The 70152-nt window shown below is 36.8% G+C and overlaps 3 protein-coding genes, 1 long non-coding RNA gene and 1 other non-coding gene across 5 annotated transcripts; 3 read left to right on the forward strand and 2 right to left on the reverse strand.

Annotated features, from left to right (window-relative positions):
- Positions 1 to 10001: 10001 nt before the first annotated feature.
- Positions 10002 to 10565, reverse strand: LOC125582293. The gene has a single exon (XM_048748912.1). It carries the CDS (start codon positions 10563 to 10565, stop codon positions 10002 to 10004), a length of 564 nt encoding a protein of 187 aa, XP_048604869.1.
- An 11268-nt stretch (positions 10566 to 21833) lies between these two features.
- On the reverse strand, positions 21834 to 21940 carry LOC125582587. Its single transcript, XR_007320044.1, has one exon. It is a non-coding gene; the product is annotated as a small nucleolar RNA R71 (small nucleolar RNA).
- Positions 21941 to 38296: 16356 nt separating this feature from the next.
- LOC106364829 lies at positions 38297 to 39785 on the forward strand. The gene is made up of 4 exons (XR_001273335.3): positions 38297 to 38785; positions 38900 to 39093; positions 39211 to 39427; positions 39527 to 39785. It is a non-coding gene; the product is annotated as an uncharacterized LOC106364829 (long non-coding RNA).
- A 4073-nt stretch (positions 39786 to 43858) lies between these two features.
- On the forward strand, positions 43859 to 46469 carry LOC106367690 (trihelix transcription factor DF1-like). Its single transcript, XM_013807519.3, has 2 exons — positions 43859 to 44311; positions 44868 to 46469. Exons 1-2 carry the CDS (start codon positions 44043 to 44045, stop codon positions 46300 to 46302), a joined length of 1704 nt encoding a protein of 567 aa, XP_013662973.1. The 5' UTR covers positions 43859 to 44042; the 3' UTR covers positions 46303 to 46469.
- Positions 46470 to 55641: 9172 nt separating this feature from the next.
- LOC106363426 lies at positions 55642 to 58286 on the forward strand. Its single transcript, XM_013803167.2, has 5 exons — positions 55642 to 55947; positions 56033 to 56116; positions 56233 to 56349; positions 56414 to 56484; positions 56531 to 58286. The coding sequence occupies exons 1-5, from the start codon at positions 55642 to 55644 to the stop codon at positions 58284 to 58286; spliced, it is 2334 nt and encodes a 777-aa protein (XP_013658621.2).
- Positions 58287 to 70152: the final 11866 nt, after the last annotated feature.

A 70152-nucleotide genomic window follows, 5' to 3' on the forward strand; every position in this document is an offset into this window, starting at 1 on the left:
GGTGGTATGTGGCTTTTATGGAGATCGGAAGTAGGAGAGCTGGAGATTGTTAAGTCTTCTGATCAGTTTATCTATGCTCGAGTAGGAAGTGGGACCGAGGTGATCAATTTGATTGTCGTGTATGCTGCTCCTACGCCGAGTCGTCGAAGTGGTCTATGGACTGCTTTGGGAGAGGTGATTCAAAATGTTGATGGGCCGGTGTTCGTTGGGGGTGATTTCAATACTATTGTGAGATTGGATGAGAGAAGCGGTGGGAATGGGAGACTATCTGAAGATTCACTAATTTTTGGAGATTGGATAAATGAGATGTCGCTCATTGATATGGGTTTTAGTGGAAACCAGTATACATGGAAGAGGGGGTAGACAGAAAGTACCTTCGTCGCCAAGAGATTGGATAGAGTTTTATGTTGTGCTCAGTCGAGGCTGAAGTGGCAAGAGGCAAAAGTATCACATCTACCGTTCTTGGCCTCGGATCATGCCCCGTTGTATCTACAACTCACGCCAGAGACCAAAGGGAATGCATGTCGACGCCCTTTCCGGTTTGAGGCAGCATGGCTACAGCATAGTGAGTTCAAAGAGTTGTTGCTAGCCTCGTGGAATCGGGATATCGACACCAGAGAGGCGCTAGAGCGGCTGGGAGTAAAACTGAAAAAATGGAATAAGGAGGTTTTTGGGAATGTTCAAAAGAAGAAGGAGTCCTTGGTTTTGCAGATTACGAGAGTTCAACAACAAATTGATCTGCAACAAACAGAAGAGCTATTGGTAAAAGAAGGTGCGCTTCTGAAGGAGTTTGAAATAGTTTTGGAACAGGAAGAACTTATCTGGTTTCAGAAATCACGGGAGAAATGGGTTGCTCACGGGGATAGAAATACCAAATTTTTCCATATGTCAACGATCATTAGGAGAAGGAGGAATAAAGTGGAGATGCTAAAGAATGATGAGAACAAGTGGATTTCGGAGGCTCGAGAGCTTGAGGAGCTTGCGGTTAGCTATTTTAAAAAGCTATACTCGTTGGAAGACGTGGAGACTGAGCCCCATGACCTACCTATGAGGGGATTTGTGCGTATCACTAGCCAAGAACATACAGTTTTGAATAAGAGATTCTCTGCAGAGGAAGTGGAGAAGCCGATTAGAGATATGGGAAGTTTCAAGGCGCCAGGGCCAGATGGTTTCCAACCAGTCTTCTATCAAAGATGTTGGGAAACAGTAGGTGACTCTGTGGTTAGGTTTGTTCTTAATTTCTTTGAGACTGGGACATTACCGGAAGGAACAAATGATGCTCTAGTTGTCTTGATTCCGAAAATACTCAAACCAGAGAGCATTACTCAGTTTCGCCCGATCAGTCTCTGTAATGTGCTGTTTAAAGTGATAACAAAAGCTATGGTCGGGAGGTTGAAGGGTATCATGAATAAATTGATTGGTCCTGCTCAGTCTAGTTTCATCCCGGGCAGGCTTAGTGCTGATAACATTGTCATAATCCAAGAAGCTGTTCACTCTATGAGAAGAAAGAAGGGGCGAAAGGGTTGGATGATCCTGAAACTGGATCTGGAGAAAGCGTATGATAGACTGCGCTGGGATTTCCTAGAGAACACACTAAGGGCAGCTGGTTTATCAGCAGACTGGGTTGGGAGAATAATGGAATGCGTTGCTGGTCCAGAAATGAGTATTCTGTGGAATGGTGAGAAATCAGAATCATTTAAGCCATCGAGAGGGCTTCGACAAGGAGATCCCCTGTCACCGTATCTCTTCGTACTATGTATGGAGAGGCTCTGCCATCTGATAGATGAAGCAGTAGTGGAGAAGAAGTGGAAGCCTATTAGCCTGTCGAGAGGAGGGCCGAAACTCTCACATATTTGTTTTGCAGATGATTTAATTCTGTTTGCAGAAGCATCTGTGGTGCAAGTACGAGTGATAAGAAGAGTGCTGGAAACGTTTTGTAGAGCTTCTGGGCAGAAAGTGAGTCTCCCAAAGTCCAAAATATTTTTCTCTAGCAATGTCTCGAGAGAAAGAGGAGAACACATTAGTCGGGAGAGTGGCATTGCGTCGACAAGGGAGCTGGGGAAGTATTTGGGAATGCCGATCTTACAAAAGAGAATAAATAAGGATACTTTTGAGGAGGTCCTGGAGAAAGTGGCTTCAAGACTATCAAGCTGATGGGGGGCTTGGGATCAGAGTGTCGAGAGACATGAACAAGGCATTGATTGCCAAAGTAGGATGGCGTCTGTTACATGATGACAAGAGTCTATGGGCCAGAGTTTTGCGCGGCAAGTACGTAGTACGTGACATTCAGGATCCAGCGTGGAGAGTGGTGGGGAAGACTGCCTCGTCTACTTGGAGAAGCGTGGTACTGGGGATCAGGGAAGTAGTGGCGAAGGGGCATGTTTGGGTTATTGGTAATGGAAGGAGAATCAAATTTTGGACTGACAGGTGGTTGTCGGGTCAAGTACTTTCAGAGGCCGCGATCATCGATCTTCCAGAGGGTTTTGAGAATATAACTGTGAGAGAGTTATGGGTGGATGGTGGGGGATGGGACCTTACCAGAATTGCCCCCTTTATCAGCGAGGAGACAAGGCAGGAGCTCGCGGCAGTGGTGGTCGACACTATTACAGGAGCGCAGGACCGGTTGGGTTGGAGAGAGACACCGAAGGGAGAATTCTCAGTGAGAACTGCGTACAATTTGATCACACGAGATGATGCTCCACGGCCACAAATGGGAAGCTTCTTTAAAAGAATGTGGCGTGTGGTGGCGCCTGAGAGAGTAAAAATGTTCCTCTGGCTTGTTGGAAATCAGGCAATAATGACGAACGCAGAGCGATTTCGACGTCATCTAAGTGGAACGGATGTTTGCCAAATTTGCAAAGGAGGAATCGAAAACATCTTGCACGTGCTTAGAGACTGTCCTGCGATGTCAGGAATTTGGGACCGTCTCGTCCCAACTAGGAAGAGACAAGCCTTCTTTTCAATGTCATTGTTTGAGTGGTTTTATCTGAATCTAAGTGATACGCAAGAGGGTAGTGGAGTTCCCTGGGCTACGACGTTCTCCTTAACTGTTTGGTGGGGTGGAAATGGAGATGTGGAAATGTGTTTGGTGATAACCGACTTTGGAAAGACAGAGTTAAGTTCTTACGGAACTTGGCGACAGAAGTGATGGCAGCAAAGGATGCGGAGAGCAGGAAGTGGGACAGAGGTGATCGAACTGAAATCTTGATAGGTTGGACGCCACCCCGTGTGGGATGGATGAAGCTGAATACGGATGGAGCCTCTCATGGTAACCCGGGACTGGCAACTGCAGGGGGTGTTTTGAGAAATGGTGATGGTGAGTGGTGTGGTGGACTCGTATTTAACATAGGGAGGTGCTCTGCTCCTTTGGCAGAGCTGTGGGGCGTTTACTATGGACTTGTCATTGCATGGGAGAAAGGTATTAGTAGGCTGGAGGTGGAGGTGGATTCTAAGATGGTGGTGGAGTTCCTTACAATGGGAATTGGTGAGACTCACCCGCTGTCTTTCCTGGTACGGCTGTGCCATGACTTTTTAACAAGGGACTGGTTAGTCCGAATTCTTCACGTGTACAGGGAAGCAAATCACTTGGCTGATGGTTTGACTCACCTTGCTTTTTCTTTTCCGTTTGGGTTTCATAGATTAGATACTGCACCTTTGGATGTTTTTAGTCTTTTAAGAGACGATGTGGATGGACCTCTACGGCCTCGAGAAGTTCGTTTGTAGTCTGAAGTTTTTTTTTTTTTAAAATAAATACTGGGAGTCCTTTTCTCCCAGGTTCCTACCAAAAAAAAGCATACTAAGACGGATGGTGAGATGACTCTTCCATCAGATGCCAGAGCCTGGAAACATTTCAACAAAGTACATCTGGATTTCGCTAGCAATAGCCGAAATGTGTATCTCGGACTATGCACAGATGGATTTAGTCCGTTCGGAATGTCAGGGAGACAATATTGATTGTGGCCAGTCTTTCTTACACCATACAACCTGCCACCGGAGATGTGCATGCAATGGGAGTTGCTATTCTTGACCATATTAATACCTGGTCCGAACCATTCAAAAAGGTCCCTGGATGTTTTCCTACAACCACTGATAAAAGAGTTGAAGGATTTGTGGTCAACAGGGGTGAGGACGTATGACTATTCAACGAAGACGAATTTTACGATGCGAGCGATGCTTTTGTGGACCATAAGTGATTTTCCTGCCTATGGGATGTTGTCTAGATGGACTACACATGAGAGATTAGCTTTTCCATATTGTAATGGAACGACAGATGCGTTTCAACTGAAGAATGGTAGGAAGACAAGTTGGTTTGATTGTCACCGTCGATTTCTTCCCATTGGCCATCCTTACCGAAGAAACAAGAATTTGTTTAGGCACAAAAGGGTTGTGAGAGACACTCCTCCTCCATATCTAACTGGAGAACAAAATGAAGCGCAAATCGACTACTACGGAGCTAACGAAACAGTTCGTTGGGGTGGTAATTGGTATGTCCCTCGTAATATACCTGATTGTTACGGTGTTCATCACAACTGGCACAAGAAGAGTATATTTTGGGAGTTGCCATATTGGAAGGATCTTCTTCTGCGCCACAACCTCGATGTGATGCATATAGAGAAGAATTTCTTTGAGAACATCATGAATACAATATTGAATGTCCCAGGGAAGACAAAAGACAACATAAAATCGAGGTTGGACTTGCCGGATACTTGCTCAAGAAGCGAGTTACATATTAAAAGCAATGGACAAGTTCCCGGTCCGATATTCAGATTGTCTTCAGAAAAAAAGTCGGTGTTGTTCAACTGGGTGGCATCAGAAGTGAAGTTCCCCGATGGGTATGTTTCGAATCTCTCTAGATGTGTTGAAAAGGGTCAAAAGTTCTCCGGGATGAAGAGTCATGATTGTCATGTCTTAATGCAACGACTATTGCCCTTTGAATTTGCGGAGCTACTTCCAACAAACGTACATGAAGAACTTGCAGGTACGTAGTGTATTATATCATAATAATTTTATAACGGTCTAATTTGCAAAATAATATATGACTAACAATGTGTTTAATTGTTTTTGGATTATAAAAGGCATTGGAGCATTTTTCAGGGATCTGAGCACACGCACTCTTAAAGAAGAAGTTGTGGAACAGCTTCAAGAGAACATTCTCATCTTGTTGTGCAACTTGGAGAAGATATTTCCTCCCGGATGTTTTGACGTCATGGAGCATCTAGCTGTCCACTTCCCATATGAGGCATTGCTTCGTGGACATGTACATTACGGATGGATGTATCAGTATGAGCGAGCCATGAAATATTTGAAGGGAAAAGTAAAGAACCTCGCCAAAGTTGAAGGTTCTATAATTGCTGGAAGTTTGACGGAAGAAGTTTCTCACTTCACATCGTACTACGTTGCGTCAAAAGTACGTACCCGGAGAAGAGCTCCAAGAAGATATGATGATGGTGGTGTTGCGCCAACATATGCAGTTGCTGGTGTTCCAGACATCTTTAGCCAGATTGGGCGACTCGGTGGGAAGTCTAAAGAGGTTTGGTGGTCGAGTGAACAAGACGCTCATAGTGCACACACCTATATTCTACTCAATTGTGAGGATCCATTGATGCGTTATTTTGAATGGTAACATATATGGACACTCCGAAACACATATAAGTATAATTAATTATATAATTGCGAGAGATTTATTCCTATAAAATGTGATTTTACAGCCTATTTGTTTCTCAAGTTGAAGAAACTTTTCCTGGTATATCCACAAGTGACGTAGACAAAAGGAAAGATCAATACTTCATTAAGTGGTTGCTGAATCAGGTATTAACTCAAACTATTTTTTCATACATGATCTGTATTTCAACATTCTCTTTATTTTTGCAGGTTGATTATGACGACGTGCAGATTATCCTAAGTGGTTACACGAAGTAATTCAATCTCCACTTGTAAAGGACACCACATCACAGATGTATTTCAAACGAGGCTATACTTTTCACACATATGAGTATGGTAGACAGCGGGCGACCAGTAACTATGGAATATGTGTGAAAGGGGAAACATATTTCTACTGTATCTTGACGGAGATTATTGAAGTCGAATTTCAAGGGATACTGAAGCTGAAATGCGTCCTCTTCAAATGTGAATGGTTCGACCCCATCGTCAACAGAGTTGTTCGGTCAAACAAATTCGGTGTAGTTGATGTCAACGGTGGATGAAGGTACAACAAATTCGAGCCTTTGATCTTATCTTCCCAAGCAGAATAAGTTAGCTTTCTTCCATACCCTCGGATGAGAGATTCAGGTATAAATTGGTTAGCAGTGATCAAAGTTACACCTCGAGGACGAATCATCAGTGGAGAAGAACCACCATTGCAAGAAGAACAGATAAATGAAGTCGAGGAACCTGAACAAGAAATTGATGACATCCTTCTCATTGATCCGCATAATCACGAGTACGAAGATCTTACCGATGATGCCACAGACGAAGCTGTTGAAGACGAGTTTAATGAAAATGATGATGTTTCTAGTGATGACGAGAATGTCGATGTATCCGATTGATGTATTTGATTTTGTGTAGGGTGTTTTATGAATAAGATGTGGGAGTTTGTTTTATGAATAAGGTAATGTGGGAGTTTGTTTTATGAATAAGAAAATGTGGGAATTGTGGTTTGGAATGGAAATAAAGATGAGGTTTGGAATATATGAAGTAGAAAATAAGGAATATGGGGTTTGGGGTTTCGGATTTTAGGGATTTAAAATAAAACTCGTTAATTCCTCGTAAATCGACGTCGAACTTACGACGCAGGCCTTGTTAACTCCACGTAAGAGAGAATCGTCGTAAAGGACTCGTAAGAAGACGAGGAAATAACGATGAAATAAAAAATAAAGAAAGCGACCCCCGTTTAATCCACGTAGGACGAAATCGTCGTAAACACCTCATAAAATAAATAAAGAACACGGGCCTCGTTAATTCCACGTAGGAGGAAATCGTCATAAATACCTCGTAATGTAAAAACTAGAAAAAAAGAAGAAGAAAAATACCAGATTCACATGTGGCAAGACTTCCAGCAATTATAATACGTAAGTCTCGCCCACATGAATTCTAATATCTTCTTCTCTTCCTTTTTTTCAGATATTAATAATTTGAATAGGATTTTGCTGAGGAGTGTGATTTGAGAGTTTGTGTGTGGTTTGAGAAGGAGAGTTGTGGGTTTATTTATAGGAAAGCGCGGCTCGTTAATACCTCGTATATAAAAACGCGGGCCTTTGTAATTCCTCGTTATTTCCTCGTAAAATTGCTCGCTATTTCGTCGTAACGTTATGAGGAATTTGCAACGATAATAAAATCGTCGTTAATACCTCGTATATAAAAACGCGGGCCTTTGTAATTCCTCGCTATTTCCTCGTAGTATAAAACGCGGGCCTTTGTAAGTGCTCGCTATTTCGTCGTAACCTTACGAGGAAATTGCGACGATATGTAATCTTATATATACCCCCGAGCGCTCACTCTTTCTTTCCTCTCTACTTCCTCTCCACTTCCTCTCCATTTCGTGGCAATGGTAAGTCTCTCTAATTCCTCTCTAATTTGGTTAGTTTAGGATAGATTAGGTGGTTAATATAGGGAATTTAGATAGGTTTATGGATTTTATGTTATTTAGTGTTGATTAGGTGGATAATATTGAGAAATATACTGTTGATGTTAATTTTAAAAATTAATTTTTTTTCCAGGTTCGAAAAGGCAGACTTACTGCTCATTACAAAGAGATGTTCGGTGAGCCGGGTAGTCGTTTAGACCCGTCTTCTTCAGCTCCCGGTTCTTCAGGTCAGGAGACTGTCCCCGAGACTCAGTACCCTCAGAGAGTCTCTAGGTCTACTTCTTCTAGTGCACCATTGGCTCCTCATGTGCCTTCCCCGATGGCTCATCCGACGATGCCTCCTCCTGTGCCTCCTCCGATGGCACCTCCAATGCCCGCCGATATTCATCCCGATTTGATGGTGCCTCCGAGTGCTCCTTACTCGTAGTACACTGTAGAGGACATTCTCCGTCTGCCAGGCAGAGAAGGTTTACCAGTCATCGACCCCGACCGACCGGACGGAACTTTGTGGTATGTTGCATTAAAAAAATTTTTATTCGTTTAAAATTCTTTTATAACATTAAAAAATAATTTATATTTTAAATTTGTATTTTCCAGGTGGGAGGTTGACGGATGTCTTGCATCGGACGTAACCGACACGATCAAAGGTTATGGCACATCCGAACTGGAGTAAGACGCCTCACTACGTCAGAAAGACGTGGTTCAAAATTTACGCTGTAAGTTTCTATTAATTAATTATATATACTTTAATTTTTTCATGATTTATATATATACTTTCTAAAAAACTAATTGTTAATTTAGTTTTTCCAACAGCAAAAATATAATTGGGCCTTGGGGATCACTGAGAGGGTGAGGAAGAAGTTTAACGCGAAGGCAAAAGTTCGCTTGTTGGAACGGTCTCCAACTGGAAGGGTGACTGGATCGTGAAGGGGTATGGTGTGGCAAACCCGCTGAGCTCACCACAAATGTGTGGGATGGCCTCATCCGTTATTGGCGTCTTCCTAATTCCATTAGAATCGCCCAGTCTTGCTCTAACTCCCGTAACATGGTCGATGAGCACGGAAACGGGCCGATGCTTCACACTACGGGCCAAAAACCCCACGCCGGTGTCAGTTTGGAAATGGTAATTAAATATTTTATTAAATAAATTTTTTAATACATATATTTTTATTCTAACTTTCTTAAATGTTTTTTAGGCCAAAGAGACGGGACATCCCGTCTCTTATGGAACTTTACGAGAGGACCCACAAGAACAAGGCGGGCGTATTTGTAGAAGGCAAGTCCGAGCAAATCTACAATGACGTGGTTGCTCGGGTTGAAGACCGTCAGACCCAGCTGACCCAGCAGTCTACCGACGGATTACCCGTCACCTTATCCACACTTGAAGTGGATAAGATTTACGAGGAGGTAGATTTTCTAAAATTTTAATTTTTTATTATTCATTTAATTTAACTTTAAATTTTTACTAACAATATTTATTTTTTGTTTTTAAGGTTGTCCCTAAAAAAAAGGGACGGACGTTGAGGATTGGTTCCGTTAACGATGTCCCGAGAGCGAAATCGTCTTATGGTCAGCGACGGGATGATGAAGTCACTGAGCTGTGTAACGAGTTGGCCGCGACAAAATCTGCGTTCACAGTTCGTGTGGGTGGACTCGAGGGCTTCTTGGACTTTATAGTGGTCACAAATCCGGAATGGGAGACCATGTTGAGGAACATGCGACGACAAAATCCCATTCCAGGCGAGGGACCATCCGACGACACACATGCAAAGGAGGATGTAGACAGGAGGAGTGATGAATTCCTCCGGGCGATGCACGACTCTTAGTTCTTTTTTTTCCGTGGTTGTATTATAAATTCAAAAATTATTTATATATAAAATATTTGCGTATTTATTTATTTTTAAAATTTTAATTTTATTAATAAATTAAATAATTTTACATATTTTTTAATTATATTTTTTAATTTGTTAAATAATAAAACGAAGTAGATTCGTAGCTAATCTACGACTTATTTACGTTGAACATTTACGAGAAAATCACGAGAAATGTTAAACGAGTATTTTACGAGGAAATACTTTAAAGGTATTTACGTGAAAATTACGAGGAAAACATTTCAAGGTAATTACGTGAATTTTACGATGAAATACTTTCGAGATATGTACGTGTCTTTTACGAGGAAATGCTTTCGTGGTATTTACGAGGAACGGTAGCGACATTCTTACGTGGACTGTCTACGTGGTCTTTACGACGATTTGTTTTCTTTGTTTTTACGACGAAATGGTTTCCTCGCTATTTTACGATAAATTAGCGAGGAAATATGCGTTACGACAAAAGTATAACGACGAAAACCGTTTCCTCGCTAATTCCTCGTAAACCCTCTTTTACGACGAACTCACGAGGAAAACCGCTGTCGTTAAACTTATGTTTTCTTGTAGTGTATCTCCCTTTTTCTCTTTGGACTCTTTGTTGTGTTTTTCTTCTCCAAAGGGCATTTCTCATCTTTATGGCAAAGACTGGAACATAATTTGCAGTAGCCAAAGAGCTTCTCGTACCGCAAAGACACCAGAGCTTCCTCCCCCTCATAAAACACCCCTCCCTTAAAATCTATTGTGGTTTCGAAGCAAAGCTCTTTGAATGCGTCTACCACCACTTGGACTCGGCCCTGTTCCACATCAACTGCCACCGTTCTTCCAATAGCATCCCCAATACTTTCGTAAGTAGGAGCCGTTCTAAACTCCGAAGGAATGCCCAAAACCCGAATCCAAAACGGTATCTCCGACGGGAAGTTTTGAGACCTCTTTGGTTGCCATCTTGCCAGAGAGAGCATCCAATAATCAAAATAAAACGGTTGGAGCTTCAAGACCCCATCAATGTCTTCCTCCTTTTCAAAGACGAACTGAAACATTCTATGTCCCAGTTCTGTGCCGACAACACGATCTTCCAACTTCCAGATCTTTGGGATATTCGTGATCAACGCCTTCATTTCCTACTCCTCCGGGTTCATGCATCTTCCAATCAACGTTTTGGAGAAAGATTTGACCAACTCAGAGTTATCAAAGTGAGGCACCGAAATCTTCAGCCTTTTTATTAGTAGCTACGTGACAATATATTAACATACTTACATTACATATTGTCCCATATAAAAATTACCAATTGTTTTTCGGGTAAAGCAACTTTGTAATAATAGAGGAATGTATAAATCATCCATATCGTTCAAGTTTCTGTAAATATAGTTTCACAAATTAATTAATTTTTCAGTTTATATAACCAATATGAAATATGAGATGTTGTGTCTGAAACTAATGTATGCCAGCATGAAGCATTTACCAGATAACCATGTTTTATACATTATATATATGGAACTTGCAATTATATGTTGGGGTCAGTCCAGTGGCAATAATGGTAAATAGCTAAACTGGGCATTGGTTTTTTCAAAAGCAATCTGAGAAGGCATGTCTGTGGGACACGTCACTATAATGGCACCAATGTAAATATAGTACATTTTTAAGGTTTCTCTTTTTATTTACTTCCCTTTTAATAATAAGAGGATTTATAAGTGAATTTATTAGAAAACCAAAACAAAATCAATACCTTAAATCCTACGTCATAGTGCTTTGGTTGATAGACACAAAACTTGTCCCATCATAGGTAGTTTGCTAATTTCATCAATCTTTCAGGGTTTTAAGCCAATTCACTCTATTAATTTATTTACTTATTGAGTTTTCTCACCAAGTTCTTAATCTGTCATTTTAACCAAGATTCCTATCAGAAACTCGCTAGTTTTAAAATTAGTAATAATCAAGTGGATTCTATAATAGGGCGAATTGCGATTTCTGATACCCGATTAATATTTTTTCAACTTCGAATGCACCTACGAGAATCAAGTGGCATCATATTCAATGTTTTAGGAGCTACCAAAAGGGATGGTCCTTGATATCACCTCTCAATGCATTTTTTCTTGTAATGATGCTGTAAATTTCCAATCCAATGCCATGTACCGTACGCTACGCTAAATAGGCTGATAATTAGCCATATATATATATATATATATATATTGTAGAAAATTAAACAAAATCCAAGTGTTTGGGGAAAATGTATTTGATCTTCCTATTAAATATATATATATATATATATATATATATATATATATATATATATATATATATATATATATTTGATCCATTTGAAGACATAACTGTAGTGACTTCCTATTAAAACTCGACTAGGAATATATATATTTTCTAGTAGATCTGCAGCACTGTGTGTCTATTGTTATATGTCCCAACTCTCGTAAGCTGGGCTTTTAAATATATCATGCTTGACTCACAAATAATTCGCTGTCAACAAGAAGAATACAGTAGAACTTCTATAAATTAATACTCGATAAATTAATAATTTCTGTAAATTAATAAATTTCGTTGGTTCCAACTTGGGCTGATGTAAAATATGATATAAATCGATAAAATAATAAAATAATAATATTTTTAAAACTCCCATGTAAATATATAGTCTCATTAAAACCATAAATTAATAATCTATCTATATATAATTATATATAAGTACAAGATAAACATTATATTGTTGGTTTTATATTCACAATGAAAATACCTTTATTTTTTTAACATTTCAATATATTTTGATAATATTTAGTTAAATTATATCGAAAACCACGTAATAATTCTATGAAACATAAAAATATACACCAAATAAGATAATAAAACAAAATAAAAATAAAATTTCTAAAATTTAAATAACGTACATACGGTAAAATAAAATCTTATTTATAAATAAAAAATATTTAAAATAGAAAAAAAATTAAATAAGAAAACTTTTGTAAATTAATATCTCTATAAATTAATAAAATTTCAAAGTCCCAATATTATTAATTTATACAGGTTTTACTGTACAAATTTCGGAAATATATATAACTTGTTCTCAACAACAATATAGAGAATATAATAAGATATTGAACTTTGATAAAAAAAAAATATTGAACATGGTATGAAAATATTTTACGAACTTACATACCGTAGGATTAGTAGGATTAGTTGGATTTATCCAGATTATCTATGATAATAATAATAAAAAGAAATATAAAATTTGTCGGTTTAAAGGCTGGAGAAATTAATTACTTAACGACTGAACTTGATTGTTTTGGTAGTAATGTTCAAGTGTTTTAAATCATTGATTTAGTTAATTACGTTAAATAACAGCCGTCAAATCGGCTCGATATGAAGAAAAAAAATCAATGGCAAATAATAACAATTTTTTTTTTTTTTGATAACCGAGTGTTCTGGTCCAACCGTGATGGTCCAGACTAGAGACCGAAGCGACCAAGGACGCTGCCAGGACGTCACCATGTGGCTCACCGTAAACGGTTTTCGGTCTCGGGCGCCAGAACAAGTCTACATGTAAATTTTCTGGTGGCCAGTGCGAATCGAATCCAGAAATCGTACTTGCAGCCGCAAACCGTATACCACCAGACCAACTCGTCCTGGTTCAAATAATAACAAGTTCTTCAAATAAATAGTACGGAGTAATAACGGAGGCTATGTATGGCCTCAACGGGAAATGGTGACTACTTCAATCCCGAAAATGACTCACATCTAATCACTCCCTTCTAACATCCCATCATTATTTACCCAGTACTAGTTTATTTATTTATTGCTTACATTTGGGTAATAATAATAATTTATAAAACCATTTCAGGCCCCGAGTTTATAGAGTGTGGGCGATCAGTAGTTGTTTTTATTATAACAATCTCTGTGTATATGAGGAGGGGAGGGGACAATCCAGATCACCAATCAGGATGTATTAGTATACTAATGGTAAATTTAAGTGTTGAACTAAGAAAATAGTTGTTTTCAAAAAAAAAAACTAAGAAAATAGTAGCTAAATATCCCTCAATGGCCAATGGGATCCACGTTAGGGTCAGCATCGTAATTCCAAATAATACGTAAGTCACCCCTCACTAATCTGGTGATCTATAATTAATCCCGCAGCGTTAGAACATTTTTTTCGTAATCACATGTCATCAGTAGGATGATTCTTAAAATTTTTAGAAAAATAATTTGTTTCATATAAATATATATTATAGTTTTTATTAAACTAACCATCAAATTGATTATTAGTGTACAAAAAATATTTTTTCTTTCCTTAAATAAAAGTTACGAAATTACCTAATATGATTAGAATATATATGACAATTAATGATTATGAATAATATATATTTAATAACAATTTTTGTATCCTTTCTCTTTTTGTTTAATTTTATATTATTAAAAGAAAATATATAATCACATTAAGCATATAATAAAAAAAAATAGATTTTTTTTCTTACATGTTATATTTTGAATTTTTTAAAACGATTATAAATTACTAAAAAAGGTAAAAGTCTCATATTGAAAATTTTGTGATCAATGGCTTAACTTTTTTTTTGTTCAAGCAAGATACAAATGATCATAAATCGTATGAATACGAAGTCACATTAATAGAAATTCATATTATATAGTATATAATTTAAATAATAAATAATAATTAAATTATATATTATATACTATATAAAAATTATATAAATATGTTAGTTTCAAATTTTGCAGTGAAAAATTATTGAGATCTTAATATTTTAATTTGAAATTTGTATTGAAAAATCTCATATTAAAAGTTTTGTGATTGACAGTTTAATTTTTTCTTACATCAAATATACAAATATTTATACAATCATATGAGTATGACGTGTCAATAATAAATATTTATATTAATATATTAATATATATATATATATATATATGTCAATATCAATAAAGCTTAATTAAATACCATATAAAGTAGATAAAATCAATGTTTTGATTTATTTACCAAAACATGATTGTAAATTAACAAAAGATATTGATTTTGATTTATGTGCTTACTCTAATGTATATAATTTTATGTATACAAATTATTTTTTAAATAAGTGGTTTCTAATATGTTATTTGATCCTCACAATCCCAGAAATACACTTCTTCAAATCAAAGTAATTTATAATATTGGAAGCACTATATATATATATATATATATATATATATATTATTTCATTCAGAATAAATAATTTAGTCTTGATTTTATTCCTAAAAAGCTTTTAATGAAATATCATGACAAGATTCTAATCATCTCCTTTTGAGTTTGTTCGAAAAATTAAGGATTTGATTATTCGTCTAAAATTCGTTTCTCCCTAATACCCTATCTAGTTATTATAATTGTAAGAATAAGAGATGTGAGCTATTTATTATAAGTTTTCTGGTTTATCATTTAATAAATAAAACAGTTTTTTAGTTTATACATAGTTTACATGTACTTGAATGGTAAAGTATTATATATATAATATATATATATATATATATATTTTATCGGTATACTCTTAAGTAACTAAATTTCAAAAGCGTAGGTTAATAAAATAAGTAATTTGTTTGGTTGTTCTAGAATTATATGATTTTTAGACCGAACTGTTGAATATATACTAGACTCACATTTATATTTCGAGTCTGCACTTATATTCTATAACAGCTTGATATATTAGATTTGAACACTAATCTGTGAATAGAGTTTGTCGGTGAGTTTTTTTCAAAAATTTGATTCTTAAATATGTATCTGGAGCGAAACTAATTTTTACAGATGTCCATCTTTTTAAATTGACACTTATGTAACTCACCGAATTAATGTAAACAAAAATGAGAACGAAAGCACAATTTTAGAGGTAGAAAATAAAATACTTATTGGAAGTCAATAGTAAAAAAATCGAGAGCAAAAAACATAATCCTCTTTCGTCATTTTACTATCGATGTCGCATATCTGGTTTTAGTGATTTGTGTCAGCCGAAAAACTTAATTTCCTTTTGTGCATATGAATTCTTAAAAGTAATTAAAATGAGATGTAATTCGTTAACTCTTCAACAACGATTATACATTTAAGAAACCAAAATTTGTATTCGTCATTTTACAATCGATAAAGAATGCAGTGTTGCAAAATGTTAAAACCATTTAGTGAACAAACATTATTATAAAAAACATACTCCGCGCATGTGCGCGGATTATCATCTATTAACGTATTAAATAAAAATCACCGCCACTGAAATCCCAAAAAATGCGTTCCAGGAAAAGCAAATAGTTATTTATATATGGGCTTATCTAGAAAACTATTTGTTTTGATGCTTTTAATCTAAATTTTTTTTGATGAAACTTTTAATCTAAATTGCTAAGAATCGAAAACGAATACAGAAAAAAAAAATTGGAATGAAAACATTTTCGTAACATCTGTAATATATATAATGTGCGTGATTGATTAATAAGAGTACAGTTAACTTCTTATGTTTAATGTATCTAAGAATACAAACCAACAGATAACCTACAAAATAAAATAAGTAATAGTTAAATATCAAAATCATAAAAAAAAGATTCAAAATAATACAAATTCAATATATAAATATTATGTAGCTCCAGCAATAATTAATAACATTATTTTCAACCTTATTTTCATTAGCTCCAGCAAACATAACCGCTTTCAGCTCAAATTCATCGAGAGAAAGAATTTTAGTCTCAAGTATCCAAAAATTAATCTCATCTAGTGAATCAAAATGATCTCTTCCAACATATCATACATGATTGGGATCATCTATGAAAAACTTAGTCTTGATAGAAAATGAAGAATAGTGTGCACAAATATAAAATATTCCGTTCTTTGCAAAATATATCCTTATATTTATTAATATTTACAAAATATATCTTTAATTTTTTTATAAATAATTTTTTTTCGTGTTTCCCAAACATTATCGTGAATTTCTAAAATCGTAACGCAAGTTTTCATGGAGTTATAATATAAAAAAAATTTTGAAAATAAAATTTTAATGTATTTCCACGAGTTTCCAAAAAATATATGATTCTGAAACGCTTCTGAAACATGAACCGGACATTTATCCGAATTTCTATGCAACCTAGCTTTTAACATACTTTATTTACCTTAATCAACATGCGAAAACTCGACAACACAGCTTACATTTAATATATTTTTGTAAACATTTTAATCTTAACTGCATCAAAATTTCTGTTTTTAATAGCCAAGAAGTGATTTAAACTAGGCATGAGCATAAAAATTGAGAACTGAAAACCGAACCGAAACCGGAACCGAACCAAAAAAACTGAACCCGAAACCCAACCAAAAACCGAAAGATTCGAACTGGACCCGATCCGAATTTTATAGATAACCGAACGGTTCCTATATCACTAAAACCAAAAAATCGAAAACCAAAAAAACTGAATCGGAACCGGAACCGAACCAAAAATCGAACATCCGTGCCTAATTCAAACTTTTAATATGTAAATAATCTTTTAAATTATTTGTATCTGTAAAGTAGTTTGCTCACTAAGCTCTCTAATGAAACTTCAATTTTTAATCATGACAATATTTGAACTAAATGAGAATTGTTAAATTATTCTAATACCCAGACAATTTTGCTAGACGGACAAAAAACCCAACTAATTAATAGCCACCATCGACTTTACGCACGGTTGTTAAATAGATGTCTGTAATTAAAAAACCTTCTTCTAATAAAAAAATAATGATTGTCAACTAGATTCAATTACATAACTACACATCTACAAAATAATATATATATATATATATATATTAAACGTACATCTAATATAAAGTATACATTTATTTTCTTTTCCTTTTGCTACCAAAAAAACTAGGTCAAGGAGAATTCGCCACGTCAGCACAGTTTCTCCTGCGTTTAATAATCATTTACGGTTTGTATTTTTGGGCTTTGTCGTTTGTTTTGTATATGTGACTTTGTGGCCTCTATCGATGGAAGCATAACTTAACATTTGTTGGGCTTACTATAATGTTTTAGTTGGGGTTTCTTTATGGTAGGCCCAGAGCCAGGCGTGACCATGCTTCTTCGTCTTCAACGCCGCGACCTGATAATCCTAATCACTGCTTCTTCTTCGTACACGAGATCTGAGAAACGTCTTCATCACTCTTTATGTTTAAGTCATTAAGCCTTTCATTTATGCTCAGTTAATTTGCTCTCCATTACTTCTCATTCCTTCACAGAGTTCGATCTGTTCGGATTCTAAGCATTTTTTAAACCTATAAATAAGCGGGTCAGGGTTGATGGTTACTTCCCAGTTCTCCGTTTCCTACACATAACTCGAACCGTTCTCGCATGCCTTCTCCGATTTTGGGAAGGGAGGAATGTTAAGATGAGTGGTGAACTAATGGGTGTTGATATGCTTCTCTTGGATGGTCATGAATTTTTACCAGTTTCTCTTTTACGTCTTCGTTCGTTGTTATGTCATCGGATTCTAGCTTCTGATTAAATATATCCTTATTTCGCAGTCTTCTCTCATCCAAGCATCTGTATATGTCCATCGTCTGAACACATTCCGAGAACTTCTTAGAGAGGGAGCTATGTATGAGCTCAGTGGATTCGATGTGACTAGAAGCAACAACCGTTTCAAGCTTGGATTTTCTGCTGTGGCTATCCGGCTAAACAAGTTTACAAATATGGTTGAAGTGCATGCAGTTGCTAATCTGATCCCTACTGAGATGTTCAGGTTCCAATCTGTTGATCAACTCATGCCGTTAGCTAATACTAATGTTGAGCTTCCAAGTATGTCTTCATCTGTACTCCGTCTGTTATAAGTTAATGTTAGTATTCATAGATCTTATACCAGATAACCTTTTTTAACAGGCATCATTGGTGAGGTTTCCGATATCAGGACAACATACAATGATCACACTCAGACAACTCAAGATGGTTAATATCAGAGTAGATAAGTAATTTCTACAGCTGCTAAGGTGGTTTTGGCGATCAATATTAGCCCTATGTTGGTTGGAGGTGAGCTGCTCGGCCATGTTAAGATTTTTAATATATAGTCCCAATCTAACCTTCTATAGCTTCTTATACTATGTTTTACAAATTCTCTGAGCATCAAACGACTGTCGGTAGAGAATGTTGATGATTCCTGGTTACTTATTATGTATTGATTGATGGTTTCGGCATTCGACGAGTTACTGATTAATAAGTTAGGTTAGAATATTTTTTTCTTTTTTCGGACCAAGTTAAGTTAGACTATAGTTTAAACAATCTCATACCATCAACTACCACGACCATTAGAGAATGTTGATGATTCCGGGTTCTGTATTATATATAGTTGGGTTCTGTTGATTAATTAGTTATGATCTCTGTTGTATGGTCGGTGTAAAATACAAGGTTCTCTCTTTCTCTCTCTCTCTCTCTCTCAACGCTACCTCAGGCACTCATTTCTACTTTGACAAGGAGTGGCGCAAGCAGTGCTTAACTGCAGAAGTAAGCACTAATTTTTTTATTAAGAATAAAACAACATGCTGCTCTAAACTGTCACCTCTTTTTTATCTTTTATCAAAAAAAAAAAACTGTCACCTCTTTTTATATTTTGCAATGTTAGGGTTTGTGAGAGTAATGAAGGACCATAAGAGGTTGCACTGCTGCTGCCATGGTTGATGGAGAAAGAGCTACTGTTTATGATTCAGTTGAGACCCCTGTTGATGCCAGTAACACTGGAGAGGAAGAAATAGATTAAGAGGAGAGGAGATCTGCCAAGAAGACACGCAAAGACTAGACAGTCCAGTGAACACTCTCACTGTTATGTTGCATTACAGGCTTTTTCAATTTTCACATTACCAATAACTTCAACAACTTCTCAGTGAAACCATGTTCTGGTTTATATTTTTATGTGTATTTCAAATTTCAACTAGACTCTGCATTCTCAAGTTAATAAATTTATTTTCATGCCTACTCCTTACTGTTGATACATGATTTAGCACTAAATCCCTCCCGCCAAAAGAATAAGAAAACCGGTTAACGACTACCTCGGGTTAAGCTTAAACAGGCTGAGGAGAACTCGTAACGCGACGTCGGTCCATAAAGCCCGAGGTTCTTTGGAGAATTATTGAGTCAAAGATCAAGAGGATTATTCTCCACATATCTTGGAATCGATAGTTATAAAGAATGAGTCAAAGCTAAAGAAGAGGAGCACGTGCAACAAACAACAAGTTTCTTGCAACAGCTTTACTCTCATATAAAAGAAGCCTTGGAGCTAACTGATATCTTGCATATTTCCATTATCTTATCCATTCGTCCATGTGCATTTTGATCATATAGACTAGGATTTAGCCATGTTTAGGTTACATTTTGCATCATGAGTCTTTATCAGGTGTTGGAGTGCCACATGGAGTTCATGGGGACATTTGGATGCATTTGGAGCTCAAAGGAGGTGAAATATGTGATCATTGAATGAGCAGAGGATGGGAGCGAGGTTCCGCAGCGACGTCATGAGGTCGCTCCAAAGCACCTCTCAGAGCGACCTAGCTGGAGCGACCCCGTGAAGTCGCTCGTCATATTCATCCCGTTGGAAGCCCAGAGCGACTTGCCCAGAGCGACGCACCGAGGTCGCTCGCATCTCACACCCCTCTCGGAGCGACCTCCCAAAGCGACACCCCGAGGTCGCTCGCGTCTCTATGGCGAGACGACACGAAGCGAAGCCCGGAGCGACCTCTCAGAGCGACCCACTGAGGTCGCTCCCGAAGGCCGGAGCGACTTGTCGGAGCGACATGCCGAGGTCGCTCTGCGTCTATTGTTGGGTCGATTTCTATTTTACTTAAGGCCCTTTTGGTCATTTCATTATGCACGTTTTACATTTCTAAAACCTATGTTTTAAACATCTTTGGTAGCCACCGAGGCAGATAATCTTTTGATCTATTGAGAAATACACAAAAAACTCTCTTGAGAAGTTCATCTCTTGGATTTTGATTGTTATGTTCTTGTGTTATTGTTGATTTCTTATCTATTTCTCTACATGATTAATCTGAAATCCAATATGGGTTTAAGAGGAATCATGGAGATTAGTGAGTAATCACCTTTTGAATTCATGGGTTAGGGAGATCAAGGGTGATTAGGTTAGTTCTAGGATGTTTAGTGTAGATCATTCTTGTTCCTTGCTAGTAGAGTATTCATAATGCATCTTCTGAGTTGGCCACTCAAAAGTTGATCAATAGACATTTCCCACCCAAAAGGTGTTTGATGAAATGCCTGAGACAACTCTCCTAGGCTTTTAGTATACTTTGCCAAAGACATTTGTTGTTAAAGGTGCTAAGATAGCTAATAGACTTGTTAGTAATGATTGCTTTCATATTATTCAACCAAAGACATTTGATGTTTGAGATATGTTAGCAAATGAGCATTCATCTAGACATAGAGCTTGCTTAGAATTGTGTCTAGGCTTAAGGTCGATAGTTTGATTGATCATTTGTCATCCTTAGTTCGAAACTTGATCACCCAAGGTCTAATCCCTATGCCCATGAGTTCTCTTTTCCCTTAGTCAAGAAAGTATCATTCTGTTATTGCTTTTTAGTTTTAGTCATAGCTTAAAACTCATCTAAATCATTGGTTGCACTTAGATTAAGTGAGTACTTGCATTCTCATTGCTTTGATATCCCTCAGAACTGGTTCGACAATCACTATACTACAACATTTGTCTTAGGAGCTTGAAAACTCCTAACATCAAATTGGCGCCGTTGCCAAATTCTGAGTAGATTTAAACATTGAGATTTAGTCACTTGCTTGAGACTAAGTCATTTTAATTTTGTTTTGTTACTGATTCTTCTTCTTCACCTACCTTTCACTTTCAGGTGTATGAACTTGAGGAGCAGGGGTCCAGCAAACCTAGTTCCAATAGTAGCAGACATCAGAGCTTTCGAGAGGGAGTGTGCTAGAGCTAGAAGAGAAGAAGAACAACAAGCCCACTTGCAGAGATTGGATATTGATATGGCAAATCCACCGCAAGTGGCAGAACACCAACCGCGGGCAGCTCGACCCATTGGTACTTATGACCGGCCTAACATTCATGGTCATAGACTGGGAATCCAAGCACCAGCTGTGGCAGCCAACAACTTTGAGGTCAAGTCAGGACTCCTCAACGTGATCGAGAACAACAAGTATCATGGCTTGGCTCTAGAGGACCCATTTGATCACTTGGACAAGTTCGACAGCTACTGTGGGTTGTCAAAAACCAATGGTGTGTCCGAAGATGCCTTAAAGCTCAAGCTATTCCCTTTCTCTTTGGGGGATAAGGCACGTCAGTGGGAGAAGTCTCTACCCAGCGACTCTATCACCACTTGGGATGATTGCAAGAGAGCATTCTTGGAGAAGTTCTTCTCTACTTCAAGAACTGCTAAGCTGAGAAATGAGATTTCCAGCTTTCAACAGAAGAACTTGGAAGGCTTCAGTGAAGCCTGGGAGAGATTCAAGGGCTACCAAGCTCAATGCCCACACCATGGTTTCTCTAAGGAGAGCTTGCTGAGCACATTCTACCGTGGTGCTCTTCCTAAGTACAGGGCCAGACTGGATACAGCTAGCAATGGGTTCTTCTTGGGGAGAACTGAGGAAGATGCAGAGGAGCTGGTTGACAACATGGTAAAGAGTGATGCAGTCTACAGTGGAGACCACGACAGAGGCAGTCGAACAGATGATAAGCAGACGAGGAAAGAGTTGAAAGCTCTACAGGATAAGATAGACATCCTCCTTGCTGATAAAGCCACACAAGAGCAGCTGCACTTTGTTGGTAACCCAAGCCAAGAGACACCACCTGTTGTCCATGAGGTTGAGGGTTTGGAAGGTCAGGAAGAGCTGTGTTTCATCAACAACAATGGTAGCTGGTACAAAAAAGAGCCCAACTTTCAGTACAACAACTACCAACAGAAATCCTATCCCAACAACCAACAGAGTGGTTATCCGCCTCGAAACAACCAGCAAGGCAGCTATCAACCTCAGCAAAACCCCTCATCTGGTTCCTCTGCTCCTCAAGAGAGCAGCACTGACACCCTGCTGAAACAAATCTTGGAGTCTCAGACTAGAAGTGAGAAGCATGTTGGTTATGAGTTGAAGAACCTTCATTCCAAGATTGATGGGAGCTACAATGAGCTCAACAACAAGTTCTCACATCTTGCTTCTACAGTCAAGAATTTAGAGAATCAGTTTGCTTCCATGAACACTCACCAGACTCGCCAGCAAGGATCTCTACCTGGAAAATCTGACCAAAACCCCAAGGAGGCCAAAGCTATCACCCTTAGGAGTGGTAAGCAGTTACCTCCTACAACCCTCACCAGGGATGCTGAGAAACTAGGTGAAGAGGTGGCCATCAACTTAGATGATGAAGTGGTGATTGTTGATGAGAAAATCAATGATGAAATCTTGGAGAAGATTGTGGAAGCCAAAGGTAAAGGAAAGGTTGAGGAAGAGAAGAAAATTGTGAAGGATGGTGAAGTTCTTGCTCCAGCAAGTGAGAATTCTTTTGTTCCTCCTCCCTATGAACCCAAACTACCATTCCCTGGTAGATTCAAGAGGCAGCTGCTAGAGAAGTACAAGGCTTTGTTTGAGAAGCAAATGAGTGAAGCTCAGGTTGCAATGCCCATCATCGATGCTTTCATGTTGATTCCTCAATACAACAAGTTCCTGAAAGATGTTGTAGCTGCAAAGAAGAAGGAAATGGAAAGCATGATGATTCTTACCCATGAGTGCAGTGCCATCATCCAAAGGCTTGATGTTCCAGAGAAGTTAGAGGATCCAGGATGCTTCACACTACCTTGTGCTCTTGGACCTATGGTATTTGAGAAATGTCTCTGCGATTTGGGAGCTAGTGTCAGCGTGATGCCTTTGTCTGTTGCAAAGAAGCTTGGATTCACTCAGTACAAGAAGTGTAAACTCTCTCTGGTGTTAGCTGATCGTTCAGTGAAGTACCCTGTGGGCATCTTAGAGGACCTACCTGTGAAGATTGGAAGGTATGAGATACCTACAGATTTTGTGGTGCTTGAGATGGGTGAGGAGGCTCAGGACCCATTGATTCTTGGAAGGCCATTCTTAGCTACAGCAGGAGCAATTGTTAAGGTGAAAGAGGGCACGATTGATCTCCATTTGGGTAAAGGGCATGTTCTCCACTTTGACATCAAGGAGAAAATGAAGAAACCAACTGTGTTCGGGCAAGCCTTCTACATTGAAGAGATGGGCACTCTTACTGATGAGCACCTTGAAGAGTTACCACCTGAGGACGACGAGGAGGGAGCATCTCCCTCTACTCATTCTCCATAGAAGGTAACCCACTACTTTCCCTTGTATATACCATTTCGTTTTTGCATATTAGTTTTCTCTTTTTGGGTATCTCTCTCTCCTTGACAACACAGAGACTGTGTCATTTAAGTTTGGGGGAGGTACCAAGTATTTGATCACGTTTGCTTTGATGATTTTGAGTCTCATGCATTGCATTATACATATATATTTGCATTAAAAAAAAAATCATTTAGTTTGCATCATTGGCATTTCTAGGAGAGTCTAGAGCATATAGGTTGCATTTACTTGCATTGGCAGCAATGATTTGAAATGCCTTGTAAAGAACATTACTTTGCACCTGAATAGCTTATGCACCTCTCAAAAACACTTGTATGCTTCGAGCCTTGAAGACTCTTCCTGAAACTTGTTGATTGCTGAAACTCAGTCTTTGAAGCCAACTACAACCTTATTTGAACTGAACGAACTTAATGCTTCTTGCTCATGGTCCCTTGTGTACTGAGTCATGGCTATACACACTTGAGTTGTCACATCCTTTATGCCAATCTTATTTTGACAAACTCTAGTGGTAGACCACTCCCAAAACCTTTCCCTTCCTTTAAGCTTTCATTGTTTGATGAGTGAGGCCTTCTTCGGAAAGTCTTACATGTGCATAATGTTGAGAATATCGGGAATGACAATGATTGATCTTCATTCTTGCTAGATTGGGCACTCTATTGTCTAGCTATAGGTAGGGGTGAGAGTTGTGATTATGATTTGGGAGCAATGAAAAAGGAAAAGAAATGACTCTTTGTGTTTAAGTGAATTGTCTTATTGGGATAAGTAGAAAAACCTCTAGCTCAAGTTATGAAAAGTCTTGGCCCCCACATAAAAAAAAAAATGAATATAAAAAGATAAGAAAAAGAAAGAAAAAGGGGGCTAGCAAAGTTGTTAGGAGCTAAGTAATGTTTTGAGGTTGTGGAAAATCCCTTGAAGATTTCAAAGAGAAGGAGTTAAAGTTCTTAGGATCTTTTGGTGAGAGATGTGAGTTGGGTTTGACATTTGGGAATGATTGTGTAATTGTATGTTTGGGAAAAGGGTAGAACAATGGAGATTGAGCATTGTATGCATGAGTTGATCCATTTCTTAGATATATTATGTGCAATGTCAAGGCTACTTGTTTTGAGAGTAAACCACTTTAAAAGATCATGGATTTTGAACCTCTTGACCCACTTGAATAAAAGCTTTCCCTTACTCAACCAAATGATTTGGACCAATTGACCATTTGCAAGAATTCACTTGATGCTATGCTTAATGAACTTGAGAGTTGGCTGATTTGCATGTGTGAATGCATGATGATGAGTGTAGGGATGAAAAGAGTTGAATAGGCCTAGAGAAGCTAGAGTATAATAAGAGAGGGTGTACTAATGCTGAATTTAGATGTTGATTTGAGTGCTTTGTGTGTTTCTTTTGGCTATGAGCTCTCACCTTCAAACCTCTCTCCCTATGAGTTCTAGAAAGTTCACTTGTGGACAAGTAAAAGAACAAGTTTGGGGGAGTTGATATCTTGCATATTTCCATTATCTTATCCATTCGTCCATGTGCATTTTGATCATATAGACTAGGATTTAGCCATGTTTAGGTTACATTTTGCATACATGAGTCTTTATCAGGTGTTGGAGTGCCACATGGAGTTCTTGGGGACATTTGGATGCATTTGGAGCTCAAAGGAGGTGAAATAGGTGATCATTGGACGAGCAGAGGATGGGAGCGAGGTTCCGCAGCGACGTCATGAGGTCGCTCCAAAGCACCTCTCAGAGCGACCTAGCTGGAGCGACCCCGTGAAGTCGCTCGCCATATTCATCCCGTTGGAAGCCCAGAGCGACTTGCCCAGAGCGACGCACCGAGGTCGCTCGCATCTCACACCCCTCTCGGAGCGACCTCCCAAAGCGACACCCCGAGGTCGCTCGCGTCTCTATGGCGAGACGACACGAAGCGAAGCCCGGAGCGACCTCTCAGAGCGACCCACTGAGGTCGCTCCCGAAGGCCGGAGCGACTTGTCGGAGCGACATGCCGAGGTCGCTCCGCGTCTATTGTTGGGTCGATTTCTATTTTACTTAAGGCCCTTTTGGTCATTTCATTATGCACGTTTTACATTTCTAAAACCTATGTTTTAAACATCTTTGGTAGCCACCGAGGCAGATAATCTTTTGATCTATTGAGAAATACACAAAAAACTCTCTTGAGAAGTTCATCTCTTGGATTTTGATTGTTATGTTCTTGTGTTATTGTTGATTTCTTATCTATTTCTCTACATGATTAATCTGAAATCCAATATGGGTTTAAGAGGAATCATGGAGATTAGTGAGTAATCACCTTTTGAATTCATGGGTTAGGGAGATCAAGGGTGATTAGGTTAGTTCTAGGATGTTTTAGTGTAGATCATTCTTGTTCCTTGCTAGTAGAGTATTCATAATGCATCTTCTGAGTTGGCCACTCAAAAGTTGATCAATAGACATTTCCCACCCAAAAGGTGTTTGATGAAATGCCTGAGACAACTCTCCTAGGCTTTTAGTATACTTTGCCAAAGACATTTGTTGTTAAAGGTGCTAAGATAGCTAATAGACTTGTTAGTAATGATTGCTTTCATATTATTCAACCAAAGACATTTGATGTTTGAGATATGTTAGCAAATGAGCATTCATCTAGACATAGAGCTTGCTTAGAATTGTGTCTAGGCTTAAGGTCGATAGTTTGATTGATCATTTGTCATCCTTAGTTCGAAACTTGATCACCCAAGGTCTAATCCCTATGCCCATGAGTTCTCTTTTCCCTTAGTCAAGAAAGTATCATTGTGTTATTGCTTTTTAGTTTTAGTCATAGCTTAAAACTCATCTAAATCATTGGTTGCACTTAGATTAAGTGAGTACTTGCATTCTCATTGCTTTGATATCCCTCTGAACTGGTTCGACAATCACTATACTACAACATTTGTCTTAGGAGCTTGAAAACTCTTAACATCACTAACAAGGAAGGGGATTCTACGACCTGAACAGAGAGAAAAAGCATATAAACAAAATAATAAAGAAACATGAAGAGAAAGAGAGACTTTGGTCTCAGCAACACATGGTTTAATCGTTACCCCCATGTAATGATTAAACAGTTCTTCCATTATTCAATTACCAAACGAGAAAGAGAGATATTAGATTATTTATTTCATGACACCAAGTCAAAAACGTCACGACACTCATGAATGAGAAGACGTCTCCGTAATCTTCAACAACGAGAGTTCTGGCCTGCAACGTCGAACTCTGATAATTATAATAAATGAGGACGAGAGTTCTTATTAACCGACTTCGATCTCTAAATATGTTTATAGATCAGCCGCTATGATATATAAACGAACTCTCCTCCAAGGATAAAGTTAACGACATCTCACTCGAGATGATGACAATCGAACCACGTTTAGACTTGATCCCTCGTCGAGGGTACGTAGACAGCTCGACCCCGAGTTCAGTCACGATCCTTCTCTTCTTCGAGATCTCGATGTTATTCGGCACAAAGAACAAAGTCCATTCTCGACGAATCGAACCCAATTCTATCGTTGTGTTCTGAAGATAAAATACTTAGTGTAGATTTTACAAATAAAAACTATCAAATACTTAGTGTAGATTTTAGGATCTACATTTTGGCGCTGACTGTAGGGAAGATAGACAAAAGACATCCTTGCTTGGAACCCGATCCTACGTTTTGAAAGCACGAGAATGGATCTGACCTCCGCTGCCATCGATTCTACTAAACCATGAAACGATAAAATTGATCTCTCCAACGACGCGAAGATCAAAGTCAGAACTTCACCTAGATCATCGAGCAGACCGGTCCGCCCCAGAAGAAAGAGATGACTGCAATCATCGATCTCAACCCCTGTCTCTTCTTCGTGTCTTTACTAAAAATCGATCTAAGGCTTGTAAGCACGAAAACAGATCCATCTCATATGTGTCCGAAACCGCAACAGACGAGCCATCACACCACGGAGGCATCGATCTTACTAGATCATAAATGAGGAACGACACATGAGATTCGATTCCGACCTAAGCTTAATCAAATCTCTATTACTGATAAAATAAATTCGACGAGTTACGATAGTCCGACCTCCTGAGTTCAGGTCCGGTCAAATGGCCGCCCAACACGAGGAAAGTTTGCTAACCAAACCGATACATTGAAACGAATATCAACGATATGTGGCGTAAGTCCGAAGGATGCCAAATATCCTGATTAAACAGATCACAAAGCCAAGAAATCGCTGATACTGTCTTGGACAGCTTAGATGACGAAGAAAACAACATTGGCATACATGAAACAGATACCCTTGCTCAATTAATGATCATAAGCGAGGAAGAATCTTAAAGAGACCAAAATACAGTACCTCGAGCACGCTCTGACTGTGTATAAACACTAAGTGCATCCAATTCTCAAGATCTCGTTATCAAGGAGCTGTCGAGAAACCAGAGTTCTTCAGTTTCCAAAGAAGAGGAGCACGGCTCTTAAAGACAATTATATGCTCGTCATTTCTTCACGATATGGTCACATATTTGACTAGACCATAATCCTTCTTCCTGCCAAAAAGCTCAATAAAACCTCTTATTGGAAGATGGAGATATTTGTTGGTAACCCAAGCCAAGAGACACCACCTGTTGTCCATGAGGTTGAGGGTTTGGAAGGTCAGGAAGAGCTGTGTTTCATCAACAACAATGGTAGCTGGTACAAAAAAGAGCCCAACTTTCAGTACTACAACTACCAACAGAAATCCTATCCCAACAACCAACAGAGTGGTTATCCGCCTAGAAACAACCAGCAAGGCAGCTATCAACCTCAGCAAAACCCCTCATCTGGTTCCTCTGCTCCTCAAGAGAGCAGCACTGACACCCTGCTGAAACAAATCTTGGAGTCTCAAACTAGAAGTGAGAAGCATGTTGGTTATGAGTTGAAGAACCTTCATTCCAAGATTGATGGGAGCTACAATGAGCTCAACAACAAGTTCTCACATCTTGCTTCTACAGTCAAGAATTTAGAGAATCAGTTTGCTTCCATGAACACTCACCATACTCGCCAGCAAGGATCTCTACCTGGAAAATCTGACCAAAACCCCAAGGAGGCCAAAGCTATCACCCTTAGGAGTGGTAAGCAGTTACCTCCTACAACCCTCACCAGGGATGCTGAGAAACTAGGTGAAGAGGTGGCCATCAACTTAGATGATGAAGTGGTGATTGTTGATGAGAAAATCAATGATGAAATCTTGGAGAAGATTGTGGAAGCCAAAGGTAAAGGAAAGGTTGGGGAAGAGAAGAAAACAGTGAAGGATGGTGAAGTTCTTGCTCCAGCAAGTGAGAATTCTTTTGTTCCTCCTCCCTATGAACCCAAACTACCATTCCCTAGTAGATTCAAGAGGCAGCTGGTAGAGAAGTACAAGGCTTTGTTTGAGAAGCAAATGAGTGAAGCTCAGGTTGCAATGCCCATCATCGATGCTTTCATGTTGATTCCTCAATACAACAAGTTCCTGAAAGATGTTGTAGCTGCAAAGAAGAAGGAAATGGAAAGCATGATGATTCTTACCCATGAGTGCAGTGCCATCATCCAAAGGCTTGATGTTCCAGAGAAGTTAGAGGATCCAGGATGCTTCACACTACCTTGTGCTCTTGGACCTATGGTATTTGAGAAATGTCTCTGCGATTTGGGAGCTAGTGTCAGCGTGATGCCTTTATCTGTTGCAAAGAAGCTTAGATTCACTCAGTACAAGAAGTGTAAACTCTCTCTGGTGTTAGCTGATCGTTCAGTGAAGTACCCTGTGGGCATCTTAGAGGACCTACCTGTGAAGATTGGAAGGTATGAGATACCTACAGATTTTGTGGTGCTTGAGATGGGTGAGGAGGCTCAGGACCCATTGATTCTTGGAAGGCCATTCTTAGCTACAGCAGGAGCAATTGTTAAGGTGAAAGATGACACGATTGATCTCCATTTGGGTAAAGGGCATGTTCTCCACTTTGACATCAAGGAAAAAATGAAGAAACCAACTGTGTTCGGGCAAGCCTTCTACATTGAAGAGATGGGCACTCTTACTGATGAGCACCTTGAAGAGTTACCACCTGAGGACGACGAGGAGGGAGCATCTCCCTCTACTCATTCTCCATAGAAGGTAACCCACTACTTTCCCTTGTATATACCATTTCGTTTTTGCATATTAGTTTTCTCTTTTTGGGTATCTCTCTCTCCTTGACAACATAGAGACTGTGTCATTTAAGTTTGGGGGAGGTACCAAGTATTTGATCACGTTTGCTTTGATGATTTTGAGTCTCATGCATTGCATTATAAATATATATTTGCATTAAAAAAAAAATCATTTAGTTTGCATCATTGGCATTTCTAGGAGAGTCTAGAGCATATAGGCTGCATTTACTTGCATTGGGAGCAATGGTTTGAAATGCCTTGTAAAGAACATTACTTTGCACCTGAATAGCTTATGCACCTCTCAAAAACACTTGTATGCTTCGAGCCTTGAAGACTCTTCCTGAAACTTGTTGATTGCTGAAACTCAGTCTTTGAAGCCAACTACAACCTTATTTGAACTGAACGAACTTAATGCTTCTTGCTCATGGTCCCTTGTGTACTGAGTCATGGCTATACACACTTGAGTTGTCACATCCTTTATGTCAATCTTATTTTGACAAACTCTAGTGGTAGACCACTCCCAAAACCTTTCCCTTCCTTTAAGCTTTCATTGTTTGATGAGTGAGGCCTTCTTCGGAAAGTCTTACATGTGCATAATGTTGAGAGTATCGGGAATGACAATGCTTGATCTTCATTCTTGCTAGATTGGGCACTCTATTGTCTAGCTATAGGTAGGGGGTGAGAGTTGTGATTATGATTTGGGAGCAATAAAAAAGGAAAAGAAATGACTCTTTGTGTTTAAGTGAATTGTCTTATTGGGATAAGTAGAAAAACCTTTAGCTCAAGTTATGAAAAGTTTTGGCCCCCACATAAAAAAAAAAATTGAATATAAAAAGATAAGAAAAAGAAAGAAAAAGGGGGCTAGCAAAGTTGTTAGGAGCTAAGTAATGTTTTGAGGTTGTGGAAAATCTCTCTTGTAGATTTCAAAGAGAAGGAGTTAAAGTTCTTAGGATCTTTTGGTGAGAGATGTGAGTTGGGTTTGACATTTGGGAATGATTGTGTAATTGTATATTTGGGAAAAGGGTAGAACAATGGAGATTGAGCATTGTATGCATGAGTTGATCCATTTCTTAGATATATTATGTGCAATGTCAAGGCTACTTGTTTTGAGAGTAAACCACTTTAAAAGATCATGGATTTTGAACCTCTTGACCCACTTGAATAAAAGCTTTCCCTTACTCAACCAAATGATTTGGACTAATTGACCATTTGCAAGAATTCACTTGATGCTATGCTTAATGAACTTGAGAGTTGGCTGATTTGCATGTGTGAATGCATGATGATGAGTGTAGGGATGAAAAGAGTTGAATAGGCCTAGAGAAGCTAGAGTATAATAAGAGAGGGTGTACTAATGCTGAATTTAGATGTTGATTTGAGTGCTTTGTGTGTTTCTTTTGGCTATGAGCTCTCACCTTCAAACCTCTCTCCCTATGAGTTCTAGAAAGTTCACTTGTGGACAAGTAAAAGAACAAGTTTGGGGGAATTGATATCTTGCATATTTCCATTATCTTATCCATTCGTCCATGTGCATTTTGATCATATAGACTAGGATTTAGCCATGTTTAGGTTACATTTTGCATACATGAGTCTTTATCAGGTGTTGGAGTGCCACATGGAGTTCTTGGGGACATTTGGATGCATTTGGCGCTCAAAGGAGGTGAAATAGGTGATCATTGGACGAGCAGAGGATGGGAGCGAGGTTCCGCAGCGACGTCATGAGGTCGCTCCAAAGCACCTCTCAGAGCGACCTAGCTGGAGCGACCCCGTGAAGTCGCTCGCCATATTCATCCCGTTGGAAGCCCAGAGCGACTTGCCCAGAGCGACGCACCGAGGTCGCTCGCATCTCACACCCCTCTCGGAGCGACCTCCCAAAGCGACACCCCGAGGTCGCTCGCGTCTCTATGGCGAGACGACATGAAGCGAAGCCCGGAGCGACCTCTCAGAGCGACCCACTGAGGTCGCTCCCGAAGGCCGGAGCGACTTGTCGGAGCGACATGCCGAGGTCGCTCCGCGTCTATTGTTGGGTCGATTTCTATTTTACTTAAGGCCCTTTTGGTCATTTCATTATGCACGTTTTACATTTCTAAAACCTATGTTTTAAACATCTTTGGTAGCCACCAAGGCAGATAATCTTTTGATCTATTGAGAAATACACAAAAAACTCTCTTGAGAAGTTCATCTCTTGGATTTTGATTGTTATGTTCTTGTGTTATTGTTGATTTATTATCTATTTCTCTACATGATCAATCTGAAATCCAATATGGGTTTAAGAGGAATCATGGAGATTAGTGAGTAATCACCTTTTGAATTCATGGGTTAGGGAGATCAAGGGTGATTAGGTTAGTTCTAGGATGTTTTAGTGTAGATCATTCTTGTTCCTTGCTAGTAGAGTATTCATAATGCATCTTCTGAGTTGGCCACTCAAAGGGTGATCAATAGACATTTCCCACCCAAAAGGTGTTTGATGAAATGCCTGAGACAACTCTCCTAGGCTTTTAGTATACTTTGCCAAAGACATTTGTTGTTAAAGGTGCTAAGATAGCTAATAGACTTGTTAGTAATGATTGCTTTCATATTATTCAACCAAAGACATTTGATGTTTGAGATATGTTAGCAAATGAGCATTCATCTAGACATAGAGCTTGCTTAGAATTGTGTCTAGGCTTAAGGTCGATAGTTTGATTGACCATTTGTCATCCTTAGTTCGAAACTTGATCACCCAAGGTCTAATCCCTATGCCCATGAGTTCTCTTTTCCCTTAGTCAAGAAAGTATCATTCTGTTATTGCTTTTTAGTTTTAATCATAGCTTAAAACTCATCTAAATCATTGGTTGCACTTAGATTAAGTGAGTACTTGCATTCTCATTGCTTTGACATCCCTCTGAACTGGTTCGACAATCACTATACTACAACATTTGTCTTAGGAGCTTGAAAACTCTTAACATCACTAACAAGGAAGGGGATTCCACGACCTGAACAGAGAGAAAAAGCATATAAACAAAATAATAAAGAAACATGAAGAGAAAGAGAGACTTTGGTCTCAGCAACACATGGTTTAATCGGTACCCCCATGCAATGTTCGAAAATGCGCTAGGCGTAACGCGTTCGGTTCACCTGGGCCTAGCGCCTAATCAGTTATTCGGGGATTACACGGAGATTAATCGGGGAGTAATTTTAGAACTATTATGCTTATATGTAAAGATATATAGTTTTACTTTCGTTTAATATACAAACATATCACTCGGCTCAGTGGTTAAATATGTTTATAATTACAAAACAGGTCAGTGGTTCGAAATCCCGTCTTGCGGAATTTTTTTTTCTTATTTTAACTTAAATGAAGGGTAAAATGGACAATTCCTTCCTTCATCTTCTCCACTTGCGGGTTCTGTAACCCTAATTCGGCCGTCAGCCATTTTAAACAAGTTTTATGTTCTTTTTCTACGTTTCTTTTGAACGATTTAAGCTATATTACTCTAATCTATCATTCGATCTTTGATTTCAATCTGACAATGAACACAAATCTGAGTTTTTTTTTTTTAAATTCCGAGTTATTAACCGATTTTACCATAATCGCGGCGGCACCACCCCGCCGACTGTTTTTCCGGCGAGTACTCACGTCTAGCCGCCGCGTTTTCGAACATGGCCCCCATGTAATGATTAAACAGTTCTTCCATTATTCAATTACCAAACGAGAAAGAGAGATATTAGATTATTTATTTCATGACACCAAGTCAAAAACGTCACGACACTCATGAATGAGAAGACGTCTCCGTAATCTTCAACAACGAGAGTTCTTGCCTGCAACGTCGAACTCTGATAATTATAATAAATGAGGACGAGAGTTCTTATTAACCGACTTCGATCTCTAAATATGTTTATAGATCAGCCGCTATGATATATAAACGAACTCTCCTCCAAGGATAAAGTTAACGACATCTCACTCGAGATGATGACAATCGAACCACATTTAGACTTGATCCCTCGTCGAGGGTACGTAGACAGCTCGACCCCGAGTTCAGTCACGATCCTTCTCTTCTTCGAGATCTCGATGTTATTCGGCACAAAGAACAAAGTCCATTCTCGACGAATCGAACCCAATTCTATCGTTGTGTTCTGAGGATAAAATACTTAGTGTAGATTTTACAAATAAAAACTATCAAATACTTAGTGTAGATTTTAGGATCTACATTTTGGCGCTGACTATAGGGAAGATAGACAAAAGACATCCTTGCTTGGAACCCGATCCTACGTTTTGAAAGCACGAGAATGGATCTGACCTCCGCTGCCATCGATTCTACTAAACCATGAAACGATAAAATTGATCTCTCCAACGACGCGAAGATCAAAGTCAGAACTTCACCTAGATCATCGAGCAGACCGGTCCGCCCCAGAAGAAAGAGATGACTGCAATCATCGATCTCAACCCCTGTCTCTTCTTCGTGTCTTTACTAAAAATCGATCTAAGGCTTGTAAGCACGAAAACAGATCCATCTCATATGTGTCCGAAACCGCAACAAACGAGCCATCACACCACGGAGGCATCGATCTTACTAGATCATAAATGAGGAACGACACATGAGATTCGATTCCGACCTAAGCTTAATCAAATCTCTATTACTGATAAAATAAATTCGACGAGTTACGATAGTCCGACCTCCTGAGTTCAGGTCCGGTCAAATGGCCGCCCAACACGAGGAAAGTTTGCTAACCAAACCGATACATTGAAACGAATATCAACGATATGTGGCGTAAGTCCGAAGGATGCCAAATATCCTGATTAAACAGATCACAAAGCCAAGAAATCGCTGATACTGTCTTGGACAGCTTAGATGACGAAGAAAACAACATTGGCATACATGAAACAGATACCCTTGCTCAATTAATGATCATAAGCGAGGAAGAATCTTAAAGAGACCAAAATACAGTACCTCGAGCACGCTCTGACTGTGTATAAACACTAAGTGCATCCAATTCTCAAGATCTCGTTATCAAGGAGCTGTCGAGAAACCAGAGTTCTTCAGTTTCCAAAGAAGAGGAGCACGGCTCTTAAAGACAATTATATGCTCGTCATTTCTTCACGATATGGTCACATATTTGACTAGACCATAATCCTTCTTCCTGCCAAAAAGCTCAATAAAACCTCTTATTGGAAGATGGAGATATTTGTTGGTAACCCAAGCCAAGAGACACCACCTGTTGTCCATGAGGTTGAGGGTTTGGAAGGTCAGGAAGAGCTGTGTTTCATCAACAACAATGGTAGCTGGTACAAAAAAGAGCCCAACTTTCAGTACAACAACTACCAACAGAAATCCTATCCCAACAACCAACAGAGTGGTTATCCGCCTAGAAACAACCAGCAAGGCAGCTATCAACCTCAGCAAAACCCCTCATCTGGTTCCTCTGCTCCTCAAGAGAGCAGCACTGACACCCTGCTGAAACAAATCTTGGAGTCTCAAACTAGAAGTGAGAAGCATGTTGGAACTTTGAGACCACATACTTCTGGCAGCCAGCATCCTCACCTCTGTACTTCTTGTCCAGTGATCTCCATAGCTCTTTCGCCGTGGGGATCTTACAGTAGACACGGTATAATGGGTCAATGAGACGACCCAAAATGTAACCTTTGCAGATGAAGTCGGAATGTACCCATATGTCAACAGTTGCAAGACTGTGAACATCATCAATCCCGTACGGAATCAGGGGCTTGCCCTCCTGGATGAACTTGTCCAGTTTCATCGTTGTCAGGAAGAACATCATCTTCTTCTGCCACGTTTTGAAGCCTTTGCCATCAAACTTGTATGGCATCAGTCCTTGAGTGAACAAGCTAGGTACAGCCGGAGGAGTTTGAACTGCCACCGGACCACTTGCAGTTGCTGATACTGAACCCATCTGATAAAGACCAGCACCGAATAGGCTACGGCGAGTGGTTTCATCAGCAGCATTTCCCGCAGGGAGGATAGTGCTCGTTGTTGCTGCAGCAGTTGTGACTCCAGTTGCATCAGTTGCTGCAGCGTTGAGTGGAGTCTGAATGACATCTGTGGTATCAATGGGGATGTTGTAATCGTTCGTCATTGTTTTTCCTGTAGAGAAAACCATGAAGACGAATCAGTACTCCATTCAACAAATAACATATTATTTTAAAGAAAAATAATAGTTTAAAATCAATGTTCATTTTTGGTGTTTGTACCAAATCATATCGATATAAGTCTTAAGAAAACGTTTTGCAAACTCGCTTAGAAGCATTCGCAGAAACCATTTTTATAGAATTAGAATGTTTCACAAACTCACTTAAGAAAGCGGTTACTGAAACGATTCATGTATATAACGTTTTAAGAATGTATCAAAAATGTTTTGCGAAAAATGCTAGAAAGCAATCCGCAAAGCGTAATGAAATAAACAATAAACGTTTCGCGGAAGTGCTAAAAAGCAAATCGCAAACACGATTATGAAATAAGAACAAACGTTTTGCGGAAGTGCTGGAAAGCAAATCGCAAACACGGTTCCAAAACCCGTTTTTATAAATCGTTTTTCAACCCGATTAGAGCTTTAAACGTAAAGCGATTTTGAGTTAAGGTTGTGGAAGCCGGAAAACCGGACTGACATAAACGATAAAATAAAAGCGATGTTAAGGAAAGAAACGAATGTAAAAACGAATACAAGAACGATAAGAAATCGTATTCGCAAAGAGACATGGAGTCGAGATATGATCTCTTTCCTTAACTCAAAATTTTCGCTCCGTTAGTGAGACGGAACTGTACGAATATAGAGTCCCAGGATACAACCATGGCAGACGAATCACGCCTCACTCGTGATCGCCCTATCGAACTATAAACTCTACGAAACACTCTCGTATTTAAGACTTACGCTAAGGGATTTTCGCTGTTGGTTTGAGGTGTCAAAAAATTAGAGAAATGAGAAGAGAGACGAGTTGTATTTAAAGAGATGGACGAAGAGCGACTTCCCGTAACTGTTGCATAACGTGCGCTTGTTAGTGGGGATTTGGCAAAGATCTCGGGAAGTTCAAGTTACGAACTTATTCCCCAAGACTCGCTATCTCTCTCTTTCTTATCTCGTTTAAATATTTCGAGATGATAAACATCATGACGTTTTTATTTTCTAGACAAACTGCTTGTCGTTTCAAAATAAAATGCATGTTGTTTTTGAGATTTTAAATGGTAAAATGTTGAGCTTAACTTGGTCCAAAAAAATATTTTTATCGGGCCGGAGGCCCTCCACCAAGACCCAAGACCCAAGACCCAAGACCCAAGACCCAAGACCCAAGCCCATGCCCACGCCGAGCCGAGCCGAGCCGGCCGGACGGCGGCGGCGGCGCGCGCGTGGGGAGCCTTCCTCTCTCTCCAAGCTGTTTAACACATGATATCAAGTGACCATATATAAACACCTCATTTCTACTTGTTCCCACCGATGTGGGACAAGTATCTTCTTCTCATTATTATTGTTTTTGGGCTGTTGAACACACATGCCCATGTCATTTATTTTTCATAATTTCCATTAAAGCCCAATGGCTATAAATGGATCCAACATGAAGCACTTGGATATGATCTGTGTAAGACACAGATCCAACCAACATTGAGCATAAACAGATCTCACATCTGAATTAAAAGACAAACGAACTCGATCTCTAATGAGCTTGTGAGACACAAAGGGTCGACAGATCGCCCTTCTCTGATAAAGGCATCGAGTTCATTCTCCGACGAGCTTAGGTAACTCGAGGAGCAGGTAAAGAATCTTGTTCCTAGAAAACAACGTCGAATGGGCCGATACGCTTTCTTAAAAGCATTGATGTCGATCTAAGATAAGCTCGATCTTCGAAAGAGCGATGAATAACAATCTACCCACTTCTTTATGAAAAATAACCGTCCACTGCAGAAGTAGCCCGGCCTCAAGTGATCTCGACCTACTTTGATCACATCCTTAGAAGAAGCGAATACATTTTATCTATATCATATGAAAGAAGCTCCCAACCATGGAAACATTTCCTCCCGACATAGGAATCATTTTCTGTAAAAGAAAATGACAGATATGGACAAGCCATACAGAACTATTTAGAGATCTCATGTTGTTTAAACAATATTTCCTTTAAAAAAACAAGACCAAAAATGTCAGGAAGCGTAATATGCTTTGCGACGGCTTAGTGTGAGTTGAACACGAATATCGAGTCAATAATCCACAACCACCTTAACCCCTCATCAACTACAAGGAAGACATAATCGAACATCAAACACCGTTTCCTCTCCGCTAGCTCGCAGCCACCAAGACTGGAAGCGCCTAAATCGGTAAACAATTATCTTCAATCTATTTACACATAAATTGCGTCAGAAAATATATTCTTGCATTACTTTTACAACTTTTAAATTATCAAAGTTCATATTGAGTCACTATATTCGCATCACAGCTTCTTTCATAAACTTGTATAACCACAAGATTTTTTATACACTCTTCATGCACTGTCCACAATTCATACTATTATCAAGATTTACTTTTTCAGCCTCAAGTGGCTAAAACCCTCATTAACTTTATTTCAGCTTTAAACTCTTAGCAAGTTTTACCGCACGACCCCAAACGACCCAAGCTCTTATCGACATCGATAAAACCACGTCCTCAGGCCACCACTGGCCCGCGAGTTAGATTCCTGATCAGTTTCTATCTCGCCAAACATCTCGAGGAAGAGCAATATAAATTGCTGTTTGTTGCCATGCATGCTGTTACTGGTTCTTATGCGAGACCAAATTTTGTCGATTATCTTCTTGAAATTTGAAGGCTGGTCAATGTACCTGCACCTCGAGGTCGCCTCCTTAGATTTTGGGAAGCGGTGGCAAGCTCAAGGGTATGGACAAGCTAAGGTAAGGTATTCCCGGCGTAGAAACACAAAACGAAAATTTAAAAATACAAAACCTAGTTATCACAAATTTTGGGAGCTGTTTTTTGTTTCGATTGACTGTGGTTATGTATTGCAGCTGACGCTCATGCAAGCCACCACGTCTGAATACCTACAACATCTTTCCAAAGCGGGTTCAATGTACTCTGACACGGGATTTGAAGTTACTCGGAGCAATCTTAACTTCAATTTATATTCAGTATTGAAGTTTTAAAGCACCAACGGGAAAAGGAAACAACAGAGTTTGGATGGTCTGATCAAAGAAATCTGTAGGTAAAATTTCGAATAACGAGCAGATGAGATATCATCTTCATCGTTTTCGAGTAACAAGCAGATGAGATATCTCTCTCTTTTCATTTCGATTCATGTTTTGGGTTTTTCCAATCGTAGAATTCTTTGGTGAGTTTGTGTGAATGGTCAAGACGAAAGAAGAAGTTGTAGCAGGAACCATGCATCATCTGTCCCTGGAGATCATTGAGGCTGGGAAGGAGCTTTACGAAGAAAAATTGTGGGTGAAGCCATGGTTGAACTTCAACGAGTTGCAGGAACTCAAGCTTGCCATTGATGATGCCCCCACCATTACACCCTCTGATCATGGCTGAAAAAGGTATGACTACATAGTAAAAATGTTACATATATGTATGCAACACAAAGACAATGTATGCAACACAAAGATCGATCATGAAAATTTGGTTTTGTGGATCAGATAACAATGCATCTGGATGGAGGGAAGTTTCAAGAGATGGTTAAGAAGTGCAACATGTTTCCTGATCATGCCGTTTATTTTTTTCTCAGTAAACGTTTATTTTCTTTTTGCCAAGGTTTCACAAAAAAAGGATTTATGTAAACCTAAACCTTTCATCCTAATGATATTTACAGTGTAGCAAAAAAAAATTAATCATCCTCTTTAGATATAGATTCTTAAACTTGCTTATTAACTTAATGTACCATATATTTTCGTTTCAGTTATGATCATATCTGAAAGTTTCAAGCTTTACCATTGTTGAAAACTTGGGTGGTACTGATCCAAACAGAAACTTATTGCTTAGATCCAAAAACTCGAGTGAAGTTAACCTATGAAGTTTCACAGGGATGTGACCTCAAATCCCTTTAGAAGCCTAAGTAAGAATCCTAAGGGAATTTAGTCTTCACAGTGTAGTGACAAATGATTATATTGACAATCTGTCAGACAAAGTGACGTGGCAGATTATAAAATGTGTTTCACCACTATCTTTGCATACATTTTGGTCGCCCTGTTTCTTTGAAAATGTTACTCCTTCGTGGATTAACCAACTGCCAGATTCCAGCTTCTCATTAACTCTTCTAAGATAACTCCAATCAGGTCAACCGGAGACTGTTAAATATTCACCTGTTTGCAATCTCCAAGGACACACAGCAAGCAACCATATGCTTTAACTTTTTTTTTCATATAAGCTTTAACATTAGCAGCTAAACATCTAACACCCACCTCAAATACGCCTTGGGTGTGGAAACTAAGCCAAACATTTACACATCTTCTCCTGAAACGTGTTTACAACATTGGTTAAACAGCACATTAGCAATGGAGAAATTTGTTTTTTCATGCTTAAAGAGGAAGACTCACAATATACAATTAGACAAGTATATAATTTCTAAAATGAATAGTAAAATTGTTGTAAACTTTTTTTATGAAAGTTAATACTAATTTTAAGTTAAAAATAAATTATACATTTTTAAAAAAATTGTACTATTAGTTCATTTATTCGCCCGCCCGTAGGGCGGGTTTACCCTAATTAATATCATATTTTTATGCTATTTGCATTTTTCTTAAAAAATAATAAATTGGCTTTTCTTTTTCGAACTGTTTAAATTATAAAATTAAGAAGAAATGAATTACAAATCTATTAAATTCTAGAAAAGAAAATATTGTGAACAACGTAAAATAGTTATATTTTTATAAATTGTTTTGATATAGTAACAAATATATAATTTTTAATAAATAGTAAAATTTGCACTAAAAATAGTGAAAACTATAATTAAAATAAACTAAAAATTCCATTAAAATTTAAAATATATTTTTATTATTTTGTTCATTTGCTTACCCGTCCGTAGGGCGGGTCCGACCCTAGTTATAAATATCATACAACAACATCAAAAAATTATTATGTGTTACATTGTTAACATTATAATCACTATTTTAACAGTTAAAAAATTGTGTTGAACATTAACATCTAATGAGAATCCGCTAATCAAATTCTAAAAACAGATTATAACACATATACGAAAAACCAAAAAATATAATAAATACATTGACTAAACACACGATGTAATGTTATACAACCAAAAATATATGAGAATATGTTAAAATTTCAATTAAAGTTATTAGATTCAAAGTCTGACACATTATTTTATCTATCGAACGATGTAATGATACAACATAATACATAATAGTTTACTACTACTGACTAGCGTAGTTTTCAATACATTAATTTTTCGTATATGGTTATGTGATGTTGTATCGTACATATAGTTTACAGTTATTTTTCTATACAGAAATTTAAAATAACTAATGTAAAAACTAATGTAAAAACTAAATGTAAAAACTAATGTAAAAACTAATCCAGCGTCCAAAACAATATAACAGTATAACCGGTATAATTGGATATAACATTTATCAATAGGTTATTATCATATTTTAATAGAATAGATGTCCGCATTCCCTTCCCCTCTCTCATTTTCTCTTTTTACCTTATTTTACATAGAAAATATTTTTTTTACTTGTTATTCATTTAATTTTTTTTCAAAAGAATAAAGAATTAGGTAGTAGTTACATTTCTTTTTTAAAAACTGTATTCTATTTATTAGATTCAAATTTAAATTTTGACATGTTAACAATAATACAAATCACTATGATACAAATTCTAATTATGTTTTTTATTATTTAACCGTAACGCTTTTCAAATAAAGTTCAAAAAAAAAAAAAATCTTGGTATAGTGCATCTTTTAGTGCTCACTTTTTCATCATCATACATACAATCCATGATGATAAACTGTTTTTAATTTTTTTTTGAGAAATTTAATTTTTATATTTGCGTTTTTTTTGTAATAAAATTTGTGTTTAATATTAATTTAATTAAGGGTGGGTACATTTATTGTTTTAATTTTTTTGAGAAATTTAATTTTTATATTTGTTTTTTTTGTAATCATATTTTTTGGTAACTATATTAAATATGCCAAGTTGCATAACTATACACTTGTATCATATGCATTTCAGAAATTATTTTTAAACTTTATTATTAAAGTCTGCAACATATTATATTTTCTTACTAGTTACCTAACATAATTAATCAAGAATATTCTTATCCAAAAGACCCAACTTGGAATCGACTCGAAAATCAAAGTCTCATACTTTATTAGACATGGCCTATATACTCGAATTGTTCTTAAAATGTTATATCCAAAAACTAATATCAAATCTAATATGCACTGAAAACCGAACAAATTTTTAAAAAATGTTAGAAAAAAATATTTCTTAATATATTTTATTAAATACATAAAGATATGTAAATGAGTTAATATGGTCTTCACTAACTTTAAATAAAATCACATTTAACCATGTGCCTTTATGATTTTCAAATGAGCTTTGATATTTAAAAAATTGCGACAAACATGAAAAGTATGATTACTTAAATTAAGTTGTAACCATTATATTTATGAGAGTGATCATTGTTGTATGGGTTTAGCTCGAAAGAATTTTGCAAATCTCTACAATAATAATATACTTTTACATTTTGACATCGATTTAAATTGGTTAGTTGTGTAAACAGATGTGTGATATAAATTCTATGATTTGTTAATGATTCAATCAAATATTGATGTTCGTGCAAGTCTTGATAATAAACGATTTAAATCTGACATGTAGTCTCCGGTTAGACTAGTAGTATAGTTGGTTTTTAAAAATAAAAGTCGTTGAAAGTCCACCCATCTCTTGATTAAAATGGTAACAAACGGTTGAATATTATATCCAGCGTCCAAAACAATATAACAGTATAACCGGTATAATTGGATATAACATTTATCAATAGGTTATTATCATGTTTCAATAGAATAGATGTCCCCATTCCCTTCCCCTCTCTCATTTTCTTTTTTTTTTACCTTATTTTACATAGAAATTTTTTTTTTACTTCTTATTCATTTAATTTTTTTTCAAAAGAATAAAGAATTAGGTAGTAGTTACATTTCTTTTTTAAAAACTGTATTCTATTTATTAGATTCAAATTTAAATTTTGACATGTTAACAATAATACAAATCACTATGATACAAATTCTAATTATGTTATTTATTATTTAACCGTAACGGTTTTCAAATCTACATATATTAAATACATTTTATTAACAACTTAAAATATTATATACAAAAATATATCATTAAAATGTTTTTATCATAACTGTAATATATGTAAAATTAGGTCAATCAGCAATGTATATACTTTTAATAATTTAGTTAGTATAAATGTTTAATTTATTATACGATCTCAAAATCAGCCAATATTTTTTCTCGTTTATGATATTCTAACTATTACATTGATACAGTTCTATAAATATATAATTATCAAACAAATCTAAATCAAGTTAAAATTTGAAACACTCTTACTTACTTAATAAGAATACTAATAATTCTAATTTTCTTCTCATAGCTAGGATAATTTTGATGATATTTAGTTAGTTGTCAAATCTAAATCACAATTACAGTATACAAATTGTGCTAAGGTAATACATTGTAATTGAAATATAATTATTCAAAACTGGAAATATAAAGGGGAAAGAAATTATGAAGATTCTATTGTGTCTCAAATTAAGGAAAAATATCAAATAAAGGTAATAAAATTGAATAAAATTGAATAAAATATGCAAAGAGAGAAAATATAATATTAATAATTTTAGAATGGCTCCTTGAGGTTGACAAGCAATCCATCACCAGGGAAAATAAAATAAAATTAACTTAAAGTATTTAAAACTTTTTTTTGCTAGCTAATATTTACAAACTCTTCAACTCCATAAAACCCTCCACCTAGAGATTTCACTCCTCTCTCTCTCTCTCTCTCACTCATTTTTTTTCTCTTTCTTCTATGAATTTTTATTTCCCTTTTTTATTTTAAAATTTTAATTTCTGTAACTTCTCCGTAAAAGAGAGGGTGAAGATAAATAAAAAAATCTAGGGGAACAAATCAAAACCCTTAACGATGATGCAGCAGGGTGGTAGTACAACCACATCCGCCGCAACAGAAACGGTGCCGCTACAACATAACGAGTCAGCCGCTACAGAAGCTGCGGCAGCAACATCAGCAGCGGTTGGAGCTTTTGAGGTGTCGGAGGAGATGAGCGACCGTGGTTTTGGAGGAAACAGGTGGCCGCGGCAGGAAACGCTTGCGTTACTGAAAATACGATCTGACATGGGAATAGCGTTTGGAGACGCAACCGTTAAAGGACCCTTATGGGAAGAGGTTTCCAGGTGCTTTTCCAGTTCTTCCTTTATTCCTCTGTCCCTTTCTTTGGAAAAAAAATTCTTTATTTTCTTAAAAAAATTCGAATGGAAATGGTTATTACCAAGCTAATATTATTAATTATAGTTTAAGTGACAGTGTTTAAGATCTGCCATTTTTCTGTAGAACTATTTTTTTTTTTTTTTGAGTTTTATTCTGCGAATTTGCTTCCCTTCATTTCGTAAAATGTTTTCTTCAATGAGATGTACGAAAATTTATTCAGATTCGGATAGTTCTTGAGGTGTGTCTATTTTTTTTTCTTAATTTGTAATTTATTAGCTGTTAATTTACATAATGTTTTATTCATGATAAGATTGTGAAGGCCTAGTACTTTCACAAACTCAAACTCATGCTGATTGATCCACTTCCCAACTAGGCAACTACATATATGTCGTCATTTTACTGATCCGATATTTAAACAAACAAAACTACTATTTTTAATGAACATTTCTTACAAATTTGAATATTTTTTATATATTAAGAGATGGAAAATGATTAAATTGTGAGGGTTTTTTTTGTTGTCAGGAAAATGGGGGAGCTTGGTTACATAAGAAACGCAAAGAAATGTAAAGAGAAATTTGAAAACGTTTACAAATACCACAAAAGAACCAAAGAAGGCCGTACCGGAAAATCCGAAGGCAAAACTTATCGCTTCTTCGATCAGTTAGAAGCTCTCGAGACTCACGCAACCTCCTCTTCACACCACCATCAACCGCAATCGCAACCTCACAACAACAGCTCCATGTTCTCCACTCCTCCTCCGGTAACAACTGTTATACCGCCGACAAGAAACATCACTCCTTCGTTTCCAAACATCTCTGGAGACTTTCTGTCGGATAACTCAACATCGTCTTCGTCTTCTTATTCGACTTCTTCTGACGTTGAGGTTGGCGACACGAAGACGACAACCACGAGGAAGAAGAAGAGGAAGAGGAAATGGAAGGAGTTTTTCGAGCGGTTAATGAAACAGGTTGTTGGTAAGCAAGAGGAGCTTCAACGCAAGTTCTTGGAAGCTGTTGAAAAGCGTGAGCACGAGAGGATGGTTAGAGAAGAATCTTGGAGAGTTCAAGAAATTGCTCGAATAAACCGCGAGCACGAGATTTTAGCTCAAGAACGCTCCATGTCCGCGGCTAAAGACGCCGCGGTCACGGCGTTTCTTCAGAAGTTTTCAGAAAAACCGAACCCTCAATGCCAGTCAATCGAACAACCGCAAATGCAGGTTATCCACAACAACCAGCAGGCGACACAGCAGCAAACGTCTCAAACGCCACCTCCTCCCCCTCCTCCCCCTCCTCCCCCTCCTCAGCCGTTACCGGCCTTAGACACTATGAAAACGGACAATGGTGATCAGAACATGACTCCAGTGTCGGCAGGAGCCTTGAGCTCTTCGCGGTGGCCAAAAGTGGAGATAGAGGCATTGATAAAGCTGAGGACGAATCTTGATTCAAAATATGAAGAGAACGGACCTAAAGGACCGTTATGGGAAGATATATCTGCAGGGATGAGAAGGTTAGGATTCAACAGGAACTCAAAGAGATGCAAAGAAAAATGGGAAAACATTAATAAATACTACAAGAAAGTCAAGGAGAGCAACAAGAAACGCCCTGAAGATTCCAAGACTTGTCCTTACTTTCACCAGCTTGATGCTTTATATAGAGAGAGGAACAAGTTCCACACCAACAACAACGTAGGATCTTCTTCTTCAACATCCGGTTTAGTCAAACCGGATAATTCGGTTCCTTTGATGGTCCAACCGGAGCAACAATGGCCTCCAGTTACGGCAACTACGGTTGGTGCAACGGCTAAACCCGATCAACATCCTCCACAGCCGTTGGATCAGAACTTTGATGATGAAGAAGGTACTGACCAAGAAGCATATGATGATGAGGAAGACGATGAAGAGAATCAAGAAGAGGAAGGAGGTGAGTTTGAGCTTGTACCGAGCAATAACAAAGACTAGTAATCTTTGTAAGTTTTGATACAGAAGAAGAGAATTTAAATATTGGAAGGGGTGTTTTTTATCTTTGATTTTTATATACTGAGGAAAAATTAATATTTTGAAAATATTAAATAAATGTGATATAATTGTTTTGGGGATAATAAATAAATTAGAAGTGTTAATCGATAGGGACAATGTGTGGGTTTTTAAGCAAGTGATAAAAACTGTAACTAGTAGTGTTAATGCCTGTAGAACCAATAAATGAATGGTTCTTGTTGTTGGACTGCTGGTGACGATGTCTACATTATAATATATAAAAAGAATTGATTATAAGGTGGGACTGAGAGCATTATGAATGAGAGGTTTTTACAGCATGATTAGTGGGGAGTTTTTAGAGCGTGGTTCTTAGCGGAATATAAGAATCAGTCCCTTAATTTTTTAACTAAAAAAACTAAGAAACCATTTCTTATATTTCGCTAAGAACCTCGTCCTAAAAACCCAAATTAATCATGTTCCGAGAGAGACGAGAGTTACTCATCCTTTTCTTTTTCAGTGACAGTTACCTTGGTAAAATAAATATAATAAAACTGAGTATATATTTAAGTTTATAAGAACATGATTATTGGGGGTTGTTAGAGCACCTCCAATGGGTGGTCTTAAAGTGAGGTTTTTAGCGGAATATAAAAAACCGTCTCTTAACTTTTAATTAAAAAAACTAAGAATCGGCTCTTAAATAAGAGTTTTAAGAACCGGTTCTTAACTTTTTTAGTTAAAAATTAAGAGATGGGTTCTTATATTTCGCTAAAAATCTCACTTTAAGAAACCCGCAATAATCATGCTCTAACTAAAAAAATGAAGATGCAAAGTTCACATGCACACAATGAGAGATAGCATGGGGTTTGGGGTCCACGTGTAAAAAGGAATCTTCATCTCCTTCTCTGTCCTCTTCGTTGCCCTAGAAGTACAACACTCTCTTTTATTTTTGTAAAGGTAAGTCATAAATTGAAACGAACGCACGTGACAGATCCAACGATGTATATACACAACTCTTATTTGAGACGATGATTGGGTGCGTCATGCATGTTTTTTTTTTGGTAAAAGTGTCATGCATGTTTACTTGCTAAGTCCTAGCAACACATGTTTGGTCGCATTTCCGGATCTGTATAATAACCAAAGAATGATGTCTCTACTAATGATCGTCACTCCTAACGTTTATGTATGCTTATACACGAAGTTTTAGGTTGGGACAATAATTAGAAACTTGTTTTTTTATCTGAAAAATATCTTTAAAATATAAATTAAAATTATTCAACCAATCACAAAATATACTACAAAATATGATTGGTTACACAGTTTTTGATAAAGTTAAAAGATACTTTAAAATATGAAAACATCATCTATTTTGAAACATCAAAAACTCCCTAAAACATCATCTATTTTGAAACGGAGGGAGTATATGTTTACTTATATCATATATATGTACACACACACTTATTGAATAGATGCTTAAAACATATAAGCCCTTGTTGCAAAGGCAAAAATAAAACATTTTCTGCGTATACTCATGAATGAGTTTGGTTTCAGTTCATGAACATTCAGCATGTTATAAAAGGAATATATTTTCTACACATGTTAACAATGAAATCCGAAATTGGCCTACGTTAGGTAATATGCATGTGTAGATGCTTGTGAATTGTGATTATATATAAAATTACGACGCCACTAATTAATCCTGATCGGTCAGTACATTTCATGCCATATATATAGCTATAAATGAAACGGGTTAGTCTATATGCTTGCATACAACATGCTAATAGTTATAGATAATCACTGAAATATGTGAAAAGTAGTTACTGCCATTAGAAATATTTAAAATAGTAAGAACCTCTCCAACCCATTACTATTTTCACTTTTAAATGCTATAATAGAGAAAAAGTGCTATAATCTATTTATATTTTTTTCTCTAAAATAAATTACTATTTTTTACTCTAAATATAAAAGCAAAACTAACATTCTTCTATTATATAGTCATACTTTTTATTTACAAAATATTCTTTTAATTTTTAAAGTTTTATAATTATAACCAAAACAACTATTTTGAGTTGCCTTATACATTGCTCAAAATAACAATAAGCCGGATTTAATACCACCCCACTGTCCCTTTGCTTCTTAAGCTGCTAGCTCGATATTATGGTCTGGCTTTCCAGAAGGGGTTAAAGCACCGTACCAGCATCATCCGACAAGCTTTTTCCCTGTTTTAAAAAAATACAGTTTTTATAAACATAGAATCACACTTTTTATTTATATAATAGTCTTGTAAAGAAACTTTACTTTAAAAAAAAATCATAATTGTATGAAAATCTTGTAAAAATAAAAAATACATAGGGTTAGTTATATCAACTTTCATAAATAAAAGGTACTTGTTATAAAATTTAAATAGAATCTTTTGAAAATATGCATTTTCGAAGTAAAAATAAAAAAAATACATTGAAAAGAAATATATCTCTATTTTATAATTGTTCTATTTTAGAAGTAAAATAGTGGAATACATCAGAGTTGATTTAATAATCTTTTTATTTTAAATTTTTTTATGGTTAAAAATGAGTATTGTTATATATTTTTAATGAATTTTTTTAAAATAAAAGTATGGCTCTAAGCCATTATACTAATGTATTAATTAGAGAGATAAAAGTACTTAGCATCTGAAGATAATGTAAAATAGTGTTTGAAAATACTTTTTAACATGCGTAAAAAATTATCTGATGATAATACTCTTTATGAAACAGAAACAGAAACAGAAACAGAAACAGAAACAGAAGGAGGTAATAGTAGTATTGAAAATTAAAATTGCCTGTCCAATCTAAAAAAAAGGATATAGATAGTCGATGTAGGAAATATTTGTACGTACATAAATTTCTCTCTGTAATGATTAGATGTTATTTATTTATAAGTATATAAATATATCTTGGATCGGTTTTCAGTTTCATTGCGAGGGTAATAACTTCTCTCCAACATAGAGCTGTAACGAGGTTTGATGTTAACATGTCTGTTACCTCCTCAGTTCAAAAAGCAATATCATTTTCAAATTTTAGTTTTGTCTTACAATTTTTTTAATATTATTAATGAAAACTTATAACCAATATTCTAACTCTAACTTCATTTTTTTTAATTTTAAAAAGCAATGTTATTTTTTGCTCTGTTTTTCATTTCTTTTTTGTTAAAGTCAAATTCCATTGATTAACCTTGATTTTTCTGGAGTTAATTTCACCTTCGGCCACTATTAAATGACCTCTTTTTCTTTTATTTTCTTGTTTCTTTGCCATGAATTTTATTTCAAAATCTGATTCTGATGCTTTCGGTTAGAATGATGAGGTCTAATGCTTTAGTAGTTGTATGGGGTTTTGGGCAGTGTTGTTAAAACCGGACAGATCCGATGGTTAGACCGGGTTCAACCATGAACCGGGTATATAAACGAGTTGGGTCTAATAATTGGTTCAACCATGAACCGATCACGTAGCCGGATTAGATCTTAAAATTATTAAACTACGAAAACTATCAAAAATCTATAAATCATCCATATAAACATAAAACTAGTTTATATTTATAATGTTTTATGTTTAAAAGTTATTTATATTTTAATTATGTATCATATTTACTAACATTATTTTTAAATTTATATACTAAAAATATATTAAACCAGATTATTGAACCAGGTTTGACCCGGTCAGACCATATTAAACCGTGACCCAAAAAAATTTCGGTTCAGCTTCCGGTCCGGTTTTAAAAACACCGGTTTTGGGTGATTGTAGTGGTTCAAAGCCTCGTGTATAGGCTCTATGGAGGCAGAATTGGGTCACAACCCTCCAAGTTTTTTTTTGTTTTTGGCTCCATAAATTCACATAGCTTCTTCCGATGTGGTGGTGGGAACTCTCCAAATGAGAAGATGTGATGTCATGGCGAAGGTGATCTCAGATCTGAACCACTAGGGTTTCCCACCTCTGCTCCATGCTCGCTTTGAGAACGGCAGCAGTGTTAGGTTTAGTGTTTACTCTGGTGGCGGAAAAGGCGAGACAGTTGTTTGGATGTACTTTCTTCGTATTCACTCATCAAACCAAACTGGAAAACTGGTTAGATCTGACGATCTCTATAAGCGCTTTACTTTTCTCCTTCCTTTTCATGTTTTCAAATTGGGGTCTCCTTATTTTATTTTTTCTGGTGTTCGTCTATGGTTTTGATGGTCGTTTCTTGACTCGGCTAAGGTCGGCGTTTACTTTCCGATGCCAGCAACACCTGACCTGTTTTGGCTTGGCGTCTATTGGTGGTCAAAGTTGTGAATGCTTTAGCTGACATGGTGGATTTTAGCTTGCTCCTGTGAATTCCTCGATCTGTATATGAGTTTTTCCGTTGGGTTAATGAAATTTGATTTTTTTGTCAGTTTTTATTTTTTTCGTTCGAAATGTCTATATTTAAAAAAACCAAAATATTTTAATATAAAATTTTCAAAAATTTAAGAGGTATATTTCGTTAATTATTTAATTAAGAAAACCTTTCATAGTTTTCTTAGTTTGTATAAAATATTTTTTGACTTCTTTTGTAAAAACCAGTGTTGTTAAAACCGGACCGACCCGATGGTTAGACCGGGTTCAACCATGAACCGGGTATATAAACGAGTTGGGTCTAATAATTGGTTCAACCATGAACCGATCACGTAGCCGGATTAGATCTTAAAATTATTAAACTACGAAAACTATCAAAAATCTATAAATCATCCATATAAACATAAAACTAGTTTATATTTATAATGTTTTATGTTTAAAAGTTATTTATATTTTAATTATGTATCATATTTACTAACATTATTTTTAAATTTATATACTAAAAATATATTAAACCAGATTATTGAACCAGGTTTGACCCGGTCAGACCATATTAAACCGTGACCCAAAAAAAATTCGGTTCAGCTTCCGGTCCGGTTTTAAAAACACCGGTTTTGGGTGATTGTAGTGGTTCAAAGCCTCGTGTATAGGCTCTATGGAGGCAGAATTGGGTCACAACCCTCCAAGTTTTTTTTTGTTTTTGGCTCCATAAATTCACATAGCTTCTTCCGATGTGGTGGTGGGAACTCTCCAAATGAGAAGATGTGATGTCATGGCGAAGGTGATCTCAGATCTGAACCACTAGGGTTTCCCACCTCTGCTCCATGCTCGCTTTGAGAACGGCAGCAGTGTTAGGTTTAGTGTTTACTCTGGTGGCGGAAAAGGCGAGACAGTTGTTTGGATGTACTTTCTTCGTATTCACTCATCAAACCAAACTGGAAAACTGGTTAGATCTGACGATCTCTATAAGCGCTTTACTTTTCTCCTTCCTTTTCATGTTTTCAAATTGGGGTCTCCTTATTTTATTTTTTCTGGTGTTCGTCTATGGTTTTGATGGTCGTTTCTTGACTCGGCTAAGGTCGGCGTTTACTTTCCGATGCCAGCAACACCTGACCTGTTTTGGCTTGGCGTCTATTGGTGGTCAAAGTTGTGAATGCTTTAGCTGACATGGTGGATTTTAGCTTGCTCCTGTGAATTCCTCGATCTGTATATGAGTTTTTCCGTTGGGTTAATGAAATTTGATTTTTTTGTCAGTTTTTATTTTTTTCGTTCGAAATGTCTATATTTAAAAAAACCAAAATATTTTAATATAAAATTTTCAAAAAATTTAAGAGGTATATTTCGTTAATTATTTAATTAAGAAAACCTTTCATAGTTTTCTTAGTTTGTATAAAATATTTTTTGACTTCTTTTGTAAAAATCAGTGTTGTTAAAACCGGACCGACCCGATGGTTAGACCGGGTTCAACCATGAACCGGGTATATAAACGAGTTGGGTCTAATAATTGGTTCAACCATGAACCGATCACGTAGCCGGATTAGATCTTAAAATTATTAAACTACGAAAACTATCAAAAATCTATAAATCATCCATATAAACATAAAACTAGTTTATATTTATAATGTTTTATGTTTAAAAGTTATTTATATTTTAATTATGTATCATATTTACTAACATTATTTTTAAATTTATATACTAAAAATATATTAAACCAGATTATTGAACCAGGTTTGACCCGGTCAGACCATATTAAACCGTGACCCAAAAATTTTTAGGTTCAGCTCCCGGTCCGGTTTTAAAAACACCGGTAAAAACAGAATAATTAATTATCCTAGTATAGTTACATATTTTTCTAAAATTCCTTTTTTGTTGTGTTTTCGAAGAAATTCCGAATCTTGAGTACTCATAGTTTATTTGTATAATTAAGGGTCCATGATGTATGTTAAATTGTTAATTAATTCAGTCTCTTTCCTATCTATATATCATCAAAACTTAAACTTGTGATCTTGAAGTCCATTTCCTTTGGAAGATCCTATGTCCTTTAGTACACCCGTAGACCACATACGTTGGCTGAAAAAAAAAACATGTAGGATATGGCTTTTGTAAAGTATTTAATCAAAATATTTTTTGACATTTTTTTTTGGAAAACAGAATAAATAATTATCATCGTTTAGTTACACATTTTTCTAAGATTCCTTTTTTGTTGTGTTTACGAAGAAATTCCGAATCTTGAGTACTCATAGTTTATTTGTATAAGAGTCCATGATGTATGTTAAATTGTTAATTAATTCAGTCTCGTTCCTATCTATATATCATCAAAACTTAAACTTGTGATCTTCGAGTCCATTTCCTTTGGAAGATCCTGTGTCCTTTAGTACACCAGTAGAGCCACATACGTTGGCTGAAAAAAAAAAACCATGTATGATGTGGCTTTTGTAAAGTATTTAATCGTATACCTTTATATAACTAAATATACAAATATATATATATAACACTATTCGTGTTGTCCATAAAAAAGTTATATATATAACACTATTCGTTCAGAGTCATCATTATTTCAAGAATATATAAAATTGTAATGCGTGTATAACATGGTGTAGACGTTAGATCTGTAATCAATTCGAACAATTTGTGGTACCTAGTAAGTACCTCCATGAAAAGAAATCAACCAGTGGACAGCATTTGATCGCTGTATCTGAAAACAATGCTCTCCAATCATTTTTTCCCACCTATTTTCTGCTTATTTACTTTTCTAATTTCACAAAATGACATTTACGGGTGGTATTCAATCTAGGAATTTGATAGAATTTGAAAGAATTCATAAATAATAATAAATAATAATTTTTGCAGTAGTTTAAAAGATTTGATGAGGGTTTAATGCATTTAAAAAATTCTCATGTTTACTTTTTTCTTATGGATTTTAAAAGAATACACATAAATTTGACAGAATGTCAATTTCTTAAAATCAATGAAAATTTTAAATCTTATTATATTTAAAAAGATAATGAAATATACTGAAAGAAAAATAACAGTTACTTTTTTTAACGCTGTGTATCATTAAGTCAAATGGACAAAAAAAATTCAAAATGTTACAAAAACAAAATACAAGATCATACTAATAGGTAAGTCATAAGAGATGGTAGATAGAAATATCAGAGGTTATCCTCTCCAAAGAAACACAAACGCAATAAACGAAGACAATAATCTTCTGATGGCGTGCGCTCTAAGATAAGGTTGGAAGAAAGGCTAATGCTTCCTCATACATCAATGATTGAAAATAACAGTTACTACTACTACGAAATTTCACAAGCAATTTTATTAATATTGCATAACACTAATAAAATAAGGGTATATTCGTTGTGCTAGCACTTTGACGATGAAAAATATTTGTGTTATTTTATTACTTTTTGTTTTTATTACTTAAGAAATAAAAAGAAACATGACTAATACCATTACGTCGGTGCTTCTCGATACAAGAAACATGAAACATGAAACGTGACTAATACCATCTCGTCGATAGAAATCACGTTCAAAACTGGTAAGGTGGTCATAAATTACCAATGTGTGTTGAATAGCCATCTCGTCAATGATAATACCATACTTGCAAGAAGAACGGAAATGAGGACGATTGCAAGGAAATATATCACAAATCTCCTCATAAGAGAAAGGAATTGGTTCTTCACATTTTTACATTACATTTTCCATTAAATTCTTTCCAAATAACATTACTACAAAATCTATCAAATATTGAATAACACTAGAATTTAAAGGAATTAAAAAATTGATTACAAATCTATAAACCAATAACACAAGATTTTGAAAGAATTGATGAAATCCTTGATTGAATAACAGTAGAATTTAATGAAAACTATAATTCCTTCAATTTCATCAAACTTCTAGATCCAATATCCCCACCTTAGTCTTTATATATAATCAGTAAATATGTTTTTGCATTGAAAAATAAAATACATAATCTAGATATATAGTTCGATGCAGCAGTCATCCTTACGATCTAGCCCCAAATTTTAATCTTCTTACACAATGTATATAGTTTATAGTTGCTTTTTGGTTAGTTAATGTCTAATTATACATGTTTGTATTAGGTTAGCATAAAATTAAATAATTTTCAAAACTATATACTGAAAATTAAAAGAACAGAAAATGAAACTTAAAAAATCCGAAGTGGGAAAGTTACAAAAAAAAAAAAAAATCCGAAGTGGGAATGTAAATGGGAAAATGATTTATGAGAAAGAATGGTGGCTACTTATTAGGAACGGAATCTTCTTCTTTTTCTTTTCCATAAATGTTAATATTATTGCTTCTTTTCTTCTTGGACAAAATTTTTCAAATAGTTTTTTTTTAAATTTTTAGAGAAAATGCCCAAAATAACACCAATCTAAGTTTATGTCTCCAAAATAGCATTCAAGACCCAAAATCACAAAACGAGGTTTCATTAAAAGGTTCATTTATCATAATACATCTTCTTTTATTTTCTATTTACATTTTTTTTTCTGACTGGAGATCCTCATCTCTCTCAAGAGGCGACGGCTTCTCGGATCGGAACCGATCATCTCTTCCGTCATCATCTCCACTTCTCCAGCGTCGGTCATCCTCGGCGAGTCGGCGTCATCATCTCCGCCGTCACTCAGCTCCGTTGCTGCGGCTTCTCGGATCGGAGTCGATCATTTCTTTCATCATCATCTCCACTTCTCCAGCGTCGGCGTCGTTCATCCTCGGCGAGTCGGCGTCATCATCTCCGCCGTCACTCAGATCCGTTGCTGCGGTAATCAAAGGAATCCACCGCCATCCGCCGTAAAGGTATTAAAGGAAATGCTGCTAAGATTCACTTTGGCTGCAAAGGAATCAGATTATTTCGTTGTATCAAAACAGCTAGAATTGGAGATTTCGCTTACTTTGGCTGCAAAGGAATCGTTTCAGTCTTTGGTATGTGAGGATTTTTTGATTTATTTTGTTTTGTAGCACTATGGAAGTTCTTTGCGTCTGTGGACAATGGAGGTCAAAAGATGCATTCCAGTGGGAGTTTCATGTCTATTTGAACAGGAATGCATCTTTCATTTCCATAGAAGAAGATCTTCAATTTGAAGATTTGATGAAGATTGTATCTGAAGATTTTAAAGAGGAAGTGATTGGTTTGAGTTATGGGATGTCGCTTGACATCAAAAGCACTGTTGAAGGTTTCCCTCCCATCTCCGTTGCAAACGCTCGCCATCTCAGAAGCTTTATTGGGAAGAGTAGATCATTTGATGGAACCTGTCGGTTGTGTGTTAAGGTTTGTATGATTTTTTCAACTAAATTATTCAAGATACCTTTCCTAATGATGTATTAAGCCTTTCAGAACGACTTGACTTTTGCAGGTTAATGCTGATTCAGCTAGCTGTAACAATCAAGCTTCTGATACATTTGCTTCGCCTGTTTCTACTGTCCAGAGAGAAATACAGGTACATCGTTTCTATTTTTGTTTTTGGGTTGTTTATGTTAGTATGATATTTTAGACTGTTCAGGATAGGCTTCCTAATCAAGTACTAAGCATTCCAAAACAACTTGACCTTTGCAGGTTCATACTGATCCAGCAAGCTGTAACAGGAAAACTAGTGATACATTTGCTTCTCCTGTTCCTGTTCCATTGAATGTCATTCCAGTGTTTTGTTTTACAGTGCAGAGAGAAAGACAGGTACATCGTCTCTAATTTCCTTTTTTTTTTCTGTTTGTGTTTGTATGATTTTCTTCTTTCTTAGACTGTTCAGGATAGGCTTCCTAACCAAGTACTAATCCTTCCAGAACATCCTGATTTTGCAGCGTCTTCTTTGTGAAAGTGTTTCTACAGTTCCTCTGAATTCTCTTCCGGATTTTAGTCTTGTCCATATTGGACTTTCACCAACAACGAGAGGAGCTGGTGATATTAAGGTGAATAGATATTTTAAGACCAAGGGAGAGTTGATGTTGAGGATGAAGAAATGGGCTTTAGAGTGGAAGTTTGAGTACAAGATTGTCTCTTCTAACAAGTCAAGAGTGTTATTGAGTTGTGTTGATGACAATTGCACGTGGAGGATGCTTGCTACTAAGCTACCTCTTTCAGACTTTTTCGTTGTTAAAAAGTATGTTCATGAGCATACATGCGATACAACACACAGGAATGCCAACCACAGACAAGCATCTGCAAAGTTGTTGGGTTCTTTGATTTGCAGCAATTATGGAGAAAAGAAGGAAGGTCTCAAACCGAAACAGATCATTGAACAGGTCAGGATCCTGCATGGCGTTCACATCAATTACAAACAAGCTTGGAGAGTGAAAGAAGAAGCTCAGTTCTTGGTTAGAGGGACTCCTGAAGACAGCTATTACAATTTGTCTAGGTGGTTGTACAAAGTCACAGAGACAAACCCTGGTTCGTTAACTTATCAACAAGTGGATGCTGCTGGAAAGTTCAAGTATGCATTTGTGGCTTTTGGTCCATCGATAAGGGGATTCTCATTGATGAGGAAAGTTATTGCAGTAGATGGTACATTTCTGAAGGGAAAATTCAATGGGACTTTATTGGCAGCTTGTGCTCAAGATGGGGATTATCATCTATATCCTCTGGCCTTTGCAGTGGTCGACGCAGAAAATGGCGCCTCTTGGAAATGGTTCTTTAGAGGTTTGAGCCAGATGATCCCGGACGCTTCGGATCTTGTTTTTGTATCAGACAGGGCTAACTCCATTGCTTCAGCGTTGGAGGATGTTTATCCCTTATCTCACCATGGAATCTGCAGGATCCATCTGCTCCGCAACATCACTCCTACATATTCGAAGACTGGTCTGCTACCTCTGGTGGAAAGCGCTGCTGATGCTTACACGTGTCACGAGTTCTGGTTAATCTTCAAGGACATAAAGGATAAATGTCCTGAATTGGCCAAGTATCTGGAAGATTCGGATTTTAGGAAGTGGGCACGATGCTTTGCGCCTGCGAACAGGTACAATATCATGACTACCAACATTGCAGAGTCTCTCAATTCTATGTTGAAGCTGCCTCGTGAGTTGCCACTGATCTCTCTCCTTGAGACGATCAGATTGACACTCACCACTTGGTTTTTTGAGCGACGCGAAGCGGCTGCGAAACATAAGCACCTGGTTACTCCAAAAGTTGTGCAGAAGTTGGTATCCAGGTTTGGGGCTGCAATGGTGCTGAATGTGTATCAAGTTGATCAAAACGAGTTTGAGGTGAAGGATGAAACTATGAAGTATGTTGTTGATTTGGAGAAACGGCATTGCACTTGTAATGTTTTCGACATTGACAAGATCCCCTGCATTCATGCAATTGCTGCTGCTAAGTATATTAAGAGAGATGAAAACCGTTACGTCGATACTTCTCACTTGACAGAAACGTGGGCTAAAGCCTATGCCGAAAGCATACACCCTGGTGGAGAGTTGTCAACGTCCACCTATCCAGCGAATATTGACGAACTGTCTTGCCCACCTCCAGCTACCAAAAAGAGAAGTGGACGTCCTCCTACAAAGAGAAAGAGATCCGTTGGCGAGTTTGGTGTTCCTGGATCTAAATCTCAGTCCCACAAGTGCAGCAGATGTGGCATAGGAGGACACAACAAGATCACATGCAAGAGGCCTATAGGATGAAGATCTTTATTCATCGTTGCTCTATTCTTTTTCATTTCCATGTTTTTTACATTTTTATTGATCATTCATGGATGTTGGTTATTTGATGGTTACATGATATGGACCAGACGATATATACATTTGCCTTTTTGGAACCCTATTCTGAATAAGTATGATGTCTTCCAATTTTTGTAATATACAACCTAGGTTTTAATGCATTACTCTCCAAAACTCCAAATCACAATTTGAAATTTCCTTATTTTTTGTACTATACAATCTTATCTTTTGATCTCATTTCAATTTTAGTTCAAATTTCTTTGCTAGAAAGAAACACAGTAATATTCAACTATTCTGGAATCCCATCTTGAAACTCAGAGTTTCTTTCCAAAGTTTATAATATAACGTTTGCGGTTAAATTCATCTATGTGGACACATATATCAGATGATTCACCTCAGCCTAGCGGCTACACCACCTATCTTTCCAAATCTGAAACACTTGTCCCGACCTGGGTTCGATACCCCTTGGAATCAGATTTTTTTTAAAATTATAGTTGAATACAGATAAAAGAAATATATTTTGTTACTTACTTCACCTAACGATTGAAACACACTTGGTATAGTGGTATACCTTATTCCGCCTTTCCTCCCAGACATTTCAGGTTCGAATCCTGGGAGATGTGTATATTTTTATTTTTTTTTCTCCAAATTTTGCTAATCACAATTTGTACGGTTAAATATGTTTATGTGGAAAAATCTACCAGATGATTCTCCTCGGCCTAGCGGCTAAACTACCTATCTTTCGAAACTTATACACTTGTCTCGACCTGGGTTCGATTCCCCTTGGAATCAGATTTTTTTTTAACGGTTCCTTTCTAAAACAGACATCATTTATCTCAGTAACCGTTCAATAATCGAAAGGTTGCTTTCTAAACCATTTTATAGTAATCGAAGGGTTACTTTTCGTTCTATATATACAAGGGACGGTATCAGATCTCTTTTTTACTGACTTTCATTTCTTCTGTGTTTATTCTTTTCTCATTCATCAAGTTTCAATGGAAGGGTCAAAGAAGATGATGAAGCGTCCCATAAAGGAGGTTTACGGATCTGATGCTTCCGATGGTTTCAACAAAGGAAAGGCGGAAACTGTGGAACGTTACAGGGCTCTTCTTCGTTTGTCCAACGAACACAGGCTATCTGAAATTGAATGGCATCAGGCAGTTAGCAAAGCAAATTCCATTGCTTCCCAAATCGAGTTGCTTGAAGAGATTTTCAAGGCTAAAGGAAAATTGGACTTCACTGCTGAGTTGGAAAAACTCAAAGAAGAACTCATGGAAGCGGATGGAATGCTTGCTGATGTGAAGGTCAAAGTTCCTGATTGGTGTAAGCTTGAGGAAAAGTGGCTGTTGGATGAGTAATCTCATGTTATGATCTTCTCTTTTTTTTATGTTTTAAGAAACCACATTATGATTTGTTTTAAGAAACCACATTATGATTTATTTTAAGAAACCACATTATGAGTAATCTCATGTTATCATCTTCTTTTGTGTTGTGTTTCAGTCAAAACAAAACAAAAACACTGATTAAAATGTAGATGATTAGTGGTCTTATATATGGCTAATCTCGGTTTCATATTCGTTTCTGGAATGCATTCCTGAATTTGACACAAAATGCGGTTAAATTCATTTATGTGGACACATATATCAGATGATTCACCTAAGCCTAGCGGCTAAACCACCTATCTTTCCAAATTTGAAACACTTGTCTCGACTGGGGTCGACTCCCCTCGGAATCAGATAATTTTTTTAAATTATAGTTGAATACAGATAAAAGAAATATATTTCATTACTTACATCACCTAACGATTGAAACACACTTGGTCTAGTGATAGACCTTATTTCGCCTTTCCTCCCAGACATTTCAGGTTTGAACCCTGGGAGATGTGTATATTTTTTTTTTCTCCAAATTTTGTTAATCACAATTTGTACGGTTAAATATGTTTATGTGGAAAAATCAACCAGATGATTCTCCTCGGCCTAGCGGCTAAACCACCTATCTTTCGAAACTTATACACTTGTCATGGGTTCGATTCCCCTTGGAATCCATTTTTTTAAACGGTTCTGGAAAGCCATCCTGAATTTGACAAAATGATATCCTATGCTTACTCATTTCAATGATAACTCTATTTTCAATTCATTCACACTCATATTCAGCTTAATCTCTCGTAAAGCCATTCTGGAAAGCCATCAACAATTTAAACTTTTAACAGTAGATTCACATAGAGAAACAAGAACAGACTGCTTAAACAACAGAGCAACCATCCTAACACATCAGAACAGAGCACAATCCTATGAAAAAAGACATTAAACAGACACAAACATCTAACAGAAACTGAATGATCACCTTCTGCAACCTTCCTGGAAATCTTTATCCATAAACTGATCGAACATCTCACAACATAGCTTGCTTCGTAAATCCATCGCAGTATCATCATTTATACTGGACATTTTCTTCAATCCTAATGACCTGCATTCTAGCATCTTGACAACAAAGAGACCACAATTGAAAGGAAGTTTTGTCTTCGGGAGCCCTTCTGCCTTCTTAACTTGAAACGGGACGATATCGTTGAAGTTTATCTCTTCATTCATCATTTCCAACTTTATGGCAGGAATCAACACTGTCAGAACACAAAAAAATGTTTTCATATTCGTTTCTGGAAAGCCATCCTGAATTTGACAAATGATATCCTATGCTTACTCATTTCAATGATAACTCTATTTTCACATATATAAACAAGAACAGAGCGCTTAAAAACAGAGAAACAATCCTAACACATCAGAACATAACAAAATCCTAAGAAAGAAGACATTAAACAGACACAAACATTTACCTGCCAGTTTTTGGATTAGAGGGTTTTCTTTAACCTTGTGAACGCCACAATGAAAGATTGTGATTGTGTTCTCCATCAGATGTATCTCCACCCCGATGAAGTGATCCACAAGTCTTTCATGAACGACACCATAGACAATGTCAACATCTTGCATCCACATCTTATTTGGACGTATTAAACCTCTCACAACTTCGCCTACCCAACCCTTTAAGATGTTTATTCCTTTTTTATCTGGCTTCTGGAGATTTTCATAACAGTATCCAACCGTTTCTAAGAACTGGACTGGTACAAAGCAAGCTTTTGGGATACCTTGCTCGCTGAACCAAGAAGATTGCTCAATTCTCTTTTGATTTAGCATTGCAAATGCAGCATCTACGTGCTGCCAAAGTAATAATATAGTTAGAAGATTTCATAGACACAGTGGAATTTTGACAAATTGAATAAACAAGAATAACATCACGCTATGTAACCACCGAAACCAACTTTCTTTTTTGACAAAATCCACAATTGCAATAACAAGAACATCTAGTATAGCTCAACCTAATCTCTTCCTATTCATATGCACAAAGAATAGTTGTAGGATATGAAACATATTTTAAATTAATTACCTTTTCTTTGAGATTGTTTTCTGCATAGTCAAGGTATTCAAAGAAATCTTTCTCTATTTTGTTTCCATTGATATAGAGAGGCATGTACTTGACAAAAGTTAAAAGTATCAATCAAATCTCTGTCAAAATAAATTAGGAATATTTTATACAAGGACAGAATTTGCTTACACATAATGTATGCTACATAGCTGCATCCAATATCCAAGCCTAGAAAACAGAGGAAATTCAGGTGTCACAAATGGATCAATAGGAAGGATAACCTCAGGTGTTACATGCATAGGAGGGTTTCTAGGTACTATTGGCCTCTTCTTTTCTCGTTGAAGAAAAGCAAGACGATCTACTGGCTGAGCAGTTGATTTCCTCTTCATACCAACAACAGGCTTCCCCTTTAATTAAAAACAAATACAAAGTATCTTAGAAAGACAAAAATTCAGTATCATTTTATCTTTATTTATGAAAGCCTTCCTAATATGATGTATAAATATTTCATACCTTTTTGCATGATCTACTGGATGAGCAGTTGCTTTCCTCTTCATACCAACAACAGGCTTCCCCTTTCATTAAAAACAAATACAAAGTATCTTAGAAAGACCAAAATTCAGGATTATTTTATCTTTTATTCATGAAAGCCTTCCTAATATGATGTATAAATATTTCATACCTTTTTTGCATGATCGTCTTGTCTTGGCTTCACACTCTGAAACAAAACCGATATATCAGAATATTGAAGTGAACTTCAATCTAAGTGGATCTTAGGCATTTGGTTTACCTCTTTTTCCATCTTCCAAACACCATCTACCCATTCTTTAGGTATGCGCAGATCAGAAATGTTGAACTTAATGAATTCAGTAGAAATGTTGAAACGGACAGAATATATGTCATTACTTAAAATTATATGAACTTCTCCACTGCACCAGCCGTCATTGTGGTACGCCTCCACCTTATCCATCAGTTCAAAACCTTTTGTATCTCCAGGTGGTGGTTGAAGACGGATACTGTGAATGGACACACTTTCCTGAAGTTTCTTTGTCTTTTTCTCTTTGTCACGAAACCGTGTTGAGTACTCAACCTTCAACATCTCAACCCCATTTCGAATATCTGTCTTCAACACAATTCCTGGATACCATTTCACATATTTGTCTTCATCTTTTGATGCAATCTCCACATTAGCACCGACATCAAAGTGAGTTTGAACTCTGGGTTCTTCGTTCTGTGATGATTTTTATTCAAGGATATAAGTCATTTTTGATAGTAAAACAAGAAAAATTAGGAAGGCAATCCTAAATATGTATAACATCAATGAGTAATACCTTATTTTGCTCTCTTAAAATTTTTGCGCGAGCTCGAGTAAGGCGCTGTGTGTCCGAAATGTTTTGTGAAATGGTCTCATTCATAGGCTCCTTAGTATCCTGAAGTCAGGAATGGGAACATGAACACGTACAAGGGTTTCTAAAAATTAATTGAAAAGTCCAATATGTTTTTGAGCATCTACCTGCTGCGTCTGATCTGGATTGGCTTCATTTTGTCTGGAAGCCGTCTGATCTGGATTGGCTTCATGCAATGGAGTCTGTGCAAGTACAACAAAAATCAGGATGGCAATCCTAAATATGCATAGAGAACTGTAGTTCAACTTATCTAAGATATATAAATTACCTCATCTGCCATCTTCCACACTCCATCTAGCCATTCTCTATGAATTCTCAAATCTGAAGCTTTGAATTCAAGTGTTTCCATCGAGCTATTCAGATAAACAGAAAATGTGTTCTCACCCAGAATCATTCTGACTTGTCCACTGCTCCAGCCTTTACTGTAAAATGCCTCAACATTATCCATCATCTCAAACTTCTTTTCTCTGTCATCAGCGGGTGGCTTAGGGCGGATTTTGTCTGCTGTTACAGTAACTCTCTTTTGGTCCGCAAACAGTGTTACTGCCACCTTCTCTACCCCATCACACAGATTTGTAGCAAATACATTTCCAGGATACCAGATTCGAAAAGTAGCGTCATCGCTAGTTGCAATCTCAACATCTGCCCCGTTTTCAAAGAGAGTAGAAAGTGGTGAAGATGCACTTATCTGAAGATGATGTGTTTCTTCAATAACTCGTGAAATTAGTGAAGAGACTGGAGAGGAAGGTGTGTTATGCACAACATGTGTATCCTCCTGTAATAAAATAAAAGAGGTAGTTATGAATGAGTTTCTACGATTTAAAGTTTAAGTTGAAGCTATGAAAGAGTTTTTCTGCTTACCTGTTTATTGATTGCTGAAATTATTTCAGTCGAAGGCTCTTTATTGGTTGCTGAAATGATTTCAGTCAAAGGCTCTGTAGAGTCATACGTTCCCTCTGTTACCATCTGCAAAACAAAAAAAAAAGTCAGGAATGGGATCATGAACAACTACAAAAGCTTCCAAAAATTAATGTAAAAGTCCAAGATTTTTTTTGAGCATGTACCTGTTGCGTCTGAATTGGAGTAAAAAATGGAGTCTCAATACTCTGTGGAGCTATTGGAGAGACAGGTCTCTCATTCGTTGCCTCTGTTCCCACCTGCAAAGCAGAGAAAAACAGGATTTGGATCATGAACAAACACAGATATCAACTTAAACAAAGTTTAAGTTGAATCTATGAAAGAGTTTTTATGCTTACCTGTTTATTGGTTGCTGAAATTATTTCAGTCAAAGGCTCTGTAGAGTCATACGTTCCCTCTGTTACCATCTGCAAAACAAAAAAAAAATTCAGGAATGGGATAATGAACAAGTACAAAAGCTTCCAAAATTAATGTAAAAGTCCAAGATTTTTTTGAGCATGTACCTGCTGCGTCTGAATTGGAGTAAAAACTGGAGTCTCAATACTCTGTGGAGCTATTGGAGAGACAGGTGTCTCATTCGTTGCCTCTGTTCCCACCTGCAAAGCAGAGAAAAACAGGATTTGGATCATGAACAAGTACAAAAGCTTCCAAAAATTAATTGAAAAGTCCAAGATTTTTTTGAGTATGTACCTGTTGCGTTAGAACTGGAGTACAAACTTGAGTCTCAATGATCACCGTCGTAGGCTCTGTAGCATCCTGGGAAAAAAAATTTCTCATTAGTTTCTCTACCAAAATACCATCAACTATAATTTTAGAAAAAAATCTTACTTCATCGCTAAGATTTTCTTTTTCATTAGCATTGGATGGCGTCTCATATGATCGCTCTGGGTCATTCTGCAAGAAAATCAGTAATGCCTTTATATGTACAAAAGCTTACAAAGCTACTTGTATACTCCAAGTATAAATCAATATTTTTGAGCATATACCTCTGGTGTCAAATTAGGAGAGAATTCTTGAGTCTGAAGGGAAGTTGTCTCATTCAATGGCTCTCTCCCACTCTGCAAAATTCAGGAAAGGTCATCCCAAATGTGCACAAAAGCTTCCAAACATTACTTCAAAACTCAAAATGTAAAACAATATCTTGAGCATATACCTCTCGTGGCAAATTAGGAGAGAATTCTTGAGTCTGAAGGGAAGAGGTCTCATTAAATGGCTCTCTCCCAGTCTTCAAAAAATCAGGAAAGGTCATCACAAGTGTGCACAAAAGCTTCCAAACATTACTTCAAAACTCAAAATGTAAAACAATATCTTGAGCATATACCTCTCGTGGCAAATTAGGAGAGAATTCTTGAGTCTGAAGGGAAGGGGTCTCATTAAATGGTTCTTTCCCAGTCTGCAAAAAATCAGGAAAAGTCATCCCAAGTGTGTTTAAAAGCTTCCAAATATTACTTCAAAACTCAAAATGTAAAACAATATCTTGAGCATATACCTCTCGTGGCAATTTAGGAGAGAATTCTTGCGTCTGAAGGGAAGGGGTCTCAGGCTGTTGAGACATTGGAGATAAAGGTGTCCCACTGGATCTGTGTGTCAAAAATTAGGAGGGCATTCAAGAACAGTACAAGATTTTCCAAAAATTACTTGAAAAGTCCAAATGTAAAACAAGATTTTTTGAGAATTTACCTGTTGTGTCACATTAGTGGGAAAAATTGGAGTCTGAGTGTGTGGAGCAACATTCTGGTTTCCTTCCAACTCTGACACACGGGCTCTAAGCTCCATGTTCTCTGCTTCCAGTAAGGACATTCGATCCTTCATGCTCTTGGAATTCTCCATCATTAACTCGATGATCTTGTTTAGTTTGGTATTTTCTGAGTCATCTTCCATCGAAGCAGAAGCTTGGCTAGTCTCCACATTTTCCGTCATATGAATCGTCATATGAATAAGAGCATCCAATGTGTCCAATGTGTCTACAGACCTATTTTTCCAATCATCGGCTTTAAACTTGTACCCTTTCTTGGATATATCTTTCACAGATTCCAACTCGTCACTATGTTCGTCTTCCATGGAGACATCATCTTCTGGATCATGAGGAATAGGAGGTAGGATGCATGTGACCTTCAGCTGAAAGCATAAAAAAAGAGAAACCAATGAGAATAAGTTTTTAAAAAGAAGAAGCGAAATAAACAGAGAAAGATATCAAAACAAGGTCACTGTAAAAGCTTGCCTTTTTATGAGCTTCAATCTGTAAAACCCGTTCAAGTGATGGATTTTCTAGCTCAGTGTATTTCTCACACAAGTAAATCGGTCCAGGAACATCAACAGTCGGTGCCCAATTACTGAACTTATCTCGTAGCAAGGGAATGGACTCTAGTATCCAAAGATGGAATACTAGAGGATAACCTTGCAACTCGAATTTTGAAGTATCCTCCAGGTGGTTTGCGACAGCTTTTTGAATTGACCTCAGGAGCACCAGGTAAGCGTCTCTTCCCCATGGATACATCATATCCTTTGCTTTGTTGACATACTCCAAAGGGAAAGTCCCTTTGTTGTTCTTCGGCAGCAATATGCTCTCTACCAGGAGGAGCATTGCGAGGCAAACTCTCTCATCAGAAGCATCTACTCTTGTCTTTTTGAGCTGGTTCAACACGTCGCTTAACTTATGAGTACGCCCCTTTAGCAAGTCCCACTCATATTCCCCTCGTGGTCCTTCTACTTCACCATTACATTTCAAACCGGTCACCATATGAAATTCTCTTATAGAGAACTTCATTGGCTGACCAGCGAAATGGAACCAAGCTTCATTCTTTTTGACAGTAACGATGCTTCTTGTGAGAATACCGTAGACAGTCTTTCCTGATAATTTCATTTTACTCCTCCCACTGAGCCTCATTACAGGTCCCAAAAACCCTCGTACTCTCTCAATCTCATCTGCTGTTAGAATACTCTCAACAATGGAGATATACATCGAGGTTGAATGTTGGTTTATTGACACCTTTTTTTCCTTTGGCTCTGAACCAATAGGGTACTTGAGCTCAGGTAGAGTTAGTGTGAGAGGTAATGAATCTCCCATTTGTTTCTATCCTGCGTAAACAAGGGGAAAAAAAAATTTCAAACTTTTCTGGAAGGCTTTCCTGAAACAATACATACCCTTCCTGAATTGAGAAAAAGAAACACACACACACATACTTTCACAATCCTATCCATTATCAATGCAACTCTATCAATACCTCAGTCCCAAATTCAAAAGCGACACGATCTAGGAAGGATATAAGTCATTTTTGATAGTAAAACAAGAAAAATTAAGAAGGCAATCCTAAATATGTATAACTCTATCAATACCTCAGACCTCAGACCCAAATTCAAAAGCAACACGAACTAAAAACACACACTCGTGAACTCTCGGATTTCACCAAGCCTATAAACAAGCAAGAAGCAGTAGACAACGAGATCACTCACAAAGAAGCTTGAATCTACAACATACCATTAAAGCACAAAGTAAAATTGTACTTTTTCTTCATAAACCATTGATAATAACGATTAAAGCATAAGAAAAAGCTACAATTGTTGTGCGTGTTCTTAACTATGAAATTCTAAAAAATTTAGATTAACAAGAGAACTATAACAAAACGAAGAACAACACACACCATTCAGCTTTGAAGCAATATCAAATCGGAACAAGTTATCAACAAAAAGAACTTGGAACATCAAATATTCAAACAACAAATCGAAATCCCCAAATAGGAAACCCTAAGAAGAGGAATCATACCTTGGAGAGTCGAATCTTCGTGAGATGATCACTGGAAATGATAAAACGAAATCGGAGAGCGTCGCCGCCGTCACGTCGCGTCGAAGAGATCGAGAAGAAGAATCGCCGTCGCGTCGCGTGAGAGAGAGGCCGTTCTGATTTTTTTTTTCTGTTTGTTTAATTAATTTTAAAACAAGGGTATCAAAGACATTTTGCCAATTAATGAATGTCATTTTTGTGACTTTCTCCTTCTGATGCTATTTTGGTGACAAAAACTTCAAAAGTGCCATTATGGAGAATTGCCCAAATTTTTATCACAAAATAACTTTCAAGCAAAAAATGACTAAATAATTTTTTTTTTTTTTGAAATTTAAAACCTATCTTCAAAACTCTACCCCTTAACTCTAAACCCTAATTCTAAATTAGTTAACTCTAAGGTATTTTTACATTTTAATAAAACTTATTTTGGTTATTTTCCTCATTAAAAATTATTTTTGTGAAAATAAACTCAAACAATTTTCCTAGAAATTTTCATTTTCTTCTTTTGCACATGTGTCCGATTGGTAAAGGTTGTAGCTTTAATTGCTATACATTTTTTTATATAACTATAGATTTTATTGATGTAAACATTTGGTTGTGAGATTTTAGTTGTAGCTTTTTTAAGCATGAGTGGCATACATATTGGATATAAATTAGTATTATATACATATAATAAACAACATTTTAATAAAACAAAATAAAATTTACTGAATAAATTAAAAATTCTAAATTTTTCATAAAACATGAATCTATAAAATTATTTTTTTGGTATAATGATAAATCAATAGTTACGAAAATGTTTAAGGCTACGAGAGTTTCATTCATTATACGGCAGCATGTATATATATTTAGAACTACGGTTTTATTGTTTTTTTTTGTCGATTGTATTATTAAACCTTCTAGGCAAAGAATTCTAAACAATGAGAACTATCAAAACAAATATAGAAAAAGATACACCAGTAGGGATCCAAAGTAAACAAAGACAAATCTATCTTGCGTGTGGATGACCAAAGATTTTTCATATAAAAGCTCTATATTTGTTTTGAAATAGTTGAATCTCAAGGGAGATAATCTTCATATTAATCCAAAACCACCACGTTTCATACTGAATTGGGAACAATTGCCACTCTCTTTTTAATACCATATATTTATTGTTTACAAACTAATATTTGAATAAATTAAAAATAAATATATTTTTATCTTAGAAAGCCCACAAAATTAAGCCCTAGAAACTTGACTCTCTAAAACATTAGCACAGCCGTAACTCTACAGATAAACTGTGGAAGTAAGACTCCGGTGCGGGATAAGTGGTACAACTGCGGTGCGGTGCGGTGCGGTTCTAACAGATATATAAAAACATATAGATATATGGTATATGTAAAGATTTTTGTTACTGTTAACTGCGGTGCGGTGAAGAGCGGAAAAAATATTCAAAGCCTAAATATATATGGTTATCAAGTAGAACGAGTGTATCCAGACAGAGAGAGAACGCTTCCAGAGTATGGTCCCTCGGTCTCTCCACTGAAGATTTTCTGCTGTTAAGTATGGTGGCCTCCAAAAATGAAACATTTCTTATGGCAATTGGTATCAGGATGTATTGCGGTAAAGAAAAACTTAAGACCGAGAGGTCTTCATGGGGGTACAATTTGTGCACGTTGTGGGGCCCCTAAAGAATCCATAAATCATGTGTTTTTTGAAAGTCCGCCGGCGTTCCAAGTTTGGGCGCTCTCACAAATTCCATCGAATCCAGATATCTTCCCTACTCAATCACTGTTTACAAATATAGATTATTTATTTTGGAGAGTCTCTCCGGATTTGGAAGATCATCAATTTGCATGGATTTTATGGTACATATGGAAAGGGCGAAACAACAAAGTCTTTAGTAATTTGGATAATGATCCTAGAGATACTCTTAAATTGGCAGAAACAGATACTACAAGAAAACGTGAGATTAACGACGACGGTATTCTTCGCGAGTTTGTCGTAAAAGAGGCTTTACGAGGAATTAGCGAGGAAACATGTTTCGTCGTTACTTGTTCATCGTAACGCATATTTCCTCGCCAATTCGTTGTAACTTAGCGAGGAAAACATTTCGTCGTAAAGACGAAGTACATCATTTCGTCGTAAAGACCACATAATCATTCCAGGTAAGGAGGTCGCTATATCCTCGTAAATACCTCGAAAGGTGTTACCTCGTAAATTACACATAAATATCTCGAAAGTATTTCCTCGTAAAATACACGTAAATACCTTTAAAGTATTTCCTCGTAAAATACTCGTTTAACCTTCTTCGTCATTTCTCGTAAAC

This window comes from Brassica napus, chromosome C2 (assembly GCF_020379485.1).
Source record: "Brassica napus cultivar Da-Ae chromosome C2, Da-Ae, whole genome shotgun sequence".
Taxonomy (NCBI): Eukaryota; Viridiplantae; Streptophyta; class Magnoliopsida; order Brassicales; family Brassicaceae; genus Brassica; species Brassica napus.

Coding starts and splice junctions, on each gene's coding strand:
- LOC125582293 (XM_048748912.1), bottom strand. CDS start 10,565: ATGAAGGCGTTGATCACGAATATCCCAAAGATCTGGAAGTTGGAAGAT.
- LOC106367690 (XM_013807519.3), top strand. CDS start 44,043: ATGATGCAGCAGGGTGGTAGTACAACCACATCCGCCGCAACAGAAACG. Junction 44,312..44,867: donor TTATGGGAAGAGGTTTCCAG/GTGCTTTTCCAG, acceptor TTTTGTTGTCAG/GAAAATGGGGGAGCTTGGTT.
- LOC106363426 (XM_013803167.2), top strand. CDS start 55,642: ATGGAAGTTCTTTGCGTCTGTGGACAATGGAGGTCAAAAGATGCATTC. Junction 56,117..56,232: donor CTGTCCAGAGAGAAATACAG/GTACATCGTTTC, acceptor TGACCTTTGCAG/GTTCATACTGATCCAGCAAG. Junction 56,350..56,413: donor CAGTGCAGAGAGAAAGACAG/GTACATCGTCTC, acceptor CTTCTTTCTTAG/ACTGTTCAGGATAGGCTTCC.